The sequence below is a fragment of the Pararge aegeria genome, chromosome 10 (assembly GCF_905163445.1).
Source record: "Pararge aegeria chromosome 10, ilParAegt1.1, whole genome shotgun sequence".
NCBI classification, from domain to species: Eukaryota; Metazoa; Arthropoda; class Insecta; order Lepidoptera; family Nymphalidae; genus Pararge; species Pararge aegeria.
In genome coordinates, this window is record NC_053189.1 from 3,204 (window position 1) to 75,292 (window position 72,089).

Sequence of the window (72,089 nt, forward strand, 5' to 3'; positions counted from 1 at the left end):
GTGTCGTTGTACGATTAGCCGCCGCCATGCTAGTTTTCATTTCTACAAATTCCCGCCGATGGGCTTTCAGCTCCGCTTTAAGACTATCCACTTCATTGCGGAGGCGAGTATTGTCAAGCCTCAACCGACGGGATTCCTCTGACTCTGTTCTGTTAACAAGCGTATCGACAAAATTTTGCAGCGCCGAAGCCGACTCTTTGAGGCATTTAACGAAGGTGCCTTTCAAATGACCAGATTTAGTAGCAACATGAATAATCGCCGCCGCTCTGCGTCCCGCAGCAGCTCTCAACTCCTCTGAATTAAGATTGCCTGGATCCTCATTATTGGAAGTTTCAGTCTCGAACCATTCCTCAGGGTCCAGCACGGTTACAACTGCCTCTTTTCTATAGACTCTATCCCTAAGTCGTTGATCAAACGCCTGCTCAATGGCCTCTTCCTTAGCATTTCTGAGGTCAGCTCTGGCCTGAGCTATCCCTGTGCCACGCCTAACAGGGGTAGGGTCTCTCGAAACTGACGACGCTCTTGAAGTTGAAACCTCCCTAGAACTCAAGGCGGACGAATCCAACCCGTCCCTGCGGGCGGTCCGTCGGATTGGGCTTCTATTCCTTAAGCTCACCCTCGAAGCAGTTTGGCGAACCATTTTGCGTGCAGACGAAGCTCCTTTTTCGGACGATAACTCGTCACTCATCTCTAAGAGCTGACCTGCCGGGGAAACCTGGCAGGTCAACTCTCAGAGGACAACAACAAACAAACAAAACAACCAAACTATATATAGAAAACAACAAAGAACCAACAAACGAACCAAAACCAAGCAAAAGAAAACCAACCTAACCTAACCTAACCTAACCTAACCTAACCTAACCTAACCTAACCTAACCTAACCTAACCTAACCTAACCTAACCTAACCTAACCTAACCTAACCTAACCTAACCTAACCTAACCTAACCTAACCTAACCTAACCTAACCTAACCTAACCTAACCTAACCTAACCTAACCTAACCTAACCTAACCTAACCTAACCTAACCTAACCTAACCTAACCTAACCTAACCTAACCTAACCTAACCTAACCTAACCTAACCTAACCTAACCTAACCTAACCTAACCTAACCTAACCTAACCTAACCTAACCTAACCTAACCTAACCTAACCTAACCTAACCTAACCTAACCTAACCTAACCTAACCTAACCTAACCTAACCTAACCTAACCTAACCTAACCTAACCTAACCTAACCTAACCTAACCTAACCTAACCTAACCTAACCTAACCTAACCTAACCTAACCTAACCTAACCTAACCTAACCTAACCTAACCTAACCTAACCTAACCTAACCTAACCTAACCTAACCTAACCTAACCTAACCTAACCTAACCTAACCTAACCTAACCTAACCTAACCTAACCTAACCTAACCTAACCTAACCTAACCTAACCTAACCTAACCTAACCTAACCTAACCTAACCTAACCTAACCTAACCTAACCTAACCTAACCTAACCTAACCTAACCTAACCTAACCTAACCTAACCTAACCTAACCTAACCTAACCTAACCTAACCTAACCTAACCTAACCTAACCTAACCTAACCTAACCTAACCTAACCTAACCTAACCTAACCTAACCTAACCTAACCTAACCTAACCTAACCTAACCTAACCTAACCTAACCTAACCTAACCTAACCTAACCTAACCTAACCTAACCTAACCTAACCTAACCTAACCTAACCTAACCTAACCTAACCTAACCTAACCTAACCTAACCTAACCTAACCTAACCTAACCTAACCTAACCTAACCTAACCTAACCTAACCTAACCTAACCTAACCTAACCTAACCTAACCTAACCTAACCTAACCTAACCTAACCTAACCTAACCTAACCTAACCTAACCTAACCTAACCTAACCTAACCTAACCTAACCTAACCTAACCTAACCTAACCTAACCTAACCTAACCTAACCTAACCTAACCTAACCTAACCTAACCTAACCTAACCTAACCTAACCTAACCTAACCTAACCTAACCTAACCTAACCTAACCTAACCTAACCTAACCTAACCTAACCTAACCTAACCTAACCTAACCTAACCTAACCTAACCTAACCTAACCTAACCTAACCTAACCTAACCTAACCTAACCTAACCTAACCTAACCTAACCTAACCTAACCTAACCTAACCTAACCTAACCTAACCTAACCTAACCTAACCTAACCTAACCTAACCTAACCTAACCTAACCTAACCTAACCTAACCTAACCTAACCTAACCTAACCTAACCTAACCTAACCTAACCTAACCTAACCTAACCTAACCTAACCTAACCTAACCTAACCTAACCTAACCTAACCTAACCTAACCTAACCTAACCTAACCTAACCTAACCTAACCTAACCTAACCTAACCTAACCTAACCTAACCTAACCTAACCTAACCTAACCTAACCTAACCTAACCTAACCTAACCTAACCTAACCTAACCTAACCTAACCTAACCTAACCTAACCTAACCTAACCTAACCTAACCTAACCTAACCTAACCTAACCTAACCTAACCTAACCTAACCTAACCTAACCTAACCTAACCTAACCTAACCTAACCTAACCTAACCTAACCTAACCTAACCTAACCTAACCTAACCTAACCTAACCTAACCTAACCTAACCTAACCTAACCTAACCTAACCTAACCTAACCTAACCTAACCTAACCTAACCTAACCTAACCTAACCTAACCTAACCTAACCTAACCTAACCTAACCTAACCTAACCTAACCTAACCTAACCTAACCTAACCTAACCTAACCTAACCTAACCTAACCTAACCTAACCTAACCTAACCTAACCTAACCTAACCTAACCTAACCTAACCTAACCTAACCTAACCTAACCTAACCTAACCTAACCTAACCTAACCTAACCTAACCTAACCTAACCTAACCTAACCTAACCTAACCTAACCTAACCTAACCTAACCTAACCTAACCTAACCTAACCTAACCTAACCTAACCTAACCTAACCTAACCTAACCTAACCTAACCTAACCTAACCTAACCTAACCTAACCTAACCTAACCTAACCTAACCTAACCTAACCTAACCTAACCTAACCTAACCTAACCTAACCTAACCTAACCTAACCTAACCTAACCTAACCTAACCTAACCTAACCTAACCTAACCTAACCTAACCTAACCTAACCTAACCTAACCTAACCTAACCTAACCTAACCTAACCTAACCTAACCTAACCTAACCTAACCTAACCTAACCTAACCTAACCTAACCTAACCTAACCTAACCTAACCTAACCTAACCTAACCTAACCTAACCTAACCTAACCTAACCTAACCTAACCTAACCTAACCTAACCTAACCTAACCTAACCTAACCTAACCTAACCTAACCTAACCTAACCTTTTTTTTTTTTTTTTTTTTTTTTTTTTTTTTTTGTCGTGGTGGAAAAGCTTTATGACTACCCCCGTCCCTTGGGCAGGACGGAGGTTATGTGGGACTCCCCCCTCTGGGGTATACCCGAACTAAAAACCACCACGGCATGTCCCTCTCGTTGGCTTTGCTAGACGCCCGGGGAACCCGATGTATACTTCCCAGGCGTCTGCCAACTGCCCCAGCCGAATGCCGGGGCTCCCGCGCTAAAAAGGAGGGGGTCGGGACAGCGTGATCCCCCCCTTAGACAGTGAGGAGACTAGTATAGTGGCGGGCAGCTAGCCCAATAGCTACCCGCCGCCTCCCAAGGGAAGTTGACGAGCGGCAAATTGCCGCCGTCTTCTTCCCCCCCGTCTGCGCCGGAGCGGGTGCGCGTTTAGATCCTCTTCACGCATCCGCTCCGCGGCCTCCTTCTGCGACATTATCTCTTCGCAGAAGTCAGCTACAGCCTCCCAAGATCTCTCGCTGCTCAGCATGGCAAACACTACGCTGGGCAGCGAGAGATCCCCTCCGATCTCCGCCACCAGAGCGCGGCGCTGAGGGTCCCATTTATTGCACACCTCAAGGGTATGCTGAGCCGTGTCATCCGCAGCGCCGCACTCATGGCACGAAGGGGTCGGTTCTCTCCTCGCGACGCGGTACAGGTAGTGACCGAAGCAGCCGTGGCCTGTCAAGACTTGCACCAGCCGGTAGGAGAGAGCCCCATGCTTCCGCCGGCACCACCGTTCTAGGACCGGGCGGACGGCGTCTATGGTGCATTTGCCATAGAGGGCGTCCGCCAGGTCCGCTTTCCAGCGGTCCCGCATCCTCTTTTCGGCCATTCGCCGCACACGTCCAACCTGCTCTATGGCCAGGTGTTCCCCTCTCGCCCGAGCCTCTGCTCTGACACGGTGTGTCTCCGCGAGAACCCCCGCCTCCAGCTCCCAAGGGGGGGTGCCTGCCAAGACACAGGCTGCTGCAAAGGCAACCGTGGTGTAGGCTCGGCAAATTCGGTTCGCCACTACCCGTTGCGGCCGCCTCAGTAGGGCTTTGGAAGAGGCACGAAGTGCTTCAAACCAAATGGGAGCCCCATACGTCGCCATGCTTCTCACGACACCCGCGAAGAGGCGACGGCATGGGGCCCCAGGGCCCCCGACATTTGGGAGCAATCGGCCGAGCGCTGAAGCTGCTCCTACGACTCGGGGAGCGAGCTGGCGGAAGTGCTCCTCGAAGTCCCATTTTCGGTCCAAAACAAGGCCCAAGTACTTCATGTGGGCCTTGATTGGGACAACTTCCCCCGACACAGATATGTTGGCGCGTGCCGGGGGCCGCCAGCCCGCTCCCCCGAATAGGACGGCCTCCGTTTTTGGAAGGGCCACTTTAAGACCCAGCATACCGATCCGGGTGATCATCATCTCAGTGGCCACCGTGGCCCTCCTGACCAACTCCTCATAGTTGCTCCCCCGAACGGCAACCATGGTGTCGTCCGCATAACATATGATTGCCATCCGGGGCAACAAAACCGGGCGAATTGCCCAGTCGAACCCCAGATTCCACAACAGGGGTCCGAGGACTGATCCCTGCGGAATTCCACATGCCATCTGCCTTTCTCGCCTGCTCCCATCCCTGTCCTGATAGAGCACTACCCTTTCCTCCAAGTAGTGCCCTATCATTCGGCGCAGGTAAATGGGCACCCGGTGAAACCGCAGCGCCTCCTCTATCACGCCAAAAGGCAGCGTGCCAAAGGCATTGGCGATATCTAGAGACACCGCCAATACGCCCTCTCTCCTGTTTTGCGCATCGGCGCAGAAACTTCTCAGAGCACCAATAGCGTCTATGGTCGACAAGCCGACCCTAAACCCGTACTGGTGCTCAGAGATGTCAGGCCCTCGCTGAGCAAGATGTTGGTTTATGCGGGAGGCCAGAACTCTCTCCAACATCTTGCTCACTTCATCGATCAGGACGATTGGTCTGTATGCTGAAGGCGAGTCAGGAGATCGACCCTCCTTCCGCAGCAACACCAATCGTCCTTCTTTCCACACGCGCGGAAAACGCCCAACTTCCAGGCAGTCATCGAATAGCTGCCTGAGGCGAACCCCAAGATGCTTACAGGCCAGCGCTAAAACCCTTCCGGGAACTCCGTCCGGTCCAGGTGCCTTTTTCTGCCGCCTCAAGTGGTCCCAAACCTCCCTTATCTCTTCGTCGGTGACTGGAGGGGCTTCCACTGGCTCTTCTTGTTCCCCGGACGGAGGTGCCATAATCGGGGGTGAGAACACCGGTGGCTGGGGAAAGAGTCCGGACACCACCCGGTTAAGAAGGCCCGGCTCCATGAAATCCATGGGGGGGGCACTCCGCATCTTACCTCTTACGATGCGGTATGGCCGGCCCCATGGATCCCTATCCAAGGTTGCCAAGAACTCCTCGTTGGCGGCATCTTTGGCATTGGCAATGGCTACTTGGAAGGCCAGTTTTGCCCTCTGAAGCTTCCTATAGAGGCGAGTTACTTCTGGCCCAGACAGCGGTCTCCTGCGGCGGCAGCGGGTGTAGGCCCGGCGCGCCCGATTGCTGGCGGCCCGGAGAGCCGCAATTTCCGGTGACCACCAGTATACTGCCCTCCGGGCGGGAAGGCGCCTAGTCCTGGGCATTGCCGCGTCACATATCCTAGATAGGGCGATGCGAAAGTGCATCGCCCTGTCTTCAATGCCCGTCGATCCCGGGGGAGCGGTGTTCCAGGCCTCGATTATGGCCCCCTCCTCCGCCATTTCGCGGTCGAGGTGGGCTAAGGTCCATCTGGGAAACACTCCTCTCCCTCCCCCGGTCTGCCCTTGAGAGGCCGGGAGTGACGCGGAGACTCTCCACCGAATATATCGGTGGTCAGACAGAGTCTCTACTTCCTCAAGGACACGCCAGTCCCGGGTGCGTGAGGCGATGGCAGGGGTAGCGAATGAAATATCCACTATTGACCCCCCCTGCTGTCGCACACAGGTGTTGACGCGTCCTCGGTTGAGTAGGACCAGGCCAACCATGGCAGCCCAGCTCTGTAGCTCAACCCCCCTCAGGTCTGTGATGGGCGATCCCCACGCGGCGGACTTTGCGTTGAGATCTCCCATCAAGATAACCTGGGCTGGGGCCGCACCTCTCACCACTGGCTCCAACATTCTGAGATATGACTCAAAGTCGGACAGAGGTCTATTTGGGGAGAAGTATACTCCAATAAGTATCACCTCCCCCCATCCGACTGCAACGAACCCTGGTCCGTTGCGTATTGGAACCAGTGGAACCCCGTGTCCCGGCACCACAATGGCCACCGAGCCCTCAGTATCCCCAGCCCAGTTTGGTTGGGGGGGGATAAAGTAGGGCTCAGTGGCTGTCACCACTTTAATCTGCCACTCTGCCATGTGCTGCATCAGGAGATCCTGCGCGCGGGCAGAGTGGTTAAGATTTGCCAGGAGGAAGTCGTTATGACGTACTGACATTAAGCGTCCATTTCGATGTCCTCCGGTTCAGTCTCCTGTTGCCCATTGCCTGTGTCAGGGGCCCGGGTCAAAGGGGCCTCTTTACCCTTTGTAGGGGGTGGAGAGCACTTCAGCCCCCCCATGACATGCCCAGCTTTCCTACCCAACTGCGTGCAGACTGCACACTTCGGGTCAGCTGAGCACGAGGCCGCCTTGTGCCCATCCTTACCACATCTGAAGCACAAAGTGCTTCGGTCGGCAGGTGACGGGCAGAGAGCCCTTGTGTGACCCACCCCCATGCACTTAAAGCAGCGCATCGGGATAGGTTCCACGAGGGTAATACGGGCCGCAGACCACCCAACGACTAACCGTCCTGCCGCAATGAGCAGCTTTGCTGCGGGCACCGGGCATCGGACAAGGGATGATCCAGTCCCACTTGGTCCCATTCGAATGGCGCCAACCCTAACCTGCTCCGGTGGGACGTTTCCCTTCTCTGCCGCCACTCGCTGGACCTCTTCGGGAGTGACCGACTCGTCGAGCCCGACCAGCCGAAGTTCGGCAGTTTTCATGGGCCGGGACACCGTCACCCACTCGCCAACGAGGCCTTGCAATTTCCCGGCCAGCTCATCCGCGGCCTTTGCACTGCCGGCTCCTGGGACCTCAATAATTCGAGCCCCGGTGGCGGATTTGCGGACCCGCACGTGATCTACCCCGACCTCCGAAAGGGCAAAGCCAGAAGTGGCTGCCTTCATAACCGTCGCATAACTTTGTGTTGCGACGGCTTCTGGCCTTAGGGTAATAACGACTGCCGAGGACTTGGGCGAGGTCAATTTACCCTTCCGGGTAGCCGGCGGAGTCTTAGCAGGTGCGTGGGCTGGGACGGTAGTTTTGCGTCCAGCGGGCTTCTTGGAATTGGCCTTGGCCTTCCTCCCGACTACTTCTGACCAGGCTGGCGGAGTCGGGGCCGTGGTCGCAGCGGCCTCGGTCTCATGTGGCGTTTCTTTACGCAAGGGAGCGCTACCCTCTGCCTGTGACGTAGGTGCAGGCTTGGTTGCCTTAGGTCCTGCCGTTTGCGTCCGTTGCGTCTTCGCTGGGCGAGCTGGCGATGGGCCCGCGGAAGGCTCGTCCGGGGGGTGGCGGTCTACTTTCCCCCTCTTCTTGTCTGCCGCTAGTGGGGGCCTCAGTATGGGCTCCTGAGGCAGCCGCTTTTCCAGCTGTTTGAGGCGCTCGTTCACCATCCCTCCAATTGAAACAAAGAGATCCCTTTTGAGGGTTTCGAGCATTTCCCCAAGAGCTGGGGAGGCCTGGGGATCCACATCTAGGTCAGGCTGACGCATTGGAGCAGGGGATTTCTCCCTTGCGGAGAAAGAGGTCCGGAGAGCCTTGACCTCGGCTCGTAAAACAGCCATCTCCTGTCGCATCCTCCTATTATCTGCCCGAAGCCTCCTAGCTTCCTCGTCAGCCGTCATTGCCTGGAGGGAATCCATGGCCGAGTAGATAATCTTAGTGGCCCGGTTTATTTCCCCCCTGACACCGCCCTTGAGGTTGCCTGATTTCTGGGTTTCACTCATTATCGAGGAAACCGCGCTCCTGGCTCTGTCAATCAATTCATCCCTTGAAAGGGCGTAGTCAATGTGCGATAGGATGGGGCTACGTTCTCGAAGCTCCTCATCCGCTGTCTGAGACCTACTCTGAGTGGTAGTAGGACGGCGCCCCCTCTCTGCACCCATCCCCCTCCCAGTTTTCGACCACAATTTAGGTTCAGGCTCAGGCTCCACTGCCGCAGCCTTCTCCAAGGGCTCCCCCTCTTCCTCGTCTAATGGGTCAATCACCTCACGGGGCCGCTTAGGGGCGGCTCCAGTGCCTTTCCAAGGCCCAACCAAAGCCTCCAACTCTCTGTCTGCTTCCTCCGAATCTGAATCCACGAGTGACTCAACGTCCATTACCTCTTGCGTTGGTTTCGGCAGAACAATTTTCAGCCTAATACCAGTATCCGAGGGGCGAGCTATACAGCTCGTTCCCTCCTCTCCTTGCGGGCCTTCTAGCCCTCTAATATTGTACTCCACTCCCTCCACACCTCCACACCCTCTATCCTCCTCTTCCTTACGACTGGTGGCCCCCCCGTATACATGGGGCCGATGCGCCACAAGTGACGCACCAAGGGATTCCCCCTTGCGGGGACCCTCCCGGGTAGATTTTTTTTTCCGGTCGTGTATCCATTTTGTTTTTAGGCCTAATGGGGACCCTGCCCAGACACCCTAGTGGCTGCACTCCCAGCAACCATGCATCCCATCGGCGGGCATCAAACCTTGGGATTGGGGTAATTTTTTATAGAGGTTGTCTTCCTCGCAGCCCCACGCTCAGTGCGCGGGACCCCCGGTTCCGCTCAGTGCGGATTACGGGTTGCCCGACGGTGGCCGAAGCCAGCGCTCACCGGCCATGAAGACCGGAGAGCCCGCCGCGCAGGGCGTTTCCACCCACACCGGTGATTTTTTACTGAGGTTGTCCTTCCTCGCGGCCTGTAAGGCCCCACCCTCAGTGTCAGCGCACAGAAGCGCCCCACCCTCAGTGGCAGCGCACAGAAGCGCCCCACCCCGCCTCGTGCTAGTTTTGGTTCGCGCCGGGTTTCCCCGGTACCCCCCATATCTGGGAGGCATTCCCCTATCCACCACCCGGGGACGCGCCCGATGGGGGACTAGCAACCCCACACGGGAACCTAACCTAACCTAACCTAACCTAACCTAACCTAACCTAACCTAACCTAACCTAACCTAACCTAACCTAACCTAACCTTACCTAACCTAACCTATATATCAAATTATCTACAAATGAAAAGGCCGAAAGCGAAGTCTCAATCAGGTACAGACTTATTAACCGTACTGAGGAAAGATGCCGGACTACTCTCCAAGCCACGAGAAGAAGAAGTACAGGCCCAACTCTCAAAAGAAACACTTATCCCGACTCGCCAAACAGAACCAACTACATCATGCAGCCAACCGGCAACATCGAAGGACACAGACACTATAGAGATTTTCGATGACGAGTTGGAGGACGATCCCAATACGACAGAAATTTCTCGGAAGTTCCCTGCATTACCAAGAACCCCATGTCCCAAAAGTTTGTTCATAGGTAACATGCAATACTCTTACCTTAACAGTTTATACCATACCGATAGGCATGCATATCCAAAAATTTGGAATAATTTGAAAAATACTGACCCTGAACAAGCATGGCACTCACTCAATCAAACTATGATTCCTTTTCTTAATTCTCGATGGAAGATTCAAGGCTTACATTTTGATACGGGAGAAACTCCAGTCGACACAATGAGTTATCATGACTTGAAATCCTCCATTATAAAGACCATTCTGGAGACACAAGTTCCCCGAGGAGATCCTTCTGTTCATACCCCTCACTCGGGATCAACTTCGAATATTGGGAATGATTCGCTCTTGAGATTCGAAAAGAGCTTAAATAGGATTGAAGAGGCTGCGAGGGTGTTAACTTCTTACACAACCAAGACTACAGGAAGAGAAATTGCATCCTCAATTCCGCTAACTCAATCGCAACCAACCCTGTCTGGGGTCCATTCAATGACTAGACCAGGGAAGAGACCACTGGAATCGGATAGTGAAGAAGAAATACTCGCAGGTTAATTGAGTATGTTTCTACAATTATAGATGTGATATAATTAAATGGACCAAATTTCAAGTTTAGAAAAACCCGACATGTGACATAATCACTAAGCCAATCATAGTTAGATACTCCAATATGAAGATCCTCAATATATCATTTCTTTTGTTAATTATGAAAGTTCGTGTCAATTCATCAAGATCACTTGATGAGAAAAATTTACAAGCAACTGTGATAGAAAACTCTGCTCCTATTTTACGGGGTGCTTTAGTAGATCAGTATACAGGACAAGCTCTTATAATCAAAATTAAGTCTCCGAGTGATATCATCAAAGATTCTTTACTATCGGTTGCTTTTGATAAGATGGAAACAAACACTGCACAAGGGTTGAAGCTTATGTTTGGGAATCTTGAGAAGCATTATCAGAAACAATTTAAAGAGATATTAGCTGTACATCAAGAATTGATTGTAACTCCTTACCCTCTCGAAATTACAGAAGGTAATGGACGTTTAATAGACATATCTAAATATGGAAGGTCTAAACGGAGCATCTGGGTTAGAATGTTAACATTTTTACGATCAGTCCGTCCAGTCGCCAGGATGGCGGGGAAATTGACTAGGTATGGTAAGTTTATGAAAGGAGTTAAATATACCGGATATGCTATATCTACCGCTGTTTTTGTGTATGAAATGGCCGATATTTTTGGAACTATTCCTGATAAGAAATATGAAGAAGTATCACGTCAGCTCGAAGAGCTTCACGCAGCCAGAACTTCTGACCTTATGATAATGAGAAACATAACAATATTTACAACTGGACTACATGAGAGTATAAGGGATACAACTGCACAACTCAATCAAGTTGTTTCTGAATCGTATGACAAATATGAGATGTATATAAAGGCCTCACAGATTCTTAACTCTTATACTCAACAGATAAGTATTGACTTAATTTTAATCCGTCTCGGAGGAATACCTTCTAACATCATCACCATTGAAAACCAACGACTTTGGTTAGAAAATAAACTTCCCGCTCTGTTACTCTCAGACATAAGTACTATCACCCCTCACCTCAAAACTACTTTAAAAGCGATAGACGAAGAAAAACATCAAGTAATCTTATATGTAGAGATTCCGAAAATGGGTACTGACTTTCAACTACTTAATTTTGTCAGATGGGAACCAGAATTATTGATAGGGGATAAATGTTACTCTTCTCCTAAGAAAGAACTCTATTTTGCATTTAAAAGAGATATAGGAGACGGGATCATTGAAGATCCTCTCTTAGTTGATCCTGAATCCTGCCTAACATCTGGTTTTATTCTTTGTGAATCCGATGCCATATTAGATATAATTCCGCAGTTAAGTGAAAATCGGATCTGTTCAAGAAGGAAACTAAAGAATGAGAAAAGAAATAAAAGATCTACTGCTGATTTATTTGACATGGCTCAACATCCAACTTATGATCTTAGTCAAATAGTTAAAAAGACCCTAACTAAAGAACATCAAATAGAGAAAACAGGGCAGAATATTATATCGTTACAGAAAACAATAGATCAATTAATAGAAGAATCCAAAACAAATCAAATCAATTCGAAGATTCTACTTGATCAGGCATCACGTGATGATAAAGTCATCAAAGCTTTGTTCTTTATCGGAGCTATAATTACCTTAATAATCAGTTTATGGGTGATTAAACATCTTCGCGAGAGATTCGTAGAAAGAAAGAAACAGAAAACAACCGAAAGGACCGATAGGTTAGTTCGTCATATTGCTTCTCTCGAAAATGGACACGACTGAAACATTAAAAATTAACACCTACAAATCAGAACAGTTATTTCTCACTTAGCATAACCAATAGGTTTAGAAAAAACCGGTGACAAAAGACATAACAAAATTCTAGTAAAATACAAAATCTTATTCAAAATCCACAATGGCAAATAGAGGACAATCCCTTTTCATGTTAGAATCACAGTCATTTCTGATGGCAATTCAAAACATAGGAATGACATGTACTGTATCAGGAGTTGCTAGAGAAACTGATTTAACATTCAATTCTCTTGATAAATACTCGATCAGTACTATGGATTATACAATCAACAAACGGCCCGTATCTCTTGACAATGAGCACGCAGTTAGAGAAATTGCAGACAGACTCCACGTCATTCTTTCATCAAAGATGAACTTAACAGTGTCTTGGATTCATTTTGAAAGTAAATTCGTACCCTCCAGTTCCCGCATACAAATAAAGTACAATGTTCTTGATAAATAAGAATAATAATATTATTAAAACACATATATCGATATATAAAATGGTTTAGAAAAATCCGACACACGACATAAGATGGACAAACTAACTTGTCATTTTGAAGGCCATTTGAATTCACCGATTGTCGATGATGAGGTTCAGTTTATTTTGAAGTACGAGAAGTTTTATTGTGCTAGACATGAGAAATTGAAATATTTATTTGAGACCAAATTTAAAGGAATACAATCTTATGCAGATTATTCTGGATGTTATTGGGGACTCGTAGAGGAGACCGCATCGAAATGCAAATTCGAAATTCATCAAAAAGAGCCGGAATGCTCTCTTCGCCTGCTGGTTGAAGCTGCGGTCTGGAATACAAAAATCCATCATGAGAGTTACTATGGCATGAAGATGAATCTCGATATGGAATTAGAAACTTACAAATCGTTACTATATAACAGTAAGGTTCAAGATCTTTATAGAATTAAGTCTCGAGTAGAACATATTAAAAGCCAAATTACGAATATTGAACAGACTCTTGGAGAATTCCATATAGTATCGAAGGACCTACTCATGGAGAAAGAATTATCGATTATTAGAGCTAATGGAAAATATTTTCTCTTCCCCACTACTCTAGTGATGTGTGTTCTAGATAATTTACAAACTCGATTTTACATTAGGCTACATGTTATGATTAAGGAAAAGAACGAAGAAATTGACGGTCTAGTGAGACATTACGATAATCTTCACTGCACTTTGATCAGACTGAGGAGTAAGTATAAGAACAGTTTTTTTGAAATTATGAAGAACTGGGATGCCTATTGTATTGGAGTGACAGTTTCAGATGAGATCGAAGATCTAGGATTTCAAACCTTGAAGGATTCGATTACAGAAGAGCTAATGGCTAAATTCAATAGATATGACATCTATGAAGTACTGGAATTGATGTCGTGTAGGAGAATATCTCCTATTAGAGATATTGCAGTACCAGTATCACTTTATTTTTCCAATTTGAGTAAGAACTATGGTCACCCTATCCTCCACCCAACAGAAGGGATTGAAAAGCTCAGATTGAACTCAAAAAAACATATAGAAGTAGATGACCAAATAGCCAAGAAAGTCTTATGGATGTTCAGAAAGACATATTTTACTAACTTTTTCCGGAAGAAAGGACATTGTCCTCATCACAGATTAATAGGAAACATTCATCCGGTCTTAGAAGAATGTATTAAGGATGAGAGAGCATTAACTAATAACGAATCGAAGACTTTACCACTTTCGACCTGGAGTAATATACAGCTTGGAAAAAATCACGATATGAGTTTAGAAATAGATGAGAAAGAATTGTTAAAAGATACAGCTTGCTCCCCTCCCAGAGAAGAATGGTTTAGGCCTTATGATCAGTGCGCATTCATGAATCTATATAATCAGAGAAAGCCCAGAAGCTGGACCAATTTCGAACCCCGAGTTTTGGCTAGATATTTGAAAGGGGACGAAGGAGAATTGGCAAAAAAGATACAGGATCAGGAGAATTATTATTACAACCATCTAAGAGATGATATCGTACAATTGTGTCGTAAAGAAAGAGAACTAAATCTGAAAGGACGAGTTTTCTGCAAACAAACATACGAAATGAGATTAATGCAAGTGTGTATGGAAAAATCTCTTAGTGAGAATGTCTTATCATATATCCGAGAACAAACTATGACTAATACTGAATTAGAAGTAGCGAAAAGAATGGACAGGGTTGCATCTCATATAAAAGAGAAAGGACATGCGAATCTTAACTTGGATTTGAGTTCGTGGAATCAGCTCAATAGACACGATCTTAATAAATATTTATTCCAAGAACTAGATGAGCTTCACGGGAGAAAAAACCTTTATTCCGACTCTCATCTTTGGTTTAATAGATGCATGGTTCTTTTAAGTTCGAGATTAACTCCTCCAAAGATAGGCCCTGACGGCGAGCCTTTAGCAGGAGATTACTGCCATTATAATCAGTTTGGGGGATTTGAAGGTATGAGACAGAAAGCTTGGACCTTAACTACTATAATGATAATAAAAATCGCACTCGAAGAATGCAACATTCAGGGAGAAGTGATGGGTCAGGGAGATAACCAAATTATTCACATTCGATTAAACCTTGAACAACAAGGCCAACCCCATTTTTATATTAAACTCTTACTCAACAGCCTCGATTATCTCTTCCGCTCTGCTGGACTCCTACTCAAGCTTCAAGAAACATGGTATTCTCAGGACTTGTTTGAATATTCTAAAGTTAGGTATTACAAGTCGCTCAGAATAGATGATAGTCTTAAACGATTAAATAGAATGATACCGGACATTAACGAAGGGTTTCCATCCTTACAATCTCTTATTACTGGAGTTTCTACTACTACGGAGAACATGTCAAGAAATTATGTATCACCAGTAATTCCTTTCTTTCTATACTCTTTAGAATTAGGGAATACACTCAAACGGAAAGAAGTCATTGATCTAACAACTAGAGATACAAACAGATTATGTGCATTGATGAATATCCCCTCAATATTAGGAGGGTTACCTTTATCAAATATGTACCAGCATTGTCAGAGAGGTTGTCCTGACCCATTAACCATCTGGCTTAAAATCTTAGGAGTGGTAAGGAAAAATAGCCCTCAAATCCACAACTGTATCCTACATCTCATTCCTTGTCAAACAAAGACAGAATATGACCCAGTAAAAATTGTAGAAGACATATATAGCCTCAACATCGTAGGGATGCCTAATTTTGAACGAAAGGCTCGAGAACTGATCGAAGAGTTTTTACCAACCTACGTAACAAATCCAAAAGTAATTCGACTTCTAGGAGCGGATAGATCTGATCTAGAGTCTTTATGTGGGATTCTTACTACAATGAGACCATACGTTGCAAATCTAGCTCATGAGATCCTGAGGAATTCGAATGAAGGTGTGCAACTACAGTTAATCGGGAGCTTCTCCAATCTTCAAACAATTAATCGAATGATCAATGAAGATCCGACCCGATCAGAGACTATATTCTCTTTGGGAAAGTGTAAAGATGCAGAGGCGGTCGATGTTTTGAAAAGAAGATTAATAAGAGCCGAACTTCCAGTACCAGGAACACATTTACTTGAAAGAGCTCTCTCATCAATCCCATGCACCTTCAAGGCAGCACACTGGCTTAGAGAAAATACTTGGGGATTTCCTATAACAGGAATAACTAGCCCAGTTCCATGTGAGCAGGTCAAGATCAAGGATTACGACACTATGGAGAAAGATCAGAAGAAGGATTGTATTATAGCTAAGACCTCCTACAAGCTAAAAACACAAAAGAAATCTGCTCTGAGTTCTAGAGGGCCTTTTGAACCATATCTAGGATCATCAACTCCAGAAAAGATGGTTAGACCAAAATTGACTGTTATTAATCCTAATCCTCAAATTAAATCTGTTATGAAACTCTACTATATATTAACTTATCTAGAAAGGATGGATTCAAACAGCCCCTTAATCCAACTGGTAAATAAAATGATTCAAGACAAACTCAAATATCTCCCTCCTGAATTTACTCATACTCCTTTGCAAGACTGGTGTGGAAGGAATTACGGAGGAAGTTATGAACATAGGTTCAAGGCCTCGTCACAGAAAAGATCTGCTCTCTTCTCCTTAATGGAAAATCTAGCAACTCACGTCACAATAAACACGAATCTTTTAGGTAAAGCACTCAGAGGAAACGAAGATTATAATTTATTCTTCCAAGAAATTTTTCTGTACATACAAAATTACATCATCGAATGTGCTAATAGAGGACTTGAAATCTTTGACACATACGCCATTCCTCTTAATTGTCCAGACTGTACATACCTAATTCTGAATACTCCTATCGATATCAATCTACAGCATTTGAGCTACCAATCTAAACTAATACAAGAACAAATCAATGCAAAACTGAGTAAAACTAACCTCACGGAAAGTATTCAAATTTGTACCCTGGCCATGTCTATATCAGTAGGAAGAAAGCTTACAACCTCAAGAATGCACGAGAAGGAGATTCACAACACTTTAGAAACATTTCAGGGCTTAAAAACAGAAGAGTCTACTGATCGAACAAGTAGTAATTTGATGTCAGAATTTCGAAACGCAAATTTTGATTACGTACTCGTTGGGACTCTTCAAAATAGTAAACAACTCGTAGACTTTGTGGTAGGAAAATCAAGAGAGTATCCAATACCTTTATTCGAGCATTTATCCTATCTTATTATTAATAGTGAGCGGATGCAAGAAATATTAGGATTACTGAAGGTCCCAATCGAGAAACATTCTTCAATCACAAAGACGAGCAGATTAGCTAGAGTATTAGCAACATCAATTTTAAATTACATTAGATCCAAAAAGATGTTATTTTTTAGAGCTTGTGCTTTTACGACATTTAAATCAGACCTCATATCGAAACAAGCTTATCTTTGGAGGACATTCGTCGGGTTTATAATGAGTGAGACACATACGCTGAATACAGTTCAAAAGAGAGGAGTCCTTAGAGTTCCTCAATGTGGAAGTTCAACTGTACATGAGTGGTATAAAAAGATTCCGTTCGGCCTTACTCACGGCGTAGCAGTTGACATCAAATTCGAAGAAACAGATGCCATATCTGTATGGCGAGATCTTAAAAATGAAATTAGTGAACATATCGAATCTAGGTTCCCTCTCTCAGATAAGTTAGAGAATACTCTGCTAAGAGAAACAGAAAATCCCATCTCGGTTAGTTTACAGGATCCCTTAGAAGATTGCTTCCACTTCTCATTCGAATCATTAACAGAAAATGGCTCTTCGGAGAGTCCTTTATGGACCAAATGGGTTCATCATTGTACACGTCCAATAGGAAAAATCAGTACTTCAGCATCCAAGATACATCAGATTATGAGCCACTATAAAGGAGCATTAAATGGACAAGGTATCATCATAACTTTGGCTGAAGGTTCGGGAGGTATACTCAACTATTTGTCGCATTTATGCCCTAATAATAGTTTGATTTACAACACTCTACAAAGTGATATCGTAGAAAATAAAGAGAACGTGCTCAATATAGCTCCTCCTGCATTAATAGGGGATAAATGTAATCCTATAAAAAGAATCATTCATCTTGAGGAAACTTGTTTAGGAGAAACCGATATAACACAGAATGCATTTATAAAGAAATTTAAACATATATTGCAAAGTGAAGGAGAAGAAATAGTATTATTGAGCATGGATGCTGAGCTTAAAACCGATATGACTAACACTGATAAATTAGAAATTTATTTACCTATTGTCAGAGAACATATGGCAAAAGAGGGCCTTCTTATTAATAAGATGTTCATCGATAATAAGAGAGACCTTTCCTTAGTTAAAGAGTGTATTCACAGTTATGGATATAATTGTAATTTCCATAAACCATCTTCAAGTCACCCGCATAATAATGAAGTTTATGTTGTCTGTTTTCTTGAGGACTCACAGTGTCACACCGAATCTCTCGAGCCTTTGGATGAATTACATTTACTAAATTGGAAGTTAACAGGGAATGATCTGCAACTATTATCAACAAGAACAAACAGAGTAAACTACCTCAAAAATATTGTAGGACAAGCAACAAATTCTCTATTTACATCTATTAAGAACAATCCTTGTATTTGGATTGTCAGGCGAGAATATCAAGTTGAAGAAATAACAGAACAATTCTTAAACAAACGACATCAGAGAAACTTGATAATGTGTTTACTATCTATTGAAAGAAATTCTGAAGTTATAGACCTAAAAGACAAAACTACAGTTTACATTCCATTTATGAAAAAAGAACTCACAGTAGCTTTACTTATTCTATCTATTTTAACTTCTCTTCAAAAGAATTTTAATCAATTAGTTTCAATCCTCGATTCGTTATCTATCTTAAGTATCAATTGTAATATTGTTCCACCAAAAAAGATAGAGGTTGGCCTTTCTTTAATAACAGGGCCGGTAACATCTTCCCATTCTGTATTGGGTATCCTGAACCACAAAATGAAAGACTATTTTCGAACCTTGCCATATTTCAAATCTCCTAGTAGTACAGATGTCCCTTCTTATACATTAAATGATGGAACTACTAAGATAAGAGAGGCCGACCAAATGAGATATGAGCTTGAGGAAAACTTAAAAGAGTTGGTAAGAGAGAGCGAGTGTGGATATTCTAGTTACTTAAATATTTTACGTCAATAAACTATTAATGATATTAAAATCATTTTTTAGAAAAACCCGATGGGCCTAACTGTCCAGAGATTAAGAGCAATAGCCCTTCAATTAATTTTATGCCTTTCTTCGTTTTGTGACCCCCCCCCCCCCCCCCCCCCTCCCCCCACCCCAGGTCGAAAACCCCTCGGGCAATATCTCGGGAAATACGCAAGTTGACCCCATCGAGTTTGGGCTCATTGGAAAGGGCTCGAAGAGTAGAACAAACGGGCCCCGGCAGAATCACAAAATTCTCCCCCCTTGAGATTTTACGACCAGAAAACCATTTTTGGAAAACCCCCTCTGGCTATATCTCCGAGAGTATCGTAGCTACCCCCATCGTGTTTGGAGTCCATCGAAGCGTCTTGGAGAGAAGAAGAACTTGGCCCCAACAGAATCAAGGATTTCCCCCCGTGGAAATCTCTAAGTCCTGTGAAAACCCCTCAGGCCATATCTCCGAGAGTTTTGTAGCTACCCCCATCGTGTTTGGAGTCAATCGAAGCGTCTTGGAGAGGAGAAGAACTTGGCCCCAACAGAATCAAGGATTTCCCCCCGCGGAAATTTCAAGGCCCTGTGAAAACCCCTCAGGCCATATCTCCGAGAGCATTGTAGCTACCCCCATCGTGTTTGGAGTCAATCGAAGCGTCTTGGAGAGAAGAAGAACTTGGCCCCAACAGAGTCAAGGATTTCCCCCCGCGGAAATCTAAAAGCCCTGTGAAAACCCCTCAGGCCATATCTCCGAACCTATTCGAGCCACTCTATTCAAGTTTGGGTTTGCTGGACACGTTTCGGAAGAAGGAAGACCTTGGCCCCGCCCGATATAGGTTGTGACCTAGTCCCCCCCCCCCCCTCACCTACCCTGATCTACATCTCTCGAGCAGACGCCGCGGATATCATCAGGAGACACAACATCAGACCTCTACGCGTGCTGCCTAGAAAAATTGTAAGCAAAAGCGTCAGACGTAGCACCTAGTTAGTAAATATTTAAAATTATCCTAGTTTTTAGTTTAGTTTAGAACGTAAACACCTAAAAAATGTCAGACTGCAAAAAGGTACAGGAGATGGCTGAGACTGTTTCGGTATCATCCAAACCCTCTAGATCCTCGAGCAAGGCGGCATCGTCGACCGGGTCAGCCTCGCGCCCCGCTAAAGAACCATCAAAGGCGCGAGTGTCTCGGCCCACGAAAACGCTAAGGCAAAAGGTATTAACCCGACAGGCCTCAATACGCTCATCAATCAGCGAGGATATACCGGAGCAGTCCCAGCCCCCAGTCCCAGCGTCCCATCCCCAGTCGGCCCTAAATCTATCAGCGGAAAGAGTAGCATCCTGGGACATAAACGACACACAATCTGAACCAAGAATATCAGGTTCGGAAGATGAGTCGTCGGAACTTTCAGGTGCCTCGTTGCCCCGAAGAACGAGCATGCTCTTCTGCTCTCCGAAGGGAGCAGGAGTCGAGATGGATGTCGCGACCAAAACGGCAAACGAAATGCTCCTGAAAGCTAAGGATGCGTTAGAGGCGGCAGGAAATATGAAAAGAGAATCAAAATCCACTACCCTCGAATGCCTGCAGTGCCTTTACGAAATTGCTCTCTCCCTTTCGGACTCAAGATCGAGACACAAATACAACCTCGAAAGGGAGAGGTCAAGACACGCTCAAGAGTTAGTAAGGATCGAGCGCGCTCATAACAAGACCTTAACGGAGACAATAAGGAGCTTCTCAGCGAAACTTGACGAGGCCCGCACAGACATCACCGGGAACCTAAAAGAAACAAAAGAGATAAGGAGTTGGCTGGGGTACGAGACTCAGGAGCCCTACAGGCAAATAAACAACATTGCCGCATCACTTTCAGGGCTCACAGAAACCATACGAGCCATAAAGACCGGCCAGCATCCAACAGAGCTCACAGCCAACCGACTCCCGTGTGATTTCTCAAAGGCAGAAGCCAAAATCAGCTCACTAGCGAACCAGCTGGATGAACTGCGCAAGAGCCTAGAGAAAGTCAGCACCGGGATAAGCCAACTCACCAAACACCAGCTGGAAGCCTCAAAAACAGCTCAGTGCAGCTCGACCTCTGACGAAAGGGTGGATGTGGAGGCATTGAAAAAGGAAATGGTGGAGGTGAAAAAAATCACGATATGAGTTTAGAAATAGATGAGAAAGAATTGTTAAAAGATACAGCTTGCTCCCCTCCCAGAGAAGAATGGTTTAGGCCTTATGATCAGTGCGCATTCATGAATCTATATAATCAGAGAAAGCCCAGAAGCTGGACCAATTTCGAACCCCGAGTTTTGGCTAGATATTTGAAAGGGGACGAAGGAGAATTGGCAAAAAAGATACAGGATCAGGAGAATTATTATTACAACCATCTAAGAGATGATATCGTACAATTGTGTCGTAAAGAAAGAGAACTAAATCTGAAAGGACGAGTTTTCTGCAAACAAACATACGAAATGAGATTAATGCAAGTGTGTATGGAAAAATCTCTTAGTGAGAATGTCTTATCATATATCCGAGAACAAACTATGACTAATACTGAATTAGAAGTAGCGAAAAGAATGGACAGGGTTGCATCTCATATAAAAGAGAAAGGACATGCGAATCTTAACTTGGATTTGAGTTCGTGGAATCAGCTCAATAGACACGATCTTAATAAATATTTATTCCAAGAACTAGATGAGCTTCACGGGAGAAAAAACCTTTATTCCGACTTTCATCTTTGGTTTAATAGATGCATGGTTCTTTTAAGTTCGAGATTAACTCCTCCAAAGATAGGCCCTGACGGCGAGCCTTTAGCAGGAGATTACTGCCATTATAATCAGTTTGGGGGATTTGAAGGTATGAGACAGAAAGCTTGGACCTTAACTACTATAATGATAATAAAAATCGCACTCGAAGAATGCAACATTCAGGGAGAAGTGATGGGTCAGGGAGATAACCAAATTATTCACATTCGATTAAACCTTGAACAACAAGGCCAACCCCATTTTTATATTAAACTCTTACTCAACAGCCTCGATTATCTCTTCCGCTCTGCTGGACTCCTACTCAAGCTTCAAGAAACATGGTATTCTCAGGACTTGTTTGAATATTCTAAAGTTAGGTATTACAAGTCGCTCAGAATAGATGATAGTCTTAAACGATTAAATAGAATGATACCGGACATTAACGAAGGGTTTCCATCCTTACAATCTCTTATTACTGGAGTTTCTACTACTACGGAGAACATGTCAAGAAATTATGTATCACCAGTAATTCCTTTCTTTCTATACTCTTTAGAATTAGGGAATACACTCAAACGGAAAGAAGTCATTGATCTAACAACTAGAGATACAAACAGATTATGTGCATTGATGAATATCCCCTCAATATTAGGAGGGTTACCTTTATCAAATATGTACCAGCATTGTCAGAGAGGTTGTCCTGACCCATTAACCATCTGGCTTAAAATCTTAGGAGTGGTAAGGAAAAATAGCCCTCAAATCCACAACTGTATCCTACATCTCATTCCTTGTCAAACAAAGACAGAATATGACCCAGTAAAAATTGTAGAAGACATATATAGCCTCAACATCGTAGGGATGCCTAATTTTGAACGAAAGGCTCGAGAACTGATCGAAGAGTTTTTACCAACCTACGTAACAAATCCAAAAGTAATTCGACTTCTAGGAGCGGATAGATCTGATCTAGAGTCTTTATGTGGGATTCTTACTACAATGAGACCATACGTTGCAAATCTAGCTCATGAGATCCTGAGGAATTCGAATGAAGGTGTGCAACTACAGTTAATCGGGAGCTTCTCCAATCTTCAAACAATTAATCGAATGATCAATGAAGATCCGACCCGATCAGAGACTATATTCTCTTTGGGAAAGTGTAAAGATGCAGAGGCGGTCGATGTTTTGAAAAGAAGATTAATAAGAGCCGAACTTCCAGTACCAGGAACACATTTACTTGAAAGAGCTCTCTCATCAATCCCATGCACCTTCAAGGCAGCACACTGGCTTAGAGAAAATACTTGGGGATTTCCTATAACAGGAATAACTAGCCCAGTTCCATGTGAGCAGGTCAAGATCAAGGATTACGACACTATGGAGAAAGATCAGAAGAAGGATTGTATTATAGCTAAGACCTCCTACAAGCTAAAAACACAAAAGAAATCTGCTCTGAGTTCTAGAGGGCCTTTTGAACCATATCTAGGATCATCAACTCCAGAAAAGATGGTTAGACCAAAATTGACTGTTATTAATCCTAATCCTCAAATTAAATCTGTTATGAAACTCTACTATATATTAACTTATCTAGAAAGGATGGATTCAAACAGCCCCTTAATCCAACTGGTAAATAAAATGATTCAAGACAAACTCAAATATCTCCCTCCTGAATTTACTCATACTCCTTTGCAAGACTGGTGTGGAAGGAATTACGGAGGAAGTTATGAACATAGGTTCAAGGCCTCGTCACAGAAAAGATCTGCTCTCTTCTCCTTAATGGAAAATCTAGCAACTCACGTCACAATAAACACGAATCTTTTAGGTAAAGCACTCAGAGGAAACGAAGATTATAATTTATTCTTCCAAGAAATTTTTCTGTACATACAAAATTACATCATCGAATGTGCTAATAGAGGACTTGAAATCTTTGACACATACGCCATTCCTCTTAATTGTCCAGACTGTACATACCTAATTCTGAATACTCCTATCGATATCAATCTACAGCATTTGAGCTACCAATCTAAACTAATACAAGAACAAATCAATGCAAAACTGAGTAAAACTAACCTCACGGAAAGTATTCAAATTTGTACCCTGGCCATGTCTATATCAGTAGGAAGAAAGCTTACAACCTCAAGAATGCACGAGAAGGAGATTCACAACACTTTAGAAACATTTCAGGGCTTAAAAACAGAAGAGTCTACTGATCGAACAAGTAGTAATTTGATGTCAGAATTTCGAAACGCAAATTTTGATTACGTACTCGTTGGGACTCTTCAAAATAGTAAACAACTCGTAGACTTTGTGGTAGGAAAATCAAGAGAGTATCCAATACCTTTATTCGAGCATTTATCCTATCTTATTATTAATAGTGAGCGGATGCAAGAAATATTAGGATTACTGAAGGTCCCAATCGAGAAACATTCTTCAATCACAAAGACGAGCAGATTAGCTAGAGTATTAGCAACATCAATTTTAAATTACATTAGATCCAAAAAGATGTTATTTTTTAGAGCTTGTGCTTTTACGACATTTAAATCAGACCTCATATCGAAACAAGCTTATCTTTGGAGGACATTCGTCGGGTTTATAATGAGTGAGACACATACGCTGAATACAGTTCAAAAGAGAGGAGTCCTTAGAGTTCCTCAATGTGGAAGTTCAACTGTACATGAGTGGTATAAAAAGATTCCGTTCGGCCTTACTCACGGCGTAGCAGTTGACATCAAATTCGAAGAAACAGATGCCATATCTGTATGGCGAGATCTTAAAAATGAAATTAGTGAACATATCGAATCTAGGTTCCCTCTCTCAGATAAGTTAGAGAATACTCTGCTAAGAGAAACAGAAAATCCCATCTCGGTTAGTTTACAGGATCCCTTAGAAGATTGCTTCCACTTCTCATTCGAATCATTAACAGAAAATGGCTCTTCGGAGAGTCCTTTATGGACCAAATGGGTTCATCATTGTACACGTCCAATAGGAAAAATCAGTACTTCAGCATCCAAGATACATCAGATTATGAGCCACTATAAAGGAGCATTAAATGGACAAGGTATCATCATAACTTTGGCTGAAGGTTCGGGAGGTATACTCAACTATTTGTCGCATTTATGCCCTAATAATAGTTTGATTTACAACACTCTACAAAGTGATATCGTAGAAAATAAAGAGAACGTGCTCAATATAGCTCCTCCTGCATTAATAGGGGATAAATGTAATCCTATAAAAAGAATCATTCATCTTGAGGAAACTTGTTTAGGAGAAACCGATATAACACAGAATGCATTTATAAAGAAATTTAAACATATATTGCAAAGTGAAGGAGAAGAAATAGTATTATTGAGCATGGATGCTGAGCTTAAAACCGATATGACTAACACTGATAAATTAGAAATTTATTTACCTATTGTCAGAGAACATATGGCAAAAGAGGGCCTTCTTATTAATAAGATGTTCATCGATAATAAGAGAGACCTTTCCTTAGTTAAAGAGTGTATTCACAGTTATGGATATAATTGTAATTTCCATAAACCATCTTCAAGTCACCCGCATAATAATGAAGTTTATGTTGTCTGTTTTCTTGAGGACTCACAGTGTCACACCGAATCTCTCGAGCCTTTGGATGAATTACATTTACTAAATTGGAAGTTAACAGGGAATGATCTGCAACTATTATCAACAAGAACAAACAGAGTAAACTACCTCAAAAATATTGTAGGACAAGCAACAAATTCTCTATTTACATCTATTAAGAACAATCCTTGTATTTGGATTGTCAGGCGAGAATATCAAGTTGAAGAAATAACAGAACAATTCTTAAACAAACGACATCAGAGAAACTTGATAATGTGTTTACTATCTATTGAAAGAAATTCTGAAGTTATAGACCTAAAAGACAAAACTACAGTTTACATTCCATTTATGAAAAAAGAACTCACAGTAGCTTTACTTATTCTATCTATTTTAACTTCTCTTCAAAAGAATTTTAATCAATTAGTTTCAATCCTCGATTCGTTATCTATCTTAAGTATCAATTGTAATATTGTTCCACCAAAAAAGATAGAGGTTGGCCTTTCTTTAATAACAGGGCCGGTAACATCTTCCCATTCTGTATTGGGTATCCTGAACCACAAAATGAAAGACTATTTTCGAACCTTGCCATATTTCAAATCTCCTAGTAGTACAGATGTCCCTTCTTATACATTAAATGATGGAACTACTAAGATAAGAGAGGCCGACCAAATGAGATATGAGCTTGAGGAAAACTTAAAAGAGTTGGTAAGAGAGAGCGAGTGTGGATATTCTAGTTACTTAAATATTTTACGTCAATAAACTATTAATGATATTAAAATCATTTTTTAGAAAAACCCGATGGGCCTAACTGTCCAGAGATTAAGAGCAATAGCCCTTCAATTAATTTTATGCCTTTCTTCGTTTTGTGACCCCCCCCTCCCCCCCCCCCTCCCCCCACCCCAGGTCGAAAACCCCTCGGGCAATATCTCGGGAAATACGCAAGTTGACCCCATCGAGTTTGGGCTCATTGGAAAGGGCTCGAAGAGTAGAACAAACGGGCCCCGGCAGAATCACAAAATTCTCCCCCCTTGAGATTTTACGACCAGAAAACCATTTTTGGAAAACCCCCTCTGGCTATATCTCCGAGAGTATCGTAGCTACCCCCATCGTGTTTGGAGTCCATCGAAGCGTCTTGGAGAGAAGAAGAACTTGGCCCCAACAGAATCAAGGATTTCCCCCCGTGGAAATCTCTAAGTCCTGTGAAAACCCCTCAGGCCATATCTCCGAGAGTTTTGTAGCTACCCCCATCGTGTTTGGAGTCAATCGAAGCGTCTTGGAGAGGAGAAGAACTTGGCCCCAACAGAATCAAGGATTTCCCCCCGCGGAAATTTCAAGGCCCTGTGAAAACCCCTCAGGCCATATCTCCGAGAGCATTGTAGCTACCCCCATCGTGTTTGGAGTCAATCGAAGCGTCTTGGAGAGAAGAAGAACTTGGCCCCAACAGAGTCAAGGATTTCCCCCCGCGGAAATCTAAAAGCCCTGTGAAAACCCCTCAGGCCATATCTCCGAACCTATTCGAGCCACTCTATTCAAGTTTGGGTTTGCTGGACACGTTTCGGAAGAAGGAAGACCTTGGCCCCGCCCGATATAGGTTGTGACCTAGTCCCCCCCCCCCCCCCCCTCACCTACCCTGATCTACATCTCTCGAGCAGACGCCGCGGATATCATCAGGAGACACAACATCAGACCTCTACGCGTGCTGCCTAGAAAAATTGTAAGCAAAAGCGTCAGACGTAGCACCTAGTTAGTAAATATTTAAAATTATCCTAGTTTTTAGTTTAGTTTAGAACGTAAACACCTAAAAAATGTCAGACTGCAAAAAGGTACAGGAGATGGCTGAGACTGTTTCGGTATCATCCAAACCCTCTAGATCCTCGAGCAAGGCGGCATCGTCGACCGGGTCAGCCTCGCGCCCCGCTAAAGAACCATCAAAGGCGCGAGTGTCTCGGCCCACGAAAACGCTAAGGCAAAAGGTATTAACCCGACAGGCCTCAATACGCTCATCAATCAGCGAGGATATACCGGAGCAGTCCCAGCCCCCAGTCCCAGCGTCCCATCCCCAGTCGGCCCTAAATCTATCAGCGGAAAGAGTAGCATCCTGGGACATAAACGACACACAATCTGAACCAAGAATATCAGGTTCGGAAGATGAGTCGTCGGAACTTTCAGGTGCCTCGTTGCCCCGAAGAACGAGCATGCTCTTCTGCTCTCCGAAGGGAGCAGGAGTCGAGATGGATGTCGCGACCAAAACGGCAAACGAAATGCTCCTGAAAGCTAAGGATGCGTTAGAGGCGGCAGGAAATATGAAAAGAGAATCAAAATCCACTACCCTCGAATGCCTGCAGTGCCTTTACGAAATTGCTCTCTCCCTTTCGGACTCAAGATCGAGACACAAATACAACCTCGAAAGGGAGAGGTCAAGACACGCTCAAGAGTTAGTAAGGATCGAGCGCGCTCATAACAAGACCTTAACGGAGACAATAAGGAGCTTCTCAGCGAAACTTGACGAGGCCCGCACAGACATCACCGGGAACCTAAAAGAAACAAAAGAGATAAGGAGTTGGCTGGGGTACGAGACTCAGGAGCCCTACAGGCAAATAAACAACATTGCCGCATCACTTTCAGGGCTCACAGAAACCATACGAGCCATAAAGACCGGCCAGCATCCAACAGAGCTCACAGCCAACCGACTCCCGTGTGATTTCTCAAAGGCAGAAGCCAAAATCAGCTCACTAGCGAACCAGCTGGATGAACTGCGCAAGAGCCTAGAGAAAGTCAGCACCGGGATAAGCCAACTCACCAAACACCAGCTGGAAGCCTCAAAAACAGCTCAGTGCAGCTCGACCTCTGACGAAAGGGTGGATGTGGAGGCATTGAAAAAGGAAATGGTGGAGGTGAAAAAAATCACGATATGAGTTTAGAAATAGATGAGAAAGAATTGTTAAAAGATACAGCTTGCTCCCCTCCCAGAGAAGAATGGTTTAGGCCTTATGATCAGTGCGCATTCATGAATCTATATAATCAGAGAAAGCCCAGAAGCTGGACCAATTTCGAACCCCGAGTTTTGGCTAGATATTTGAAAGGGGACGAAGGAGAATTGGCAAAAAAGATACAGGATCAGGAGAATTATTATTACAACCATCTAAGAGATGATATCGTACAATTGTGTCGTAAAGAAAGAGAACTAAATCTGAAAGGACGAGTTTTCTGCAAACAAACATACGAAATGAGATTAATGCAAGTGTGTATGGAAAAATCTCTTAGTGAGAATGTCTTATCATATATCCGAGAACAAACTATGACTAATACTGAATTAGAAGTAGCGAAAAGAATGGACAGGGTTGCATCTCATATAAAAGAGAAAGGACATGCGAATCTTAACTTGGATTTGAGTTCGTGGAATCAGCTCAATAGACACGATCTTAATAAATATTTATTCCAAGAACTAGATGAGCTTCACGGGAGAAAAAACCTTTATTCCGACTCTCATCTTTGGTTTAATAGATGCATGGTTCTTTTAAGTTCGAGATTAACTCCTCCAAAGATAGGCCCTGACGGCGAGCCTTTAGCAGGAGATTACTGCCATTATAATCAGTTTGGGGGATTTGAAGGTATGAGACAGAAAGCTTGGACCTTAACTACTATAATGATAATAAAAATCGCACTCGAAGAATGCAACATTCAGGGAGAAGTGATGGGTCAGGGAGATAACCAAATTATTCACATTCGATTAAACCTTGAACAACAAGGCCAACCCCATTTTTATATTAAACTCTTACTCAACAGCCTCGATTATCTCTTCCGCTCTGCTGGACTCCTACTCAAGCTTCAAGAAACATGGTATTCTCAGGACTTGTTTGAATATTCTAAAGTTAGGTATTACAAGTCGCTCAGAATAGATGATAGTCTTAAACGATTAAATAGAATGATACCGGACATTAACGAAGGGTTTCCATCCTTACAATCTCTTATTACTGGAGTTTCTACTACTACGGAGAACATGTCAAGAAATTATGTATCACCAGTAATTCCTTTCTTTCTATACTCTTTAGAATTAGGGAATACACTCAAACGGAAAGAAGTCATTGATCTAACAACTAGAGATACAAACAGATTATGTGCATTGATGAATATCCCCTCAATATTAGGAGGGTTACCTTTATCAAATATGTACCAGCATTGTCAGAGAGGTTGTCCTGACCCATTAACCATCTGGCTTAAAATCTTAGGAGTGGTAAGGAAAAATAGCCCTCAAATCCACAACTGTATCCTACATCTCATTCCTTGTCAAACAAAGACAGAATATGACCCAGTAAAAATTGTAGAAGACATATATAGCCTCAACATCGTAGGGATGCCTAATTTTGAACGAAAGGCTCGAGAACTGATCGAAGAGTTTTTACCAACCTACGTAACAAATCCAAAAGTAATTCGACTTCTAGGAGCGGATAGATCTGATCTAGAGTCTTTATGTGGGATTCTTACTACAATGAGACCATACGTTGCAAATCTAGCTCATGAGATCCTGAGGAATTCGAATGAAGGTGTGCAACTACAGTTAATCGGGAGCTTCTCCAATCTTCAAACAATTAATCGAATGATCAATGAAGATCCGACCCGATCAGAGACTATATTCTCTTTGGGAAAGTGTAAAGATGCAGAGGCGGTCGATGTTTTGAAAAGAAGATTAATAAGAGCCGAACTTCCAGTACCAGGAACACATTTACTTGAAAGAGCTCTCTCATCAATCCCATGCACCTTCAAGGCAGCACACTGGCTTAGAGAAAATACTTGGGGATTTCCTATAACAGGAATAACTAGCCCAGTTCCATGTGAGCAGGTCAAGATCAAGGATTACGACACTATGGAGAAAGATCAGAAGAAGGATTGTATTATAGCTAAGACCTCCTACAAGCTAAAAACACAAAAGAAATCTGCTCTGAGTTCTAGAGGGCCTTTTGAACCATATCTAGGATCATCAACTCCAGAAAAGATGGTTAGACCAAAATTGACTGTTATTAATCCTAATCCTCAAATTAAATCTGTTATGAAACTCTACTATATATTAACTTATCTAGAAAGGATGGATTCAAACAGCCCCTTAATCCAACTGGTAAATAAAATGATTCAAGACAAACTCAAATATCTCCCTCCTGAATTTACTCATACTCCTTTGCAAGACTGGTGTGGAAGGAATTACGGAGGAAGTTATGAACATAGGTTCAAGGCCTCGTCACAGAAAAGATCTGCTCTCTTCTCCTTAATGGAAAATCTAGCAACTCACGTCACAATAAACACGAATCTTTTAGGTAAAGCACTCAGAGGAAACGAAGATTATAATTTATTCTTCCAAGAAATTTTTCTGTACATACAAAATTACATCATCGAATGTGCTAATAGAGGACTTGAAATCTTTGACACATACGCCATTCCTCTTAATTGTCCAGACTGTACATACCTAATTCTGAATACTCCTATCGATATCAATCTACAGCATTTGAGCTACCAATCTAAACTAATACAAGAACAAATCAATGCAAAACTGAGTAAAACTAACCTCACGGAAAGTATTCAAATTTGTACCCTGGCCATGTCTATATCAGTAGGAAGAAAGCTTACAACCTCAAGAATGCACGAGAAGGAGATTCACAACACTTTAGAAACATTTCAGGGCTTAAAAACAGAAGAGTCTACTGATCGAACAAGTAGTAATTTGATGTCAGAATTTCGAAACGCAAATTTTGATTACGTACTCGTTGGGACTCTTCAAAATAGTAAACAACTCGTAGACTTTGTGGTAGGAAAATCAAGAGAGTATCCAATACCTTTATTCGAGCATTTATCCTATCTTATTATTAATAGTGAGCGGATGCAAGAAATATTAGGATTACTGAAGGTCCCAATCGAGAAACATTCTTCAATCACAAAGACGAGCAGATTAGCTAGAGTATTAGCAACATCAATTTTAAATTACATTAGATCCAAAAAGATGTTATTTTTTAGAGCTTGTGCTTTTACGACATTTAAATCAGACCTCATATCGAAACAAGCTTATCTTTGGAGGACATTCGTCGGGTTTATAATGAGTGAGACACATACGCTGAATACAGTTCAAAAGAGAGGAGTCCTTAGAGTTCCTCAATGTGGAAGTTCAACTGTACATGAGTGGTATAAAAAGATTCCGTTCGGCCTTACTCACGGCGTAGCAGTTGACATCAAATTCGAAGAAACAGATGCCATATCTGTATGGCGAGATCTTAAAAATGAAATTAGTGAACATATCGAATCTAGGTTCCCTCTCTCAGATAAGTTAGAGAATACTCTGCTAAGAGAAACAGAAAATCCCATCTCGGTTAGTTTACAGGATCCCTTAGAAGATTGCTTCCACTTCTCATTCGAATCATTCAAAAAAAAAAAAAAATTCAAAATTCATTTATTTCAAGTAGGCCTAATACAAGCACTTTTGAAACGTCAAGTCTGTCCGTGTGTAGTGACTCTACCACCGGTTCGGAAGGCAGATTCTACCGAGAAGAAGCCGGCAAGAAACTCAGCAGTTGCTCTTTTCCAACATCAAAAATTTACATTTTATATTTTAACATTCATTTTTCTATCTTGTGAGAGATGAAAGCGGAGCCGGATGCTTCCAAGCAACCTTGTCATTAAGAAACTCATCAATTGTATAATAACCTCGCTGTAATAAATGTGTTTTAACACATTCTTTAAACTTATGGATTGGTAGGTCCAAAATTACCTTAGGAATCATATTATAAAAGCGTATACTCAATCCCACAAATGACTTCTGCACCTTTCGCAGACGATATGCAGATGTCACTAATTTATGACCATTTCTTGTAAGTCGACTGTTTATATCCACTTTTTGTTTATAAAGACTAATATGTTGTCTTACAAATACTATATTGTTATAAATGTATTGTGAGGCTACCGTAAGTATACCAATTTCTTTAAATTTTTCACGGAGGGATTCACGTGATTTAAGTTTATATATTGACCGTACAGCTCTTTTCTGCAATATGAATATAGTTTCAATATCAGCAGCTTTGCCCCATAATAAGATCCCGTAAGACATCACACTATGAAAGTACGCGAAGTAAACAAGTCTTGCTGTTTCTACGTCAGTAATCTGTCTAATTTTCCTGACGGCGTAGGCAGCCGAGCTTAGTTTACCTGCTAGTGTATCTATATGGGTACCCCACTGAAGCTTACAATCCAAGGTCATGCCCAGAAAAACTGTGGAATCTTCCATTTTTAGTGATTCTCCATTTATTATTATATTTTTATTAACTTTCTTTACATTTGGTAAAATAAATTCCACACACTTAGTTTTTTTTGCATTTAAAAGTAAATTATTGACAGTAAACCAGTGCGACACATGCGACATAGCACGGCTTACATCGTCAGAGTTGTCTCTACCTCTATCAGTTTTAAAAATTAGAGATGTATCATCAGCAAACAGTACAATGTCACAGGTTTCACTGACATGGTGTGGTAGATCATTTATATACACCAAAAATAGAAAGGGACCCAAGATTGAACCCTGTGGGACACCCATTGACGTAGCCGACCCCTGCGACTTAATGTCTTTTATGCAAACCCTTTGGGTTCTGTCACTGAGATAAGAGGCAACCAAATTTAGTGCAACGTTTTTGATACCATAATGGGCTAGTTTAAGAAGCAAGGTTTTATGATCGACACAATCGAATGCTTTGGATAGATCACAAAAAACACCAATGGCATTCTGCGAACGTTCCCAGGCATCGTACACATGTTTTAAAAGTTTAGCGCCTGCATCCGTGGTGCTACGACCTTTAGTAAAACCGTACTGCTCCGGATGTAGTAAGTTATTTACATTGAAGTGATTCAAAAGTTGATTTAATATAATTTTTTCAAAGACCTTACTAAGAGCTGGTAAGATTGAAATGGGTCTGTAATTGTTAATGTCGTTTTTATTGCCAGATTTAAATAGAGGTATAAGTTTACTATGTTTCATTAAATTTGGAAAAGTACCTCTATCAACACATTCATTAAAAAGTATGGCTAAGTAAGGGGCAATAACGTCTATAATGTTAGATATTACCATTACAGACATACCCCATAAATCACCGGTTTTTTTCTGTTTCAACAACTTAAAATTCTTTATTATATCATATGCAGATATATGTTTAAAATTAAATAAAACGTTGCACTCATTAACGTTGTTCCTCAATAAACTCTGAGCTGCAGTAGGTGAAGAATTAAGTGAATCAGTCAACAAAATAGGAACACTCTGAAAAAAGTTTTCAAAGGTACTTGCAACCTCACTGTCAGCGGTAACTTTATTATCATTAATAATTAATTCAAAGTTTACGTTGCGAGATTTAGCTTTCCCAGTTTCATTATTAACAATTTTCCAGGTTGTTTGTACTTTGTTATCCGATTTTATGATTTGATCCTTAAAGTATAGCGACTTAGCATGAAAGCAAACGTTCTTAAACGTTTTAGAGTACATTTTTACGTGTTGTAGGAAAGCTGGAGTATGGTTATATTGTTTTTCACCATAGAGCTCATACAAATTATCTCTACTTTTGTATATGCCAATAGTTGCCCAATCGCTAAACTTTATTTTTTTATTGAAATCTATATGTTTGAAATTGAATATTTTGTTAAATTCATTTTCTATAATATTAAAGAGCGTACCATAAATGCTGTCAGGATGACCGTTCTTAAAGACAAGGGCAGGAATTTTGGATGATATTTCACCTTTGAATCGCGTCAATTTGCTCTTAGTTATCGGCCTACACTTGACGATATGTTTATCTTTGTTTATATTATTCAAAACAGTAATTTGTTGGCCACAATGATCTGATCTTAAGTTGGTTATTATCGATTTACCTAAGATCTCACAGTTGTGAAAAATATTATCTAAACACGATGCTGAGGTTGCTGTGATTCTAGTAGGTTCACTAAAAGCATAATTTAAATTAAAACATTTAAATAAGTTTAGCAACCTAGTCGTAGTTGCATTACTAAGTAAAATATCAACATTAAAATCCCCGCATACTATTGCTTTTTTTGTGGATACAGACAATCGCTTAAGCACATCTTCCATTACATCCTCAAAAAGGCTAAAATCACCTGAGGGGGGACGATATACACACACTATTATAAATCGCTCCAGCTCCACACAAGATAGTTCTACAGTGCGTTCAACAGAAAGACTAACTATGTCTTTTCGCTCCTTACAAGTTATATTATTGTGTACAAAAATTAAGGACCCACCATGAATTGCAGTCCTTCTGAAGAACACACTTGACATTTTGAAATTCCTTAAGATAACTGCTGGATGTGCACCAGTGAGCCAATGCTCAGTAATACACAGAATGTGTATATTGAGTTTTTCCACAAACAGTTCTATTTCAATTTCTTTGCCGGTTAAGCTCTGTATATTTTGATGTACAATGTTCATATTGGAGAGCTTCTCCGTTGTCTGGCTATCTAGTTTAAATAATTATAAGAAATTTTCTTAGTACTTGAACAAGTACTTGGGTCATTATCAGAAATATTGGTACCTAAAGTACAATTTGTAAAGTTGTCAATAGACTTAGTTACAACACTTGTAACTGTATCATTTAAATTGTAAGCTAATAATGAGGCTATATGTTGCTTACATTTTTTTGACAGATAAAAAGTATCCCTAGTCAATAACAGTGGTGAAATAAATTTATTCACATCAAAATAAAAAACTGCCTCACTATGACGGCATGTCAAGTTATAAATTAATAAATTTAAATTATAAATTTGCTTATTTCGCTTAGAACTAAGTGTGCCACAGTACGGAAAGGCACACATAACAAATCTACATTTAGATTTTTCATGCAAAGCCAGCAATTTTTCTACACATCTTATAATTTGTGTCTTTTTTACATTTAAGCTGTCTCCTAACAAAAATATAACATTTTTATTCACATCTAAACTGTCTATGTTCAAACTATCAATAAGATAGTCTAAATTAGCCCCCGGTGAACATCTATTAGTCACTGAGTGATCTAGGTAACAGTTCATAATAGGACCAAAACCTTTACCTAGCTTGTCTGAAATTACTAAAGTGTGTTTTTTATGCTTACTTGATAAATTATAATCTAAGGATGTAGTGACAGGAATAATACTTTCACACTGCTCTTGGCAGGTCTCTAGCTTATTAGAGGACAAAATACTACTACTTAAGTCTAGGTTAGCCGTAGGTATATCTTGAGAACATTGACATTTATTTGCCAATGACTCAAAACGAGCCATATTGTAGGTACCTAGAGCTAACAACTCATCAGCTGCCAGAATTTGTTCATCAATCTGCTTTTTTGACAGCTCATATTTAATAGTCATAGTTTTAAGTGAGTCTTCCAGCTGTTGAATAACATCATTTAAGGTTTGGATTTCACTCTCATATTTTTCCCTGCTACTTTGAAAAGAAAGAGAAAAGGTATTTAACTTATTTAACAAAACTGAACGTTCTTTTCTTAGTATCAGGTTTTCACTGCTTTTCTTCTGGTTTTTTACTAATTTTTGAGTTTTTTTTATTATTTTACTAATTCTAATGTATTTTTTTATTTTATTGTGGCTATTTAAAAAGGGGAGATCTATTTGAGGCTTGGTTTTTTTAACACAAGGGCTATCACAAGTCAGATCGATGCACATTGGCATTGTTGAGGATGAAGTAAGTAGTTCATCATACAAGTTATTTGTTGATTGCATTTCAACATTTTGTAATTGTGACTGAAGGTCATCAATAGTTTTATGTGCACTACATAATTCACCCTCCAACATAGTAATTCTTCCTAAAGCTTCATCATAAGTAGATATGCATTGGTTAAAAGAATGCACTGCCTCCTGGAGTTGGTTGCGCTCCTCTAAGACCAGAGTGTGAGCGCTATGTAGGTCAGCTAGTTCACCCTTTAGCTGGGAGTTCTTGGCAATAATTGATCTCAGTTCCACTTCACTGTCATCTTGTTCCCTCATTAAATCAGCATTTATTTGTTTCAGTGACTTTAGTTCACTGAGGGCATTTTTAAGTTTTAATTGCTCTTGCAATGCAGCCGCTCTTCTGGTTAGCATTGTTGGCACCATTTTATAGCACTTCGCCCTGAAACACAGCAAACAATATATGTGAGTGAAGGAAATTAGATAACCTACAGAAGAAAGAGAAAAGGATCAAAAATATATGTATATATATTATGAAAAAGTTATAGGAAATAGAGATAAATACTAAGGAATATTACAGATAGTATACTAGGAAATACAATAACATACTAATTAGGGATATCTTTAAGTGATAGAAATAGCAATTTTAGCAAAGAAAACTTTGAATCACAACTTGTAAAATAAGGTTTATTTGGTTGTGTATTTTTGTCTGAGACAGTTTAATTAATTCTTCAACTATACTTCCACAAATCCGTCAAGTAAAGCGAGAATGAGTCTGTCTAAGTGTGTGGAGGGACGTCTCTCGTGAGTGTTACGAGAATAACAAAATAAAACAAAAATTTGAAGTAGGGAATTGGTTATCAACTAGGATATTGTTATGGCAGTGTTATTAACATAAGAAAAATGAAAGCAATACTCCCCAGGTACATCCCATGGACGTAAAATGTACGTCGTTTGCTTATAACAGTCGTTGGATTTTGAATTCCCGTTGGACGAAACCTCCTGTCAGACGGATTTTCGATTTACGTGGTTTATATGGTCACTGTGTAGGTTACACTTTTTTCTTTGATTAACACATAGAAAATACATTAAATCACAGTGATTTTAACACAATTTATACAAATATTATAATAAAAATTAAAATAATAATACGAGCAGCTGATTTCACGACATGTCAGCTTGACAGCGACCACAGACCCAGATCATTAACAGAAAATGGCTCTTCGGAGAGTCCTTTATGGACCAAATGGGTTCATCATTGTACACGTCCAATAGGAAAAATCAGTACTTCAGCATCCAAGATACATCAGATTATATGCCACTATAAAGGAGCATTAAATGGACAAGGTATCATCATAACTTTGGCTGAAGGTTCGGGAGGTATACTCAACTATTTGTCGCATTTATGCCCTAATAATAGTTTGATTTACAACACTCTACAAAGTGATATCGTAGAAAATAAAGAGAACGTGCTCAATATAGCTCCTCCTGCATTAATAGGGGATAAATGTAATCCTATAAAAAGAATCATTCATCTTGAGGAAACTTGTTTAGGAGAAACCGATATAACACAGAATGCATTTATAAAGAAATTTAAACATATATTGCAAAGTGAAGGAGAAGAAATAGTATTATTGAGCATGGATGCTGAGCTTAAAACCGATATGACTAACACTGATAAATTAGAAATTTATTTACCTATTGTCAGAGAACATATGGCAAAAGAGGGCCTTCTTATTAATAAGATGTTCATCGATAATAAGAGAGACCTTTCCTTAGTTAAAGAGTGTATTCACAGTTATGGATATAATTGTAATTTCCATAAACCATCTTCAAGTCACCCGCATAATAATGAAGTTTATGTTGTCTGTTTTCTTGAGGACTCACAGTGTCACACCGAATCTCTCGAGCCTTTGGATGAATTACATTTACTAAATTGGAAGTTAACAGGGAATGATCTGCAACTATTATCAACAAGAACAAACAGAGTAAACTACCTCAAAAATATTGTAGGACAAGCAACAAATTCTCTATTTACATCTATTAAGAACAATCCTTGTATTTGGATTGTCAGGCGAGAATATCAAGTTGAAGAAATAACAGAACAATTCTTAAACAAACGACATCAGAGAAACTTGATAATGTGTTTACTATCTATTGAAAGAAATTCTGAAGTTATAGACCTAAAAGACAAAACTACAGTTTACATTCCATTTATGAAAAAAGAACTCACAGTAGCTTTACTTATTCTATCTATTTTAACTTCTCTTCAAAAGAATTTTAATCAATTAGTTTCAATCCTCGATTCGTTATCTATCTTAAGTATCAATTGTAATATTGTTCCACCAAAAAAGATAGAGGTTGGCCTTTCTTTAATAACAGGGCCGGTAACATCTTCCCATTCTGTATTGGGTATCCTGAACCACAAAATGAAAGACTATTTTCGAACCTTGCCATATTTCAAATCTCCTAGTAGTACAGATGTCCCTTCTTATACATTAAATGATGGAACTACTAAGATAAGAGAGGCCGACCAAATGAGATATGAGCTTGAGGAAAACTTAAAAGAGTTGGTAAGAGAGAGCGAGTGTGGATATTCTAGTTACTTAAATATTTTACGTCAATAAACTATTAATGATATTAAAATCATTTTTTAGAAAAACCCGATGGGCCTAACTGTCCAGAGATTAAGAGCAATAGCCCTTCAATTAATTTTATGCCTTTCTTCGTTTTGTGACTTCGTGTTTGGAGTCAATCGAAGCGTCTTGGAGAGAAGAAGAACTTGGCCCCAACAGAGTCAAGGATTTCCCCCCGCGGAAATCTAAAAGCCCTGTGAAAACCCCTCAGGCCATATCTCCGAACCTATTCGAGCCACTCTATTCAAGTTTGGGTTTGCTGGACACGTTTCGGAAGAAGGAAGACCTTGGCCCCGCCCGATATAGGTTGTGACCTAGTCCCCCCCCCCCCCCCTCACCTACCCTGATCTACATCTCTCGAGCAGACGCCGCGGATATCATCAGGAGACACAACATCAGACCTCTACGCGTGCTGCCTAGAAAAATTGTAAGCAAAAGCGTCAGACGTAGCACCTAGTTAGTAAATATTTAAAATTATCCTAGTTTTTAGTTTAGTTTAGAACGTAAACACCTAAAAAATGTCAGACTGCAAAAAGGTACAGGAGATGGCTGAGACTGTTTCGGTATCATCCAAACCCTCTAGATCCTCGAGCAAGGCGGCATCGTCGACCGGGTCAGCCTCGCGCCCCGCTAAAGAACCATCAAAGGCGCGAGTGTCTCGGCCCACGAAAACGCTAAGGCAAAAGGTATTAACCCGACAGGCCTCAATACGCTCATCAATCAGCGAGGATATACCGGAGCAGTCCCAGCCCCCAGTCCCAGCGTCCCATCCCCAGTCGGCCCTAAATCTATCAGCGGAAAGAGTAGCATCCTGGGACATAAACGACACACAATCTGAACCAAGAATATCAGGTTCGGAAGATGAGTCGTCGGAACTTTCAGGTGCCTCGTTGCCCCGAAGAACGAGCATGCTCTTCTGCTCTCCGAAGGGAGCAGGAGTCGAGATGGATGTCGCGACCAAAACGGCAAACGAAATGCTCCTGAAAGCTAAGGATGCGTTAGAGGCGGCAGGAAATATGAAAAGAGAATCAAAATCCACTACCCTCGAATGCCTGCAGTGCCTTTACGAAATTGCTCTCTCCCTTTCGGACTCAAGATCGAGACACAAATACAACCTCGAAAGGGAGAGGTCAAGACACGCTCAAGAGTTAGTAAGGATCGAGCGCGCTCATAACAAGACCTTAACGGAGACAATAAGGAGCTTCTCAGCGAAACTTGACGAGGCCCGCACAGACATCACCGGGAACCTAAAAGAAACAAAAGAGATAAGGAGTTGGCTGGGGTACGAGACTCAGGAGCCCTACAGGCAAATAAACAACATTGCCGCATCACTTTCAGGGCTCACAGAAACCATACGAGCCATAAAGACCGGCCAGCATCCAACAGAGCTCACAGCCAACCGACTCCCGTGTGATTTCTCAAAGGCAGAAGCCAAAATCAGCTCACTAGCGAACCAGCTGGATGAACTGCGCAAGAGCCTAGAGAAAGTCAGCACCGGGATAAGCCAACTCACCAAACACCAGCTGGAAGCCTCAAAAACAGCTCAGTGCAGCTCGACCTCTGACGAAAGGGTGGATGTGGAGGCATTGAAAAAGGAAATGGTGGAGGTGAAAACCGCCATCCAGACAGCGGAGACAAAAATAATCGCTGCAAATCAAAGTCCCCCTCTTGCGGCTGAGATGCAAGCACAGTTGCACCCCCTAACGGAGACCCTGGAAGGAGTTCGCTCAGAACTACGAACGATCCGGGAGGCCAGGCAGAAGACACCACCACCAGCGACGAGTCTAGGTGCTGAGCTTGCTTTGGCAGAGGGAAAACCTCAACAAAGCAAGCCTTCATACGCACAAGTGACTCGGAAACCACGCGTGCCTCGGCCAAACCACACTTTGATAGTGTCGTCGACGGACCCGCTCAAAACCGGGGAAAAAGTCATCGAGACTATCAGAGTGGCGCTGGAGCAGAAAAAATCCGGCGCCAAAGTGGACCGTATCCGGACAGGGAGGAATAAAAAGGTCATCCTCAGCTGCAACACAAAGGAGGACTTAATTTTAATCCAAAATGACACTCGCGACTGCAAACAACTTAGAGTGGAAGAGGCAAGGGCGAAAAATCCTCTCGCCAAGGTGAAGGACGTACTTGCCTATCACACGGATGAGGAGCTGTGCGAGAGAATCTTGAGACAGAACGACCACCTGCTGCGTGGCATTCCAAAGGAAGACCTGCTGCTAAAGGTCAGATACCGCAAGAAAGCGCGTAATCCAATGGAATGCCACCCAATCTTGGAACTCTCACCGGAGATCCACAAAAGGTTCCTAGAGAACGGGCACATCCATATTGGCCTACAACGTAGGCCCATAATCGACCAATCGCCGCTAGTGCAATGCACTAAGTGCCTGGGCTTCGGCCACACGAAGGCTATCTGCAGGGGGGAGGACTTCCTATGCAGCTACTGCGGGGAGGCCCACAACTGGGACAAATGCCCTCAGCGGACCAAAGGAAGGGCCCCCTCATGCAGAAACTGTCGTGTGACGGAAAACAAGGACAGTAACGGCGAACACAACGCATTTAGCGAGGAATGCCCAGAGAAGCAGAAGTGGGACTCCATAGCGAGGTCCACCATCTCATACCTCTGCTAAGGGCACCTCAATGAACTCAAAAGGGCACAACGCGCTGGGACAGATCCGATTCATCCAGGCCAATTTACAGCGCTCCAAACTAGCAACAGCGGAACTGCTAGAGACGGCGACGAGGAAAGGGATTTCGGTAGCCCTAGTCCAAGAACCATACGTGGGAAAGACCGGGACACTGAAACAACAACCTGGCACTAGAGTCATCCAGTGCACTCTGAACCGCCAAAAGCCCGTAAAGGCGGCAATAATAGTCTTCGGCGACCATCTGGAGGTTATCCAAGACCCCCAGCTGATCACCGAAACGGAAGCTGCAGCTACACTTATGGCGGGAACGCTGAAGCTAGGAGCAGTATCCATCTACTACGAGGGGGATCAGGACATAGACCCATTTATTATGCGCACACAATCTGCGTGTCATAATCTGGGAACTGAAAACCTCGTAGTGGGAGGAGATGTAAACGCCTGGAGTCCATGGTGGGGAAGTGACGTGGAGAACCCCAGAGGAGCCGCATACACCGCCTTCCTAAATAGCATGGATCTCCAGATCCTAAACACCGGGAGCACACCGACCTTTGAAATGCACAGAGGAGATCGACTATGCACCAGTATAGTCGACGTCACCGCCTGCAGTGCATCCCTGCTGGGCAGGATCCAAGGGTGGAAAGTGGATCGAAGCATCACAACATCGGACCATAACGCGATAACCTTTGTCCTCCAGTTGGAAACGGCACTAAAGCCTTTGGAGCCGGTAACAACGCGGAGGTACAACACCAAAAAGGCACGCTGGTCAGACTTCGCCACTCACTTGAGGACCTCCCTAGCAGAAAGCGAGGTATCACCAAGAAACATCCAAAAGGTAAATACCCCGGAGGAACTGGAGATTATGACTGTTAATTATGTAAACATAATTCAGGAGGCATGTGAGCAGGCTATTCCTAAACTAGGGTCAGTAAAGAAAAGCACTATCCCGCCATGGTGGTCAAAAGATCTCGAAACAGCCAAAGCGGAGGTGAAGAGGAAAAAAAGACGAATAAGGAACGCAGCCCCAGAGCGGCGCCAGTCAGTAGTCAACGAGTACGTAGAGGCCAAACAAAAATACACAGAAAAGGCAAACTGTGCTGCGACTGAGAGCTGGAAGGAATTCTGCAACAAACAGGAGAGAGAGAGCATGTGGGACGGTGTGTACAGAGTCATCCGGAAAACAGCCGGAAGACATGAAGATACGCTACTCAGGGATACTGGAGGGAGGACACTGAGCCCAGCAGGCTCGGCAGAACTCCTCGCAAACACCTTTTATCCCGAGGACGCAATATCCACCGACACACCGTACCATAAGCACCTCAGAGAACTCACGAAGGGTAACCAGGTATGGGAGGTAGAAAGCCTGTCTGAGGACGACCCGCCATTTACAACGGCAGAGTTGGACTCGGTCCTGAGGGGACTGAATCCAAAAAAGGCCCCAGGACCGGACGGACTCACCTCAGACATCTGCACCAACGCTATCCACTGTAACAGGGAGGTGTTTATGGCAATAGCAAACAAATGCTTGTCGCTGTCGCACTTCCCTAAGCAGTGGAAAATAGCCCACGTGGTCATACTCCAAAAACCTGGTAAAGAAGACTACACCCACCCAAAATCATATAGACCAATCGGCCTACTATCAGTACTTGGCAAGATTGTCGAAAAGATGATGGTAGGACGCCTACAATGGAGGATCTTTCCAACTCTCAGCAGAGCACAATACGGTTTTATGCCACAGCGTGGCACCGAGGACGCTCTCTATGACCTAGTGAATAGAATACGATCAGAAGTAAAACAAAAGAAGATCGCCATTATGATTTCACTGGACATAGAGGGCGCTTTCGATAACGCGTGGTGGCCAGCCTTAAAATACCAACTCGCAACCAGGAAATGCCCCAAAAACTTATACAAAATGGTAAGCTCATACCTCACAGACCGTAAGATCAAGGTCAGTTACGCCAGAGCAGAGCACGAGAGGAGCACCACGAAGGGATGTGTCCAAGGATCAATAGCTGGACCGACCTTCTGGAATCTGCTTCTAGACTCACTGCTTGTTAAACTGGCGGACGATGGGGTATATTGTCAGGCGTTTGCGGACGATGTAGTCCTGCTATTCTCAGGACACGAGATCGAAAGTCTGGAAAACAAGGCGAATACCATCCTAGCCGGAGTAGTGGACTGGGGGATACGCAACAAACTGAACTTTGCTGCGCACAAGACCAGCGCCATGGTAATAACCAAAAAGCTAAAGGTCAGACCCCCAGAACTCTACATGTCCAATAACAGACTAGAAATCGTGTCTGAAACGAAACTCCTGGGCCTCAGGATAGACGATAAACTGACCTTCAAATCACATGTTGCTGCGGTATGCAAAAAGACCGCAGATATATACAAACAACTGGCATGTGCAGCTAAGGTCACCTGGGGTCTAAACACGGAGATAATCAGAACCATCTATGTTGCGGTGATCGAACCCATAGTGCTGTATGCTTCCAGTGCCTGGTACCCGGCAGCGGAGCTCCAAATGATCAAGAGCTTGCTGGACACCATACAAAGGGGCTACGCGCAGAAGATCTGCAAAGCATACCGCACGGTCTCGCTCACATCAGCACTGGTTCTGTCAGGACTGCTTCCGCTTGACATAAGAATCCAGGAAGCCGCAAATCTCTATCTTGCCAAGAAAAACATCACACGGGACTACTTACCACCTGGAGGGGAGCTAGAGCAATGGTTGCACTATCTGGAAAGACCGCATCCATCAAAACTTAAACCAACCGAGTTTGAGCTCTTGGAAAAGCTGGATACCGAAACCATGGACTCGCGCCACATCACTGGACCTCAAATCTTTACTGACGGTAGTAAGATTGGGGGCAAGGTGGGAGCCGCTTTGTCATGGTGGGAAAACGGTAAAGAAACAGCAAATGCAACCTTCCAACTAGATCCCGCCTGCACCGTTTTCCAAGCAGAACTTTACGCACTTTACAGGGCGGCTCAGCAAGCACACCAAAGTGGTCACCCAGTAACCAACATCATGAGTGATTCAAAATCCTCGCTTGAGTTGCTGGAAAACCCGAAGCTGACACACCCCCTGGTAAAAGCTGTAAGGGAAATTGTGGAGGATGCAAGAATGGAGAATAAGGAAATTCGGCTACACTGGATAAGAGCACACGTGGGAACACCTGGAAACGAGAGAGCCGACGAACTAGCCAAAGAGGCAGCTCTAAAAACAGGCCACAGTGTCGACTACAACAAAATTCCTCTGTCACATGTAAAAAGGAAAATCCGCGAAGAATCTGTGAAGAAGTGGCAGGCTAGGTACAGCACCTCACAAACCGGGCGGGTCACGAAAATGTTTTTCCCAGACGTAGGGAAAGCCTACGGCATACTCAGGAAAACGAAAATGACCCCGGTGCTGTGCCAAGCCTTCACTGGTCACGGCGGCTTGGCGGAATACCTTTATCGCTTTAGGCTAAAAGATAGCCCAGCCTGCGAATGTGACCCAAACGAAACAGAAACTGTCGAACACCTTATAGCAGAATGCCCAAGATTCTCGAACCATCGCTACGAGCTCGAACATCAAATCGATCGGGAAATCTCAACCAGAAACTTCCACGATCTCGTAGCGGATCCAGAGAGAAGACCAGACTTCCTGAGGTATGTGGAGAAGATCTTCCTCATTGCCATCAGGAGAAACAGCAACCCGACGCCGCCAAGCCCAGACTTGAGCAGGACCACCCAGGCCCCGTTACCCCAACAACCCTGCCCGGTGCAGGAAATGCCTATTAGGCAGCTCTTGCTAATGGCAGAAAGGGGAAATCCGGGGTTAAGAACCCGTGGTGTGGCACTGTTCATGGATAACAGCTTTGAGAGATTGGGGATAGGCTTCTGCATCGCGAACGACTCGAGCAGGGTGATGATATCGCCAGGACTCGCAGCGCTAGCGAACGGAAGCACTTCCAAAAACACAATTCGACGCAAAATCTATGAAGCCCTGCCAGAAGTTACAGTAGCTCAACAACCCTGTAGAATATTGCGCACAAAGAACAAAGTTGTCGCAATATTCAACTGGAATCTACTGGAACCACCATTTGCCAGGGCCAGCTCAGTACTAACATCATTCTGCAGCACGGGCGACACACCTGCCCGAATAATTAGCGTCGACGCCATGGCGGTGGGTTATACCAAAGGAACAATAGAGGACTACATTGGTTGCATAGACGCATCGAAAAAGCACCAGGTAGTTGTCTACGAAAACAGGGGAGAGGACCTTAGTTACCTCAAACCCAGGAAAAAACCCAGCGAAACACCTGACTGGGAAAATGTTCCACCCACCATCATGGTTACTCAGGAGCGGAAAAGCGGCGCGGAACAGCTGACACAAAAGTGGCAGGAGGCCGAGAAAACTCAAGGGGAGTCCTCCCAGACAACCTCTGCGCCGACACGTGCCTTTAAAACAGCCATCAGCACGTTCAAATCGGCAATAGCAAGCATGTCTGGCGAAAAATCAAAAAAGAGAGCCGAGTCAATGACGCAAGAGGTGGGCAGTGCACTGGCCGCTTTCTTGAAGCCCAGGCCACAGCCCAAAACTTCACCCAGCGACAAACGGACTAACGCCGAAAAAGGCCTGGTCGAACCGCCGACCCTCGGAGTCGTAGTAACACCAATGGACCACATCACGAATGCATTCTTGGAGTTCATGGCTCTCATCAAAGCTGAGCTAGAGGTCAGCCGGAAGACCTGCCATGACATCCTGCAGGCCTACAAACATCAAAACACTGGCCTCTTGACGGTGAGACTCCAGGAAGCTGAAGCGGTTATTTACGACAACGGACGACGGCAAACTCTACATGGAAATGTAGAAAAACTCGACCACATGGCCGCATACAGCGCAATAGCAGGTTTTGTCGAGGTGGACGAAGAGGCGGAAGCAGAAGACAATAAGCCGCGGTTCAAAACACCATCCACCGACCAAATAGTTGTCCTGGCAAAATGCACCAACATAATGCTGGGACAGAGAATCCTCGAACAAGGCAATAGGATAGCGAAGGACGAGAGGGAGCCCCTGAAATCCTGGAAAGCACCCAAAATCACCTGGGTAAACGGAGTTCCTGGCTGTGGGAAGACCACCTGGATAGTGAGGAACTTCGAGATAAATCGTGACGTGGTTCTAACAGCAACCACGGAGGCCAAAAAGGACTTGAAGGAGAAGCTGCAGGCAAAGTACGGAGAGGCATCAACACTCAAAGTCCGCACCATGGCATCGGTCTTGGTAAATGGATTCAAAGAGCAAAGCGAGAGGCACTGCGAGCGCCTCATCGTGGATGAAGCTCTCATGAGCCACCCAGGATCGATAATCATGGCCGCGAAACTTGCCCATGCCAGCGAAATGCTCATTATTGGCGACGAAAACCAGGTGCCCTTCATCGACCGTAGTAACGCTTTCTCATTAAAGTACTCCCGCCCTAGCGTATTCCTCACTATCAACAAACAACTGTTGTGTACGCACAGAAACCCCATGGACGTGGCGTATGCGCTCAACGAAGTGTATGATGGCATATACTCGTCCAACGTTCGGATACAGTCCCTGACCCTGAAGGACTACACTGGTGCCGAGATTCCTAAAGAGACAATTAACACCTTGTACCTTACCCATACCCAAAAAGAAAAGGCTCTCTTGAAGTCCTTGGGATATGGAACGGGAGAGGGATCACGAGTGAACACCATCCACGAGGCCCAGGGTCTGACATCCGAATATGTGGTGATAGTGCGCACTACGGCCAAAAAGTCGCGTATCCACGACGAAATTCCCCACGCGATTGTTGCGGTGTCACGGCACACCATCAGCTGTATATACTACACCGACGACAACACCGACGCAATCGCGAAATTCCTCCTGAGGGTCAGAAGAGTAAAAGCAGCAGACATACGCGAATACAATATTAAGATGGCCCTCCACGACGGGAATGAGACGCTGGCAAGGAGAATAATGAGTGAGACTACGATGGTAAAATCATCGTAGCCTCCCTCATTACACATGGCGGAAAACAAACACTGACCACTGTATACCTAGAGATAAATCATTGGGAAAAAAAAAAAAAAAAAAAAAAAAAAAAAAAAAAAAAATAATAATTATAATAAAATAAAAATTATAATGATAATAATAATAATAACAATAATAATAATAATAATAATAATTAAAAAAAAAAAAAAAAAAAAAAAAAAAAAAAAATTCATAGGCATAAGTTAGCTAAGTTTAGTTTAATTGCTGCGTCTGGCGTTATTTTGTCACTCACTAGATGTAAGGATGCATGTAGAAGCACGTCTTGTCAAAGTGCAATTTAAAATAAAATAAACTAATAAAAAAAGAGATAACCTAAAAAAAGGCACGGAGGAAACAGTCCGTGGAGTTGTAATCTTTATTTTAAAAAAAAAAAAAAAAAACCTAACCTACCTCCCCCCCGTGCAGGGAGTGGGTAATTTGCGCGCCTGCTGCCTTCCTTGGATGTGGTAGCAGTTTCTCAGGCTCCCTCACCGGAATCGAACCCTGATTCCCCGTTACCTGCGATAAACAATGAAAGTCGCCGTCACCTTCGCACCTTCGCCCCATATAGTAGTGGCGCGGCGCGACGGGCCTAATGTGTTAGTGAAAAAAAAAAAAAAAAAAATTAAACTAATTGTTATTTTACAATATCTTCTAAAATAAATAAGAGTACTTTGTAGTGGTACGTTTTTTTTTTTTTAACCGGAACCTAAGTGCCCGGCCTGAGGCCGGGCACCCGTCTTATTCATGTTCTAACCTAACCTAACCTATCCAAACCTTTTAAAACTAGTTTGGATTCTTTTAGACCTAAGCCCACCGGCAACTACGACTAACTTAACACTGATCTAGCTATCTGGCTTTCATCAGTGCATCAACAGCAGCATAACTAGTATTAAAATAGTAATGAGTTTTTATTAATGCATATATTCACATTAAATCTTGAATCTAAAGTCTAAAGGAATCAAAACTAGATTTAGGTTAGGTTAGGTTAGAACATGTATATGAGGGGCACTTGGGTTCAGTTCAGTCAAAAATTATATATTATTTACTATTACTTATATTTGAATGAGAATGAAAAATAGCAATTATTTTGAATAGTTTTCAGAATGAGACAGACGGGTGTGGTAGGGTAAAATCTCCAATTTAAAGTTCCCTTATTGCGTGTATGTAATATGTGTTTGCATAGTACTTTACTATAATGGTAAGCGGTTCGTGTAACGACCTTGCGCGTCTATATTTACAAGTGTGTGGGCAGGTCGTGTATTGATTATTCGATACTTTTGAAATATTTATAATTCTCAAACTCAGCTCTATGTCATTACCAGTAATTGTACTGGTACTTGTATAGGATAATTATAAAAAGTACAGTGTGTGCATCTAATCAATCACTGGCACCAGACCCTCAATGCCCTTAAATTTTACCTCGTTAAAATATTTAAAGTGTACTCATTGCCTTCCTTGGATGTGGTAGCAGTTTCTCAGGCTCCCTCACCGGAATCGAACCCTGATTCCCCGTTACCTGCGACAAACAATGAAAGTCGCCGTCACCTTCGCACCTTCGCCCCATATAGTAGTGGCGCGGCGCGACGGGCCTAATGTGTTAGTGAAAAAAAAAAAAAAAAAAATTAAACTAATTGTTATTTTACAATATCTTCTAAAATAAATAAGAGTACTTTGTAGTGGTAAGGTTTTTTTTTTTTAACCGGAACCTAAGTGCCCGGCCTGAGGCCGGGCACCCGTCTTATTCATGTTCTAACCTAACCTAACCTATCCAAACCTTTTAAAACTAGTTTGGATTCTTTTAGACCTAAGCCCACCGGCAACTACGACTAACGAAACACTGATCTAGCTATCTGGCTTTCATCAGTGCATCAACAGCAGCATAACTAGTATTAAAATAGTAATGAGTTTTTATTAATGCATATATTCACATTAAATCTTGAATCTAAAGTCTAAAGGAATCAAAACTAGATTTAGGTTAGGTTAGGTTAGAACATGTATATGAGGGGCACTTGGGTTCAGTTCAGTCAAAAATTATATATTATTTACTATTACTTATATTTGAATGAGAATGAAAAATAGCAATTATTTTGAATAGTTTTCAGAATGAGACAGACGGGTGTGGTAGGGTAAAATCTCCAATTTAAAGTTCCCTTATTGCGTGTATGTAATATGTGTTTGCATAGTACTTTACTATAATGGTAAGCGGTTCGTGTAACGACCTTGCGCGTCTATATTTACAAGTGTGTGGGCAGGTCGTGTATTGATTATTCGATACTTTTGAAATATTTATAATTCTCAAACTCAGCTCTATGTCATTACCAGTAATTGTACTGGTACTTGTATAGGATAATTATAAAAAGTACAGTGTGTGCATCTAATCAATCACTGGCACCAGACCCTCAATGCCCTTAAATTTTACCTCGTTAAAATATTTAAAGTGTACTCATTGCCTTCCTTGGATGTGGTAGCAGTTTCTCAGGCTCCCTCACCGGAATCGAACCCTGATTCCCCGTTACCTGCGATAAACAATGAAAGTCGCCGTCACCTTCGCACCTTCGCCCCATATAGTAGTGGCGCGGCGCGACGGGCCTAATGTGTTAGTGAAAAAAAAAAAAAAAAAATTAAACTAATTGTTATTTTACAATATCTTCTAAAATAAATAAGAGTACTTTGTAGTGGTACGTTTTTTTTTTTTTAACCGGAACCTAAGTGCCCGGCCTGAGGCCGGGCACCCGTCTTATTCATGTTCTAACCTAACCTAACCTATCCAAACCTTTTAAAACTAGTTTGGATTCTTTTAGACCTAAGCCCACCGGCAACTACGACTAACGAAACACTGATCTAGCTATCTGGCTTTCATCAGTGCATCAACAGCAGCATAACTAGTATTAAAATAGTAATGAGTTTTTATTAATGCATATATTCACATTAAATCTTGAATCTAAAGTCTAAAGGAATCAAAACTAGATTTAGGTTAGGTTAGGTTAGAACATGTATATGAGGGGCACTTGGGTTCAGTTCAGTCAAAAATTATATATTATTTACTATTACTTATATTTGAATGAGAATGAAAAATAGCAATTATTTTGAATAGTTTTCAGAATGAGACAGACGGGTGTGGTAGGGTAAAATCTCCAATTTAAAGTTCCCTTATTGCGTGTATGTAATATGTGTTTGCATAATACTTTACTATAATGGTAAGCGGTTCGTGTAACGACCTTGCGCGTCTATATTTACAAGTGTGTGGGCAGGTCGTGTATTGATTATTCGATACTTTTGAAATATTTATAATTCTCAAACTCAGCTCTATGTCATTACCAGTAATTGTACTGGTACTTGTATAGGATAATTATAAAAAGTACAGTGTGTGCATCTAATCAATCACTGGCACCAGACCCTCAATGCCCTTAAATTTTACCTCGTTAAAATATTTAAAGTGTACTCATTGCCTTCCTTGGATGTGGTAGCAGTTTCTCAGGCTCCCTCACCGGAATCGAACCCTGATTCCCCGTTACCTGCGATAAACAATGAAAGTCGCCGTCACCTTCGCACCTTCGCCCCATATAGTAGTGGCGCGGCGCGACGGGCCTAATGTGTTAGTGAAAAAAAAAAAAAAAAAAATTAAACTAATTGTTATTTTACAATATCTTCTAAAATAAATAAGAGTACTTTGTAGTGGTACGTTTTTTTTTTTTTAACCGGAACCTAAGTGCCCGGCCTGAGGCCGGGCACCCGTCTTATTCATGTTCTAACCTAACCTAACCTATCCAAACCTTTTAAAACTAGTTTGGATTCTTTTAGACCTAAGCCCACCGGCAACTACGACTAACGAAACACTGATCTAGCTATCTGGCTTTCATCAGTGCATCAACAGCAGCATAACTAGTATTAAAATAGTAATGAGTTTTTATTAATGCATATATTCACATTAAATCTTGAATCTAAAGTCTAAAGGAATCAAAACTAGATTTAGGTTAGGTTAGGTTAGAACATGTATATGAGGGGCACTTGGGTTCAGTTCAGTCAAAAATTATATATTATTTACTATTATTTATATTTGAATGAGAATGAAAAATAGCAATTATTTTGAATAGTTTTCAGAATGAGACAGACGGGTGTGGTAGGGTAAAATCTCCAATTTAAAGTTCCCTTATTGCGTGTATGTAATATGTGTTTGCATAGTACTTTACTATAATGGTAAGCGGTTCGTGTAACGACCTTGCGCGTCTATATTTACAAGTGTGTGGGCAGGTCGTGTATTGATTATTCGATACTTTTGAAATATTTATAATTCTCAAACTCAGCTCTATGTCATTACCAGTAATTGTACTGGTACTTGTATAGGATAATTATAAAAAGTACAGTGTGTGCATCTAATCAATCACTGGCACCAGACCCTCAATGCCCTTAAATTTTACCTCGTTAAAATATTTAAAGTGTACTCATTGCCTTCCTTGGATGTGGTAGCAGTTTCTCAGGCTCCCTCACCGGAATCGAACCCTGATTCCCCGTTACCCGCGACAAACAATGGTAGTCGCAGAAACTCATTCCGAAAACGAGCCCTCGTAAGAGTCCCGTATCGTTATTTTTCGTCACTACCTACCCGTACCTCCCCCCCCGTGCAGGGAGTGGGTAATTTGCGCGCCTGCTGCCTTCCTTGGATGTGGTAGCAGTTTCTCAGGCTCCCTCACCGGAATCGAACCCTGATTCCCCGTTACCTGCGACAAACAATGAAAGTCGCCGTCACCGTCGCACCTTCGCCCCATATAGTAGTGGCGCGGCGCGACGGGCCTAATGTGTTAGTGAAAAAAAAAAAAAAAAAAATTAAACTAATTGTTATTTTACAATATCTTCTAAAATAAATAAGAGTACTTTGTAGTGGTACGTTTTTTTTTTTTAACCGGAACCTAAGTGCCCGGCCTGAGGCTGGGCACCCGTCTTATTCATGTTCTAACCTAACCTAACCTATCCAAACCTTTTAAAACTAGTTTGGATTCTTTTAGACCTAAGCCCACCGGCAACTACGACTAACTAAACACTGATCTAGCTATCTGGCTTTCATCAGTGCATCAACAGCAGCATAACTAGTATTAAAATAGTAATGAGTTTTTATTAATGCATATATTCACATTAAATCTTGAATCTAAAGTCTAAAGGAATCAAAACTAGATTTAGGTTAGGTTAGGTTAGAACATGTATATGAGGGGCACTTGGGTTCAGTTCAGTCAAAAATTATATATTATTTACTATTATTTATATTTGAATGAGAATGAAAAATAGCAATTATTTTGAATAGTTTTCAGAATGAGACAGACGGGTGTGGTAGGGTAAAATCTCCAATTTAAAGTTCCCTTATTGCGTGTATGTAATATGTGTTTGCATAGTACTTTACTATAATGGTAAGCGGTTCGTGTAACGACCTTGCGCGTCTATATTTACAAGTGTGTGGGCAGGTCGTGTATTGATTATTCGATACTTTTGAAATATTTATAATTCTCAAACTCAGCTCTATGTCATTACCAGTAATTGTACTGGTACTTGTATAGGATAATTATAAAAAGTACAGTGTGTGCATCTAATCAATCACTGGCACCAGACCCTCAATGCCCTTAAATTTTACCTCGTTAAAATATTTAAAGTGTACTCATTGCCTTCCTTGGATGTGGTAGCAGTTTCTCAGGCTCCCTCACCGGAATCGAACCCTGATTCCCCGTTACCCGCGACAAACAATGGTAGTCGCAGAAACTCATTCCGAAAACGAGCCCTCGTAAGAGTCCCGTATCGTTATTTTTCGTCACTACCTACCCGTACCTCCCCCCCCGTGCAGGGAGTGGGTAATTTGCGCGCCTGCTGCCTTCCTTGGATGTGGTAGCAGTTTCTCAGGCTCCCTCACCGGAATCGAACCGTGATTCCCCGTTATCCGCGACAAACAATGGTAGTCGCAGAAACTCATTCCGATTACGAGACCTCGTAAGAGTCCCGTATCGTTATTTTTCGTCACTAGCTACCCGTACCTCCCCCCCCCGTGCAGGGAGTGGGTAATTTGCGCGCCTGCTGCCTTCCTTGGATGTGGTAGCAGTTTCTCAGGCTCCCTCACCGGAATCGAACCCTGATTCCCCGTTGCCTGCGATAAACAATGAAAGTCGCCGTCACCTTCGCACCTTCGCCCCATATAGTAGTGGCGCGGCGCGACGGGCCTAATGTGTTAGTGAAAAAAAAAAAAAAAAAAATTAAACTAATTGTTATTTTACAATATCTTCTAAAATAAATAAGAGTACTTTGTAGTGGTACGTTTTTTTTTTTTTAACCGGAACCTAAGTGCCCGGCCTGAGGCCGGGCACCCGTCTTATTCATGTTCTAACCTAACCTAACCTATCCAAACCTTTTAAAACTAGTTTGGATTCTTTTAGACCTAAGCCCACCGGCAACTACGACTAACGAAACACTGATCTAGCTATCTGGCTTTCATCATTGCATCAACAGCAGCATAACTAGTATTAAAATAGTAATGAGTTTTTATTAATGCATATATTCACATTAAATCTTGAATCTAAAGTCTAAAGGAATCAAAACTAGATTTAGGTTAGGTTAGGTTAGAACATGTATATGAGGGGCACTTGGGTTCAGTTCAGTCAAAAATTATATATTATTTACTATTATTTATATTTGAATGAGAATGAAAAATAGCAATTATTTTGAATAGTTTTCAGAATGAGACAGACGGGTGTGGTAGGGTAAAATCTCCAATTTAAAGTTCCCTTATTGCGTGTATGTAATATGTGTTTGCATAGTACTTTACTATAATGGTAAGCGGTTCGTGTAACGACCTTGCGCGTCTATATTTACAAGTGTGTGGGCAGGTCGTGTATTGATTATTCGATACTTTTGAAATATTTATAATTCTCAAACTCAGCTCTATGTCATTACCAGTAATTGTACTGGTACTTGTATAGGATAATTATAAAAAGTACAGTGTGCGCATCTAATCAATCACTGGCACCAGACCCTCAATGCCCTTAAATTTTACCTCGTTAAAATATTTAAAGTGTACTCATTGCCTTCCTTGGATGTGGTAGCAGTTTCTCAGGCTCCCTCACCGGAATCGAACCCTGATTCCCCGTTACCCGCGACAAACAATGGCAGTCGCAGAAACTCACTCCGAAAACGAGCCCTCGTAAGAGTCCCGTATCGTTATTTTTCGTCACTACCTACCCGTACCTCCCCCCCGTGCAGGGAGTGGGTAATTTGCGCGCCTGCTGCCTTCCTTGGATGTGGTAGCAGTTTCTCAGGCTCCCTCACCGGAATCGAACCCTGATTCCCCGTTACCTGCGACAAACAATGAAAGTCGCCGTCACCTTCGCACCTTCGCCCCATATAGTAGTGGCGCGGCGCGACGGGCCTAATGTGTTAGTGAAAAAAAAAAAAAAAAAAATTAAACTAATTGTTATTTTACAATATCTTCTAAAATAAATAAGAGTACTTTGTAGTGGTACGTTTTTTTTTTTTAACCGGAACCTAAGTGCCCGGCCTGAGGCTGGGCACCCGTCTTATTCATGTTCTAACCTAACCTAACCTATCCAAACCTTTTAAAACTAGTTTGGATTCTTTTAGACCTAAGCCCACCGGCAACTACGACTAACTAAACACTGATCTAGCTATCTGGCTTTCATCAGTGCATCAACAGCAGCATAACTAGTATTAAAATAGTAATGAGTTTTTATTAATGCATATATTCACATTAAATCTTGAATCTAAAGTCTAAAGGAATCAAAACTAGATTTAGGTTAGGTTAGGTTAGAACATGTATATGAGGGGCACTTGGGTTCAGTTCAGTCAAAAATTATATATTATTTACTATTATTTATATTTGAATGAGAATGAAAAATAGCAATTATTTTGAATAGTTTTCAGAATGAGACAGACGGGTGTGGTAGGGTAAAATCTCCAATTTAAAGTTCCCTTATTGCGTGTATGTAATATGTGTTTGCATAGTACTTTACTATAATGGTAAGCGGTTCGTGTAACGACCTTGCGCGTCTATATTTACAAGTGTGTGGGCAGGTCGTGTATTGATTATTCGATACTTTTGAAATATTTATAATTCTCAAACTCAGCTCTATGTCATTACCAGTAATTGTACTGGTACTTGTATAGGATAATTATAAAAAGTACAGTGTGTGCATCTAATCAATCACTGGCACCAGACCCTCAATGCCCTTAAATTTTACCTCGTTAAAATATTTAAAGTGTACTCATTGCCTTCCTTGGATGTGGTAGCAGTTTCTCAGGCTCCCTCACCGGAATCGAACCCTGATTCCCCGTTACCCGCGACAAACAATGGTAGTCGCAGAAACTCATTCCGAAAACGAGCCCTCGTAAGAGTCCCGTATCGTTATTTTTCGTCACTACCTACCCGTACCTCCCCCCCCGTGCAGGGAGTGGGTAATTTGCGCGCCTGCTGCCTTCCTTGGATGTGGTAGCAGTTTCTCAGGCTCCCTCACCGGAATCGAACCGTGATTCCCCGTTATCCGCGACAAACAATGGTAGTCGCAGAAACTCATTCCGATTACGAGACCTCGTAAGAGTCCCGTATCGTTATTTTTCGTCACTAGCTACCCGTACCTCCCCCCCCCGTGCAGGGAGTGGGTAATTTGCGCGCCTGCTGCCTTCCTTGGATGTGGTAGCAGTTTCTCAGGCTCCCTCACCGGAATCGAACCCTGATTCCCCGTTACCTGCGATAAACAATGAAAGTCGCCGTCACCTTCGCACCTTCGCCCCATATAGTAGTGGCGCGGCGCGACGGGCCTAATGTGTTAGTGAAAAAAAAAAAAAAAAAAATTAAACTAATTGTTATTTTACAATATCTTCTAAAATAAATAAGAGTACTTTGTAGTGGTACGTTTTTTTTTTTTTAACCGGAACCTAAGTGCCCGGCCTGAGGCCGGGCACCCGTCTTATTCATGTTCTAACCTAACCTAACCTATCCAAACCTTTTAAAACTAGTTTGGATTCTTTTAGACCTAAGCCCACCGGCAACTACGACTAACGAAACACTGATCTAGCTATCTGGCTTTCATCATTGCATCAACAGCAGCATAACTAGTATTAAAATAGTAATGAGTTTTTATTAATGCATATATTCACATTAAATCTTGAATCTAAAGTCTAAAGGAATCAAAACTAGATTTAGGTTAGGTTAGGTTAGAACATGTATATGAGGGGCACTTGGGTTCAGTTCAGTCAAAAATTATATATTATTTACTATTATTTATATTTGAATGAGAATGAAAAATAGCAATTATTTTGAATAGTTTTCAGAATGAGACAGACGGGTGTGGTAGGGTAAAATCTCCAATTTAAAGTTCCCTTATTGCGTGTATGTAATATGTGTTTGCATAGTACTTTACTATAATGGTAAGCGGTTCGTGTAACGACCTTGCGCGTCTATATTTACAAGTGTGTGGGCAGGTCGTGTATTGATTATTCGATACTTTTGAAATATTTATAATTCTCAAACTCAGCTCTATGTCATTACCAGTAATTGTACTGGTACTTGTATAGGATAATTATAAAAAGTACAGTGTGTGCATCTAATCAATCACTGGCACCAGACCCTCAATGCCCTTAAATTTTACCTCGTTAAAATATTTAAAGTGTACTCATTGCCTTCCTTGGATGTGGTAGCAGTTTCTCAGGCTCCCTCACCGGAATCGAACCCTGATTCCCCGTTACCCGCGACAAACAATGGCAGTCGCAGAAACTCACTCCGAAAACGAGCCCTCGTAAGAGTCCCGTATCGTTATTTTTCGTCACTACCTACCCGTACCTCCCCCCCGTGCAGGGAGTGGGTAATTTGCGCGCCTGCTGCCTTCCTTGGATGTGGTAGCAGTTTCTCAGGCTCCCTCACCGGAATCGAACCCTGATTCCCCGTTACCTGCGACAAACAATGAAAGTCGCCGTCACCTTCGCACCTTCGCCCCATATAGTAGTGGCGCGGCGCGACGGGCCTAATGTGTTAGTGAAAAAAAAAAAAAAAAAATTAAACTAATTGTTATTTTACAATATCTTCTAAAATAAATAAGAGTACTTTGTAGTGGTAAGGTTTTTTTTTTTTAACCGGAACCTAAGTGCCCGGCCTGAGGCCGGGCACCCGTCTTATTCATGTTCTAACCTAACCTAACCTATCTAAACCTTTTAAAACTAGTTTGGATTCTTTTAGACCTAAGCCCACCGGCAACTACGACTAACTTAACACTGATCTAGCTATCTGGCTTTCATCAGTGCATCAACAGCAGCATAACTAGTATTAAAATAGTAATGAGTTTTTATTAATGCATATATTCACATTAAATCTTGAATCTAAAGTCTAAAGGAATCAAAACTAGATTTAGGTTAGGTTAGGTTAGAACATGTATATGAGGGGCACTTGGGTTCAGTTCAAAAATTATATATTATTTACTATTATTTATATTTGAATGAGAATGAAAAATAGCAATTATTTTGAATAGTTTTCAGAATGAGACAGACGGGTGTGGTAGGGTAAAATCTCCAATTTAAAGTTCCCTTATTGCGTGTATGTAATATGTGTTTGCATAGTACTTTACTATAATGGTAAGCGGTTCGTGTAACGACCTTGCGCGTCTATATTTACAAGTGTGTGGGCAGGTCGTGTATTGATTATTCGATACTTTTGAAATATTTATAATTCTCAAACTCAGCTCTATGTCATTACCAGTAATTGTACTGGTACTTGTATAGGATAATTATAAAAAGTACAGTGTGTGCATCTAATCAATCACTGGCACCAGACCCTCAATGCCCTTAAATTTTACCTCGTTAAAATATTTAAAGTGTACTCATTGCCTTCCTTGGATGTGGTAGCAGTTTCTCAGGCTCCCTCACCGGAATCGAACCCTGATTCCCCGTTACCCGCGACAAACAATGGTAGTCGCAGAAACTCATTCCGAAAACGAGCCCTCGTAACAGTCCCGTATCGTTATTTTTCGTCACTACCTACCCGTACCTCCCCCCCCCGTGCAGGGAGTGGGTAATTTGCGCGCCTGCTGCCTTCCTTGGATGTGGTAGCAGTTTCTCAGGCTCCCTCACCGGAATCGAACCCTGATTCCCCGTTACCCGCGACAAACAATGGTAGTCGCAGAAACTCACTCCGAAAACGAGCCCTCGTAACAGTCCCGTATCGTTATTTTTCGTCACTACCTACCCGTACCTCCCCCCCCGTGCAGGGAGTGGGTAATTTGCGCGCCTGCTGCCTTCCTTGGATGTGGTAGCAGTTTCTCAGGCTCCCTCACCGGAATCGAACCCTGATTTCCCGTTACCCGCGACAAACAATGGTAGTCGCAGAAACTCATTCCGATTACGAGACCTCGTAAGAGTCCCGTATCGTTATTTTTCGTCACTAGCTACCCGTACCTCCCCCCCCCGTGCAGGGAGTGGGTAATTTGCGCGCCTGCTGCCTTCCTTGGATGTGGTAGCAGTTTCTCAGGCTCCCTCACCGGAATCGAACCCTGATTCCCCGTTACCTGCGATAAACAATGAAAGTCGCCGTCACCTTCGCACCTTCGCCCCATATAGTAGGGGCGCGGCGCGACGGGCCTAATGTGTTAGTGAAAAAAAAAAAAAAAAAAATTAAACTAATTGTTATTTTACAATATCTTCTAAAATAAATAAGAGTACTTTGTAGTGGTACGTTTTTTTTTTTTTAACCGGAACCTAAGTGCCCGGCCTGAGGCCGGGCACCCGTCTTATTCATGTTCTAACCTAACCTAACCTATCCAAACCTTTTAAAACTAGTTTGGATTCTTTTAGACCTAAGCCCACCGGCAACTACGACTAACGAAACACTGATCTAGCTATCTGGCTTTCATCATTGCATCAACAGCAGCATAACTAGTATTAAAATAGTAATGAGTTTTATTAATGCATATATTCACATTAAATCTTGAATCTAAAGTCTAAAGGAATCAAAACTAGATTTAGGTTAGGTTAGGTTAGAACATGTATATGAGGGGCACTTGGGTTCAGTTCAGTCAAAAATTATATATTATTTACTATTATTTATATTTGAATGAGAATGAAAAATAGCAATTATTTTGAATAGTTTTCAGAATGAGACAGACGGGTGTGGTAGGGTAAAATCTCCAATTTAAAGTTCCCTTATTGCGTGTATGTAATATGTGTTTGCATAGTACTTTACTATAATGGTAAGCGGTTCGTGTAACGACCTTGCGCGTCTATATTTACAAGTGTGTGGGCAGGTCGTGTATTGATTATTCGATACTTTTGAAATATTTATAATTCTCAAACTCAGCTCTATGTCATTACCAGTAATTGTACTGGTACTTGTATAGGATAATTATAAAAAGTACAGTGTGTGCATCTAATCAATCACTGGCACCAGACCCTCAATGCCCTTAAATTTTACCTCGTTAAAATATTTAAAGTGTACTCATTGCCTTCCTTGGATGTGGTAGCAGTTTCTCAGGCTCCCTCACCGGAATCGAACCCTGATTCCCCGTTACCCGCGACAAACAATGGTAGTCGCGGAAACTCATTCCGAAAACGAGCCCTCGTAAGAGTCCCGTATCGTTATTTTTCGTCACTACCTACCCGTACCTCCCCCCCCCGTGCAGGGAGTGGGTAATTTGCGCGCCTGCTGCCTTCCTTGGATGTGGTAGCAGTTTCTCAGGCTCCCTCACCGGAATCGAACCCTGATTCCCCGTTACCCGCGACAAACAATGGTAGTCGCAGAAACTCACTCCGAAAACGAGCCCTCGTAACAGTCCCGTATCGTTATTTTTCGTCACTACCTACCCGTACCTCCCCCCCCGTGCAGGGAGTGGGTAATTTGCGCGCCTGCTGCCTTCCTTGGATGTGGTAGCAGTTTCTCAGGCTCCCTCACCGGAATCGAACCCTGATTTCCCGTTACCCGCGACAAACAATGGTAGTCGCAGAAACTCATTCCGATTACGAGACCTCGTAAGAGTCCCGTATCGTTATTTTTCGTCACTAGCTACCCGTACCTCCCCCCCCCGTGCAGGGAGTGGGTAATTTGCGCGCCTGCTGCCTTCCTTGGATGTGGTAGCAGTTTCTCAGGCTCCCTCACCGGAATCGAACCCTGATTCCCCGTTACCTGCGATAAACAATGAAAGTCGCCGTCACCTTCGCACCTTCGCCCCATATAGTAGTGGCGCGGCGCGACGGGCCTAATGTGTTAGTGAAAAAAAAAAAAAAAAAAATTAAACTAATTGTTATTTTACAATATCTTCTAAAATAAATAAGAGTACTTTGTAGTGGTACGTTTTTTTTTTTTTAACCGGAACCTAAGTGCCCGGCCTGAGGCCGGGCACCCGTCTTATTCATGTTCTAACCTAACCTAACCTATCCAAACCTTTTAAAACTAGTTTGGATTCTTTTAGACCTAAGCCCACCGGCAACTACGACTAACGAAACACTGATCTAGCTATCTGGCTTTCATCATTGCATCAACAGCAGCATAACTAGTATTAAAATAGTAATGAGTTTTTATTAATGCATATATTCACATTAAATCTTGAATCTAAAGTCTAAAGGAATCAAAACTAGATTTAGGTTAGGTTAGGTTAGAACATGTATATGAGGGGCACTTGGGTTCAGTTCAGTCAAAAATTATATATTATTTACTATTATTTATATTTGAATGAGAATGAAAAATAGCAATTATTTTGAATAGTTTTCAGAATGAGACAGACGGGTGTGGTAGGGTAAAATCTCCAATTTAAAGTTCCCTTATTGCGTGTATGTAATATGTGTTTGCATAGTACTTTACTATAATGGTAAGCGGTTCGTGTAACGACCTTGCGCGTCTATATTTACAAGTGTGTGGGCAGGTCGTGTATTGATTATTCGATACTTTTGAAATATTTATAATTCTCAAACTCAGCTCTATGTCATTACCAGTAATTGTACTGGTACTTGTATAGGATAATTATAAAAAGTACAGTGTGTGCATCTAATCAATCACTGGCACCAGACCCTCAATGCCCTTAAATTTTACCTCGTTAAAATATTTAAAGTGTACTCATTGCCTTCCTTGGATGTGGTAGCAGTTTCTCAGGCTCCCTCACCGGAATCGAACCCTGATTCCCCGTTACCCGCGACAAACAATGGCAGTCGCAGAAACTCACTCCGAAAACGAGCCCTCGTAAGAGTCCCGTATCGTTATTTTTCGTCACTACCTACCCGTACCTCCCCCCCGTGCAGGGAGTGGGTAATTTGCGCGCCTGCTGCCTTCCTTGGATGTGGTAGCAGTTTCTCAGGCTCCCTCACCGGAATCGAACCCTGATTCCCCGTTACCTGCGACAAACAATGAAAGTCGCCGTCACCTTCGCACCTTCGCCCCATATAGTAGTGGCGCGGCGCGACGGGCCTAATGTGTTAGTGAAAAAAAAAAAAAAAAATTAAACTAATTGTTATTTTACAATATCTTCTAAAATAAATAAGAGTACTTTGTAGTGGTACGTTTTTTTTTTTTTAACCGGAACCTAAGTGCCCGGCCTGAGGCCGGGCACCCGTCTTATTCATGTTCTAACCTAACCTAACCTATCCAAACCTTTTAAAACTAGTTTGGATTCTTTTAGACCTAAGCCCACCGGCAACTACGACTAACGAAACACTGATCTAGCTATCTGGCTTTCATCATTGCATCAACAGCAGCATAACTAGTATTAAAATAGTAATGAGTTTTATTAATGCATATATTCACATTAAATCTTGAATCTAAAGTCTAAAGGAATCAAAACTAGATTTAGGTTAGGTTAGGTTAGAACATGTATATGAGGGGCACTTGGGTTCAGTTCAGTCAAAAATTATATATTATTTACTATTATTTATATTTGAATGAGAATGAAAAATAGCAATTATTTTGAATAGTTTTCAGAATGAGACAGACGGGTGTGGTAGGGTAAAATCTCCAATTTAAAGTTCCCTTATTGCGTGTATGTAATATGTGTTTGCATAGTACTTTACTATAATGGTAAGCGGTTCGTGTAACGACCTTGCGCGTCTATATTTACAAGTGTGTGGGCAGGTCGTGTATTGATTATTCGATACTTTTGAAATATTTATAATTCTCAAACTCAGCTCTATGTCATTACCAGTAATTGTACTGGTACTTGTATAGGATAATTATAAAAAGTACAGTGTGTGCATCTAATCAATCACTGGCACCAGACCCTCAATGCCCTTAAATTTTACCTCGTTAAAATATTTAAAGTGTACTCATTGCCTTCCTTGGATGTGGTAGCAGTTTCTCAGGCTCCCTCACCGGAATCGAACCCTGATTCCCCGTTACCCGCGACAAACAATGGTAGTCGCAGAAACTCATTCCGAAAACGAGCCCTCGTAAGAGTCCCGTATCGTTATTTTTCGTCACTACCTACCCGTACCTCCCCCCCCCGTGCAGGGAGTGGGTAATTTGCGCGCCTGCTGCCTTCCTTGGATGTGGTAGCAGTTTCTCAGGCTCCCTCACCGGAATCGAACCCTGATTCCCCGTTACCCGCGACAAACAATGGTAGTCGCAGAAACTCACTCCGAAAACGAGCCCTCGTAACAGTCCCGTATCGTTATTTTTCGTCACTACCTACCCGTACCTCCCCCCCCGTGCAGGGAGTGGGTAATTTGCGCGCCTGCTGCCTTCCTTGGATGTGGTAGCAGTTTCTCAGGCTCCCTCACCGGAATCGAACCCTGATTTCCCGTTACCCGCGACAAACAATGGTAGTCGCAGAAACTCATTCCGATTACGAGACCTCGTAAGAGTCCCGTATCGTTATTTTTCGTCACTAGCTACCCGTCCCTCCCCCCCCCGTGCAGGGAGTGGGTAATTTGCGCGCCTGCTGCCTTCCTTGGATGTGGTAGCAGTTTCTCAGGCTCCCTCACCGGAATCGAACCCTGATTCCCCGTTACCTGCGATAAACAATGAAAGTCGCCGTCACCTTCGCACCTTCGCCCCATATAGTAGTGGCGCGGCGCGACGGGCCTAATGTGTTAGTGAAAAAAAAAAAAAAAAAAATTAAACTAATTGTTATTTTACAATATCTTCTAAAATAAATAAGAGTACTTTGTAGTGGTACGTTTTTTTTTTTTTAACCGGAACCTAAGTGCCCGGCCTGAGGCCGGGCACCCGTCTTATTCATGTTCTAACCTAACCTAACCTATCCAAACCTTTTAAAACTAGTTTGGATTCTTTTAGACCTAAGCCCACCGGCAACTACGACTAACGAAACACTGATCTAGCTATCTGGCTTTCATCATTGCATCAACAGCAGCATAACTAGTATTAAAATAGTAATGAGTTTTTATTAATGCATATATTCACATTAAATCTTGAATCTAAAGTCTAAAGGAATCAAAACTAGATTTAGGTTAGGTTAGGTTAGAACATGTATATGAGGGGCACTTGGGTTCAGTTCAGTCAAAAATTATATATTATTTACTATTATTTATATTTGAATGAGAATGAAAAATAGCAATTATTTTGAATAGTTTTCAGAATGAGACAGACGGGTGTGGTAGGGTAAAATCTCCAATTTAAAGTTCCCTTATTGCGTGTATGTAATATGTGTTTGCATAGTACTTTACTATAATGGTAAGCGGTTCGTGTAACGACCTTGCGCGTCTATATTTACAAGTGTGTGGGCAGGTCGTGTATTGATTATTCGATACTTTTGAAATATTTATAATTCTCAAACTCAGCTCTATGTCATTACCAGTAATTGTACTGGTACTTGTATAGGATAATTATAAAAAGTACAGTGTGTGCATCTAATCAATCACTGGCACCAGACCCTCAATGCCCTTAAATTTTACCTCGTTAAAATATTTAAAGTGTACTCATTGCCTTCCTTGGATGTGGTAGCAGTTTCTCAGGCTCCCTCACTGGAATCGAACCCTGATTCCCCGTTACCCGCGACAAACAATGGCAGTCGCAGAAACTCACTCCGAAAACGAGCCCTCGTAAGAGTCCCGTATCGTTATTTTTCGTCACTACCTACCCGTACCTCCCCCCCGTGCAGGGAGTGGGTAATTTGCGCGCCTGCTGCCTTCCTTGGATGTGGTAGCAGTTTCTCAGGCTCCCTCACCGGAATCGAACCCTGATTCCCCGTTACCTGCGACAAACAATGAAAGTCGCCGTCACCTTCGCACCTTCGCCCCATATAGTAGTGGCGCGGCGCGACGGGCCTAATGTGTTAGTGAAAAAAAAAAAAAAAAAATTAAACTAATTGTTATTTTACAATATCTTCTAAAATAAATAAGAGTACTTTGTAGTGGTAAGGTTTTTTTTTTTTAACCGGAACCTAAGTGCCCGGCCTGAGGCCGGGCACCCGTCTTATTCATGTTCTAACCTAACCTAACCTATCCAAACCTTTTAAAACTAGTTTGGATTCTTTTAGACCTAAGCCCACCGGCAACTACGACTAACTTAACACTGATCTAGCTATCTGGCTTTCATCAGTGCATCAACAGCAGCATAACTAGTATTAAAATAGTAATGAGTTTTTATTAATGCATATATTCACATTAAATCTTGAATCTAAAGTCTAAAGGAATCAAAACTAGATTTAGGTTAGGTTAGGTTAGAACATGTATATGAGGGGCACTTGGGTTCAGTTCAAAAATTATATATTATTTACTATTATTTATATTTGAATGAGAATGAAAAATAGCAATTATTTTGAATAGTTTTCAGAATGAGACAGACGGGTGTGGTAGGGTAAAATCTCCAATTCAAAGTTCCCTTATTGCGTGTATGTAATATGTGTTTGCATAGTACTTTACTATAATGGTAAGCGGTTCGTGTAACGACCTTGCGCGTCTATATTTACAAGTGTGTGGGCAGGTCGTGTATTGATTATTCGATACTTTTGAAATATTTATAATTCTCAAACTCAGCTCTATGTCATTACCAGTAATTGTACTGGTACTTGTATAGGATAATTATAAAAAGTACAGTGTGTGCATCTAATCAATCACTGGCACCAGACCCTCAATGCCCTTAAATTTTACCTCGTTAAAATATTTAAAGTGTACTCATTGCCTTCCTTGGATGTGGTAGCAGTTTCTCAGGCTCCCTCACCGGAATCGAACCCTGATTCCCCGTTACCCGCGACAAACAATGGTAGTCGCAGAAACTCATTCCGAAAACGAGCCCTCGTAAGAGTCCCGTATCGTTATTTTTCGTCACTACCTACCCGTACCTCCCCCCCCGTGCAGGGAGTGGGTAATTTGCGCGCCTGCTGCCTTCCTTGGATGTGGTAGCAGTTTCTCAGGCTCCCTCACCGGAATCGAACCCTGATTCCCCGTTATCCGCGACAAACAATGGTAGTCGCAGAAACTCATTCCGAAAACGAGCCCTCGTAAGAGTCCCGTCTCGTTATTTTTCGTCACTACCTACCCGTACCTCCCCCCCCGTGCAGGGAGTGGGTAATTTGCGCGCCTGCTGCCTTCCTTGGATGTGGTAGCAGTTTCTCAGGCTCCCTCACCGGAATCGAACCCTGATTCCCCGTTACCTGCGATAAACAATGAAAGTCGCCGTCACCTTCGCACCTTCGCCCCATATAGTAGTGGCGCGGCGCGACGGGCCTAATGTGTAAGTGAAAAAAAAAAAAAAAAAAATTAAACTAATTGTTATTTTACAATATCTTCTAAAATAAATAAGAGTACTTTGTAGTGGTACGTTTTTTTTTTTTTAACCGGAACCTAAGTGCCCGGCCTGAGGCCGGGCACCCGTCTTATTCATGTTCTAACCTAACCTAACCTATCCAAACCTTTTAAAACTAGTTTGGATTCTTTTAGACCTAAGCCCACCGGCAACTACGACTAACGAAACACTGATCTAGCTATCTGGCTTTCATCATTGCATCAACAGCAGCATAACTAGTATTAAAATAGTAATGAGTTTTTATTAATGCATATATTCACATTAAATCTTGAATCTAAAGTCTAAAGGAATCAAAACTAGATTTAGGTTAGGTTAGGTTAGAACATGTATATGAGGGGCACTTGGGTTCAGTTCAGTCAAAAATTATATATTATTTACTATTATTTATATTTGAATGAGAATGAAAAATAGCAATTATTTTGAATAGTTTTCAGAATGAGACAGACGGGTGTGGTAGGGTAAAATCTCCAATTTAAAGTTCCCTTATTGCGTGTATGTAATATGTGTTTGCATAGTACTTTACTATAATGGTAAGCGGTTCGTGTAACGACCTTGCGCGTCTATATTTACAAGTGTGTGGGCAGGTCGTGTATTGATTATTCGATACTTTTGAAATATTTATAATTCTCAAACTCAGCTCTATGTCATTACCAGTAATTGTACTGGTACTTGTATAGGATAATTATAAAAAGTACAGTGTGTGCATCTAATCAATCACTGGCACCAGACCCTCAATGCCCTTAAATTTTACCTCGTTAAAATATTTAAAGTGTACTCATTGCCTTCCTTGGATGTGGTAGCAGTTTCTCAGGCTCCCTCACCGGAATCGAACCCTGATTCCCCGTTACCCGCGACAAACAATGGTAGTCGCAGAAACTCATTCCGAAAACGAGCCCTCGTAAGAGTCCCGTATCGTTATTTTTCGTCACTACCTACCCGTACCTCCCCCCCCCGTGCAGGGAGTGGGTAATTTGCGCGCCTGCTGCCTTCCTTGGATGTGGTAGCAGTTTCTCAGGCTCCCTCACCGGAATCGAACCCTGATTCCCCGTTACCCGCGACAAACAATGGTAGTCGCAGAAACTCACTCCGAAAACCAGCCCTCGTAACAGTCCCGTATCGTTATTTTTCGTCACTACCTACCCGTACCTCCCCCCCCGTGCAGGGAGTGGGTAATTTGCGCGCCTGCTGCCTTCCTTGGATGTGGTAGCAGTTTCTCAGGCTCCCTCACCGGAATCGAACCCTGATTTCCCGTTACCCGCGACAAACAATGGTAGTCGCAGAAACTCATTCCGATTACGAGACCTCGTAAGAGTCCCGTATCGTTATTTTTCGTCACTAGCTACCCGTACCTCCCCCCCCGTGCAGGGAGTGGGTAATTTGCGCGCCTGCTGCCTTCCTTGGATGTGGTAGCAGTTTCTCAGGCTCCCTCACCGGAATCGAACCCTGATTCCCCGTTACCTGCGATAAACAATGAAAGTCGCCGTCACCTTCGCACCTTCGCCCCATATAGTAGTGGCGCGGCGCGACGGGCCTAATGTGTTAGTGAAAAAAAAAAAAAAAAAAATTAAACTAATTGTTATTTTACAATATCTTCTAAAATAAATAAGAGTACTTTGTAGTGGTACGTTTTTTTTTTTTTAACCGGAACCTAAGTGCCCGGCCTGAGGCCGGGCACCCGTCTTATTCATGTTCTAACCTAACCTAACCTATCCAAACCTTTTAAAACTAGTTTGGATTCTTTTAGACCTAAGCCCACCGGCAACTACGACTAACGAAACACTGATCTAGCTATCTGGCTTTCATCATTGCATCAACAGCAGCATAACTAGTATTAAAATAGTAATGAGTTTTTATTAATGCATATATTCACATTAAATCTTGAATCTAAAGTCTAAAGGAATCAAAACTAGATTTAGGTTAGGTTAGGTTAGAACATGTATATGAGGGGCACTTGGGTTCAGTTCAGTCAAAAATTATATATTATTTACTATTATTTATATTTGAATGAGAATGAAAAATAGCAATTATTTTGAATAGTTTTCAGAATGAGACAGACGGGTGTGGTAGGGTAAAATCTCCAATTTAAAGTTCCCTTATTGCGTGTATGTAATATGTGTTTGCATAGTACTTTACTATAATGGTAAGCGGTTCGTGTAACGACCTTGCGCGTCTATATTTACAAGTGTGTGGGCAGGTCGTGTATTGATTATTCGATACTTTTGAAATATTTATAATTCTCAAACTCAGCTCTATGTCATTACCAGTAATTGTACTGGTACTTGTATAGGATAATTATAAAAAGTACAGTGTGTGCATCTAATCAATCACTGGCACCAGACCCTCAATGCCCTTAAATTTTACCTCGTTAAAATATTTAAAGTGTACTCATTGCCTTCCTTGGATGTGGTAGCAGTTTCTCAGGCTCCCTCACCGGAATCGAACCCTGATTCCCCGTTACCCGCGACAAACAATGGTAGTCGCAGAAACTCATTCCGAAAACGATGTTGGTTTATGTTACAAATAAATACAAAAACTAATCTTCATTTATAATTATATTTGAGAAGGTACTTTGAATGTTACATGTTATAAAAGTAATGTACCAGCGCCATCTCATTCATTGTTGTTCACAGTTTGCTAGGTGATAGACGTATTACCTACCTTGCTAAATATAATAAAATAATAATAATAATTTTGGATAATATTAAATTCAGTTCTATCCATCGAGTCGTTTTTAATCTTCCATAACCCAATTTCTCACAGGTTATGGGCCCAGTACACGCAAATTACATAGTTTATTAGTTTATAAAAAGTTTAAAATCTAGTGGTTATTTTTCACGCTAATAGGATGGGCAGTTTGAAGACAAAGAGAAATATTAAACCGTTTGACGGTGAAAAATATAGTGTTTGGAAGTTTAGAATACGTGCGTTGTTAAGTGAATTGAATGTTATAAATGCGATTGACGAAGACCCACAAATTGGATGCGGTGAATGGGAGAAAAATAATCGGATTGCAAAAAGTGTTATCGTGGAGTATTTAAATGATTCCTATCTTTGTTTTGCAAAGGAAGAAAGTTCAGCAAAACATATTTTAAAGAGTTTAGATTCACTTTACGAACGAAAAAGTATCGCGACACAATTGGCCTTACGTAAAAAGTTATTGTCATTAAAGTTAAAAAGTGACTTTATCCTAATAAAACATTTCGCTGTGTTTGACGATTTGATCACGGATTTATTAGCGGCTGGAGCAAAATTAGAAGAAACTGATAAGGTTGCACATTTATTACTCACACTACCCTCAACTTATGACGGAGTTATAACTGCGATCGAAACATTGTCGGAAGATAATTTGACATTGGCGTTTGTCAAAACAAGACTATTGGATCATGAAGTAAAGTTAAACAACGAAGCGAGTGATACAAGCGCAAAAGTATTGCACGTCGAAAGACGTTCTAAATTTAACAATCGTAAACGGAAGTTTGAAAATTCATATTTTAATAAAAAGGAAAATAAAGCTACACGAAAGTCATACGTTAAGTGTCATTACTGCGGACGTAGAAATCATGTTCAATCTGACTGTTTCTATTACAAACGAATGCAACAGCAAAAATCTACGGAAAGAAATAGAACCGTCCAGACAGTTGACATTAATCAGCCATCCACATCCAACAATTATTCTGATTTTGCATTTATGACTGGTGAACATCATATCAATGAGCATAGAAATAAAATTACATTTCTACTGGATTCAGGAGCATCGGATCATATTATAAACAGAGAAGATTTTTTTACTAATTTTGTTGATTTACAGCCACCCTTAAAAATTTCAATTGCTAAAAATGGTGAATTTATTTCAGCTACCAAAAAAGGTACTCTACAGGTTACCAGCAACACGGGAATACAAGGTGTTCTCGAAGAGGTGCTTTTCTGTCCAGAGGTACCCTACAATTTACTATCGGTATCGAGAATGCAGCGTGCTGGATTGACAATTGTTTTCAATAAAAATGGAGCGGAAATACTTAATGGTAATACAACCATTATGCAAGGTATGTTAAAAAACAATTTAATTACTTTAGAATTAATGGCTTGTATGAACATAAGTCGATCTGTTTCCCAAGTGTGCAATAGTGACAAAAATAGTTACAAATTATGGCATGAACGATTTGGTCTTATTAGTAAAACTAAATTTTTACAAATTAAAAATCTTGATATGGTTGAAGATTCAAATCAAATCAATAACATCTTACCTAATGATGAATTATGCGAGGCTTGCATAAATGGAAAAGATAAAAGTTACGTAACGCGACCATTATTTATAGTGCATACAGATGTATGCGGCGCAATTTCTCCAACAACTATTAACAACAAAAATTATTTTGTGATTTTTGTTGATCAATATACTCATTACTGTATTACATATCTATTAACGCATAAATCAGAAGTATTCACTGCTTTCAAAGATTTTGTTGCAAAGAGCGAGGCTAAGTTTAATTTAAAATTAGTCAATTTATATTGTGACAACGGTGGAGAGTACCTATCCTCCGAAATGAAAACTTATTGTGTTGATAAAGGTATAACCTACCATTTGACAGTTCCAAGAACTCCACAACTGAATGGCGTTTCTGAACGGATGGTTAGAACTATAACCGAAAAAGCGCGTTCCATGATAAACGGTGCTAAATTAGATAAAGTGTTTTGGGGCGATGCAGTTTTAACTGCAGTTTATTTAATTAATTTAACCCCGACAAAAGCTTTAAACTGTTCTAAAACACCATTCGAAATGTGGCATGATAAGAAACCACAAATAAAATATATAAAAGTCTTTGGCTCAACGGTTTACGTTCATAATAAAACCGGTAAAACAAAATTCGATGATAAATCATGGAAAGGTATTCTTGTGGGTTATGAACCAAACGGATACAAAGTTTGGAACCCAGAATGCGAAAAACATGTGGTAGTTAGAGACGTCATAGTTGACGAGAATAATTTTCTACAGTCTAGGCCTGTGCTTAGATCTGAAGGGAATATCGAAAATTCTCAAAATAAAACTGATCCTGAAAATATTTCAAAATCAGTTAAGTCTCGTAACTCTGACAGTCATAAATCAGATAAATCGAAATCTGATGAACACATGTGTCCCAATAAAATTCGCAAAATAATCCATGAACAAACCAACGAATCCGAGCAACTAATGAATAATTCTGAAAGTTCTTTATTAAATGAAAATGAAAACACAGATCATAATTGTGAACTTAGGAGAAGTGAAAGGTTAAAACATTTACCCCCTATTTCGTACTCTGAGGAGAACGAAGATTATATAATGTGTGCTAATTCAATGTTATACAAAATACCAAGTTCATATGGCGAGATTAAAACTCGGGATGATAGATCTCAGTGGGAAAATGCAATTAAAAGTGAATTAGATTCTCTTTTAAAAAATAATACATGGGATTTAGTACCTAGGCCTAAGGGTAAAAATATTGTAGATTGCAAATGGATTTTTACTATAAAACATGATGAATTTGGAAAACCTTTGAGATACAAAGCCCGACTGGTTGCGAGAGGTTTTAGTCAAGAATATTTAACAGACTATAATGAAACGTTCGCACCAGTTGCAAGAATAGCTAGTTTTAGATTTATAATTAGTTTTGCCAATCAATTTAATTTGTTGGTTCATCATATGGACGTTAAAACAGCCTTTCTGAATGGGAAATTAAAAGAAGAAATTTTTATGACAGTCCCTGAGGGTGTATTTAATAAAAATAATTACGTCTGTAAATTAAATAAATCTATTTATGGGCTCAAACAAGCTGCTCGATGCTGGTTTGAAGTATTTGAGGCAGCATTAATAAAGGAAGGTTTTCAAAATTCATCAGTTGATAGATGTATTTACATATTAAATAAAGGGGATGTAAGCAAAAATATATATGTAGTATTATATGTAGATGATTTAGTGATTGTATGCGGTGATATTGAAATAATGGAAAATTTAAAAAAGATATTTAATGAGTAAATTCGAAATGACAGATTTACAAGATATAAAACTATTTCTA

The 72,089-nt window shown here is 41.9% G+C and overlaps 6 protein-coding genes across 6 annotated transcripts in view; 2 read left to right on the forward strand and 4 right to left on the reverse strand.

Moving 5' to 3' along the window:
- LOC120626994 overlaps positions 1-688 on the reverse strand; it is a 1,875-nt gene extending 1,187 nt beyond the window's left edge. Inside the window, exon 1 of the mRNA XM_039894831.1 lies at positions 1-688. This exon is cut by the window's left edge and continues 1,187 nt beyond it. Coding sequence (XP_039750765.1) covers positions 1-688 — 688 coding nt within the window.
- A 5,230-nt stretch (positions 689-5,918) lies between these two features.
- LOC120626996 lies at positions 5,919-6,907 on the reverse strand. The gene is made up of 2 exons (XM_039894834.1): positions 6,389-6,907; positions 5,919-6,062 (listed from the first exon to the last, which is right to left on the reverse strand). The coding sequence occupies exons 1-2, from the start codon at positions 6,905-6,907 to the stop codon at positions 5,919-5,921; spliced, it is 663 nt and encodes a 220-aa protein (XP_039750768.1).
- On the reverse strand, positions 6,907-8,829 carry LOC120626997. The gene is made up of 2 exons (XM_039894835.1): positions 7,256-8,829; positions 6,907-7,120 (listed from the first exon to the last, which is right to left on the reverse strand). The coding sequence occupies exons 1-2, from the start codon at positions 8,827-8,829 to the stop codon at positions 6,907-6,909; spliced, it is 1,788 nt and encodes a 595-aa protein (XP_039750769.1).
- Positions 8,830-28,915: 20,086 nt separating this feature from the next.
- On the forward strand, positions 28,916-31,508 carry LOC120626998. The gene is made up of 2 exons (XM_039894836.1): positions 28,916-30,298; positions 31,413-31,508. The coding sequence occupies exons 1-2, from the start codon at positions 28,916-28,918 to the stop codon at positions 31,506-31,508; spliced, it is 1,479 nt and encodes a 492-aa protein (XP_039750770.1).
- A 4,048-nt stretch (positions 31,509-35,556) lies between these two features.
- LOC120626875 lies at positions 35,557-36,551 on the reverse strand (the record flags this gene model as incomplete). The annotated part of the gene is made up of 1 exon (XM_039894659.1): positions 35,557-36,551. A coding segment is annotated over exon 1 (864 nt), but the record flags the coding sequence as incomplete, so codon positions are not given.
- Positions 36,552-41,276: 4,725 nt separating this feature from the next.
- LOC120626999 lies at positions 41,277-47,300 on the forward strand. The gene has a single exon (XM_039894837.1). It carries the CDS (start codon positions 41,277-41,279, stop codon positions 47,298-47,300), a length of 6,024 nt encoding a protein of 2,007 aa, XP_039750771.1.
- The last annotated feature ends 24,789 nt before the right edge of the window (positions 47,301-72,089 follow it).

Bases quoted from the DNA above. Each gene is read 5' to 3' on its own strand.
- LOC120626996 (XM_039894834.1), bottom strand. From the start codon at position 6,907: ATGTCAGTACGTCATAACGACTTCCTCCTGGCAAATCTTAACCACTCT. The intron at 6,063-6,388 runs GTGGATATTTCA...GCCCAGGACTAG, and splicing joins GACAGCAGGGGGGGTCAATA to GCGCCTTCCCGCCCGGAGGG.
- LOC120626997 (XM_039894835.1), bottom strand. From the start codon at position 8,829: ATGGACGTTGAGTCACTCGTGGATTCAGATTCGGAGGAAGCAGACAGA. The intron at 7,121-7,255 runs GTTAGTCGTTGG...TTTGTGCTTCAG, and splicing joins CTGCTCATTGCGGCAGGACG to ATGTGGTAAGGATGGGCACA.
- LOC120626998 (XM_039894836.1), top strand. From the start codon at position 28,916: ATGAGACAGAAAGCTTGGACCTTAACTACTATAATGATAATAAAAATC. The intron at 30,299-31,412 runs GTTAGACCAAAA...CGCTGAATACAG, and splicing joins CATCAACTCCAGAAAAGATG to TTCAAAAGAGAGGAGTCCTT.
- LOC120626999 (XM_039894837.1), top strand. From the start codon at position 41,277: ATGAACTCAAAAGGGCACAACGCGCTGGGACAGATCCGATTCATCCAG.